At 41.5% G+C, this 69,020-nt stretch overlaps 2 long non-coding RNA genes across 3 annotated transcripts; both read right to left on the bottom strand.

The window, feature by feature from the left end:
• Positions 1 to 23,803: 23,803 nt before the first annotated feature.
• Positions 23,804 to 47,347, bottom strand: LOC133485810 (uncharacterized). 2 transcript variants are annotated; one of them, XR_009790810.1, is made up of 4 exons: positions 47,262 to 47,315; positions 47,125 to 47,179; positions 45,671 to 45,957; positions 23,804 to 26,521 (listed from the first exon to the last, which is right to left on the bottom strand). It is a non-coding gene; the product is annotated as an uncharacterized LOC133485810 (long non-coding RNA). The 2 variants fall into 2 exon arrangements; XR_009790809.1 differs by lacking the exon at positions 47,125 to 47,179 and having other exon boundaries at positions 47,262 to 47,347.
• Positions 47,348 to 62,407: 15,060 nt separating this feature from the next.
• Positions 62,408 to 66,916, bottom strand: LOC133485391 (uncharacterized). Its single transcript, XR_009790683.1, has 3 exons — positions 66,637 to 66,916; positions 66,055 to 66,112; positions 62,408 to 62,458 (listed from the first exon to the last, which is right to left on the bottom strand). It is a non-coding gene; the product is annotated as an uncharacterized LOC133485391 (long non-coding RNA).
• Between the last annotated feature and the right edge of the window lie 2,104 nt (positions 66,917 to 69,020).

Genomic DNA, 69,020 nt, shown 5'->3' with positions numbered 1-69,020 from the left:
CATTGGAGTCCAGCTGTGTTTGATGATACTGACTGGATATGATTAGGAAAGCCACACACCTGTCTGTATAAGACCTTACAGCTCACAGTGCGTGTCAGAGCAAATGAGAATCATGAGGTCAGAGGAACTGCCTGAGGAGCTCAGAGACAGAATTGTGGCAAGGCACAGATTTGGCCAAGGTTACAAAAAAAATTCTGCATCACTTAAGGTTCCTAAGAGCACAATAGCCTCCACAATCCTTAAATGGAAGACGTTTGGGACTATCAGAACCCTTCCTCGAGCTGGCTGTCCGGCCATACTGAGCAATTGGGGGAGAAGAGCCTTGGTGAGAGAGGTAAAGAAGAACCCAAAGATCACTGTGGCTGAGCTCCAGAGACTCAGTCGGGAGATGGGACAAAGTTCTAGAAAGTCAACCATCACTGCAGCCCTCCACCAGTCGGGGCTTTATGGCAGAGTGGCCCGACGGAAGTCTCTGCTCAGTGCAAGACACATGAAAGCCCGCATGGAGTTTGCTAAAAAACACCTGAAGAACTCCTAGATGGTGAGAAATAAGATTCTCTGGTCTGATGAGACCAAGATAGAAATTGTTGGCCTTAATTCTAAGTGGCATGTGTGGAGAAAACCAGGCACTGCTCATCACCTGTCCAATACAGTGGCAACAGTGAAGCATGGTGGTGGCCGCATCACGCTGTGGGTGTTTTTCAGCTGCAGGGACAGGGAGACTGGTTGCAATCGAAGAAAAGATGAATGCGGCCAAGTACAGGGATATCCTGGACAAAAACCTTCTCCAGAGTGCTCAGAACCTCAGACTGGGCCGAAGGTTCACCTTCAAAAAAGACAATGACACTAAGCATACAGCTAAAATACCGAAGGAGTGGCTTCAGAACAACTTAGTGACTGTTTTTGAATGGCCCAGACAGAGCCCTGACCTAAACCCAATTGAGCATCTCTGGAAAGACCTGAAAATGGCTGCCCACCAACGTTCACCATCCAACCTGACAGAACTGGAGAGGATCTGCAAGGAGGAATGGCAAATGATCCCCAAATCCAGGTGAGAAAAACTTGTTGCATCATTCCCAAAAAGATTCATGGCTCTATTAGCTCAAAAGGGTGCTTCTGCTAAATATTGAGCAAAGGGTCTGAATACTTATGGCTCTGTGATATTTCAGTTTTTCCTTTTTAATAGGTCTGCAAAAATTGCAACAATTCCGTTTTTTCCCGGTCTATATGGGGTGCTGTGTGTACATTAATGAGGAAAATAATTAACTTAAATGATTTTAGCAAATAGCTGCAATATAAAAAAGAGTGACAAATTTAAGGGTGTCTGAATACTTTCCGTACCCACTGTAAATGTTCTGGTTTGCCACAAAATGTTATATTTTGTCATAAAAATGATTGTTTGCCACAAAATGCTAAACTTTCTCACAAAAATGCTATCATTTGCCAAGAAAATGCTGTATTTTTCCAAAAGAATTATATTTTGCTAGAAAAATATGTATTTTGGCATAAAATGCAAACATTTTGCAATAAAAACATATAACATATAGTATAGTGACAATATAGTGCTATTTTTTTTATTTTTGCAACAAAACACTATCATTTTCGACTCAAAAGCTACGAAAATGCTATAAATTGTATATTTTGCTATAAATTAAACATTTTGCCTCCCAAATGCTGTCATTTTTCCACAAAAATATATTCCATCCGTCCATCCATCCACTTTCCGTACCACATATTCTCACTCAGGTCGCGGGTGTGCTGGCGCCCATCTCAGCTGACTCTGGGCGAGAGGCAGGCTACACCCAAAACTGGTCGCCAGCCAATTGCAGGGGGAAAATGCTATTTTTTTTTCTACAGAAGTGGTATATTTTGCCAGAAGAAAAATGACAAGTTCTATTTTGCAACAAATATGCAAAGGTTTGCCATGAAAATGCTATTGTTTTCCACAAAAATTCTATGCTTCGCCCACAAAATGCTTCTGTATGCCATGAAATTGTATATTTTACCAAAAAAAAAAAAATAAATAATAAGCTACAGTTTGGCACAAAAACGCTATCATTTGCCATGGAAATGCACTATTTTTTTCACAGAAATTATATACTTTGCTAGACATTTTTTTTTTCATTTTGTCACAAAAGGCAACATACTACTGGCATAACTACTGTAAAACCTTGTAATAAAAACAACTGTTTTCCACAAAACGTTATTGTTTGTCATGAAATGGTATAATTTACTTAAATGATAAATTTTGGCACAAAAAGGCTATAATATATATATATATATATATAAAACATTGCAATATTGTTCTAATAATTCTTTTAAGTTAATGTAATCATTTGAAAAAGTTTGACTAACTTTTTATAGAGAAAAAAACGACTAAATTTGAGCTAATGAACACTAACTTTACATGACTAAACTATTTGTATTTCCGGGGCGGATTCCAACATTTTGCGTGAAAACGGTGAACATATATATGCGCAGGAAGTGTTTTTCCAAAAGTGCAACAAAACTTATGTAGGACACTGACCTGTATTCCGTTTTGAAGAGCAAAGGAAAAGTCTACTTCTTTAACTGCGGCACTCTTGTGGGAACACAATAACAGACAGTATGTTTATTTGCGGTGAAACTACACAGCACAAAGGAAAAAGCGCAGCCACACCGTGGGGATTTTCCCCTCACTCTGGAGGAGTGTACAACCAATATTCCCAAACCCATGCCAGGACTTGTGATTCCACCATATATATTTATATATACATATATCTAGGTTTGAGTTTTTTGTTTTACTGCTTTATGAAGGATGATCAAATCAAGCACGGACGTGTCTTTCATCAGTCTGTTGCAGGGTAAAGAGAGACTTTCAAAATAATCCCTTAAGTAGACGAGGATGACTTTTTCTGGGTATTATTTTATTTTAAGATGCAGCAAGGTGGCACACACACAATGACAATTACGCCGAGATAGCGCCTTATTCTTTGTTATTTTTCCCCCCCTATTTCGGATCACATGTTATTATTCCGTCTCTCGACAGGTCATATTTTGTCAAATGAAATGCCGAATTGCTTCCCGGTTGGCACGTGAGCCCAAGTGATACATGTAAGTAGAATTAAATTACTCTATAGCATATTACAGCCTCGCCGGGATTTGTGGCCCCGTTCCTCCGTTTTTAATAAGTGCTTATTTCCCCGGGGGGCCTTGTTGGGCACCGGGGGGTCAACAGTGTCCAAGAGGGCAAAGCTTGTTCACCACATTCCCGAGCCCTTTAATTGCTGCAGGTTATGTGTGCTATTATCTTCCTCTTTCTCTTTCATTATGGAAGGTGCAGAGGTTCGGATGGACCCGTCCTCTCCATTTGGAGAGCGCTCGACGTGTTTAGCGTACTTCAATTAAGTGCGCCCAGATGAGATTTGTCGAATTAATTATTCCGGGTGCTGTTTGAGCCCCCCTCTTGCATATATAAATTTGCTCTTAAAAGCCGCCTGGCCCTATTTTGTGATTGTGTTACAACTGTAACTGCGATATACTTATTTTTTTGGTGGGAGATGGAGGGCCTGGTGCTCCCGGGAGTGTTTGCTCTGACTCAAACATAATAACCCACGGCGCTGTCTGTCTGACTCTCAGCCACTCTCATTCCCGCTCGCAGCTGATGCCGTAACCCCGGACCCTTCCCTGCAGGCTGTGCTGACGGCGGGCTCCGAGCGGCCGACACACGCGCACACACACACACACACACACTGAGGAACCTGTAATGCATTCATTTGCATTTGCACTGAATCATACGCAAGTCAGTCAAGTGAGAGCACTAACCACCATCCATGCAGATGTTGTGTCTATCTTACTTGACTCGCCTCCTCTAGTTGTAATTAGTTTTAAATGAAGGGCTGTGGGACGTGGTGGGGGTATAAAGGGGGGTTGGTGGTCTCTCTTTATGTGCTGATGAGCAGAAACAACAAAAAGTTGTAAACTTGCATCTGGAGACCCGTTGAATGGTGGAAATTGTTTGGCGTGCCCATCCAGAGTCGTATAGCTGGTTTATTTAGGACCAGAGAGTGTTTTAACGTGTTGTTTTCCCCTTAAAACTTTATTGAATTCTGTCAATTTTGTAAAAACAAAGCATGTAAATAACATTCAATTACTGCTTTTGCCATGACATGCGAATGTTGCCTTGAAATCAAAAAATCGTACCCTGAAATGCAATATTATGCCAAAAAGAGCCATATTGGGCACCACATTACCATATTTCGTACAAAATGCGATTAAATTCAAGCAGAAATGCGACAACTTTCGCCGAAAAGGCTATATATTTCCATAAAATGCTAATTGCGCTATTGTAAATGCACTAATTTGCGTAGAAATAAGTTAACCACAGTAAAATAAAACATTAAAACCAGAAAGTGTGTATACTCACCCCTGACGAAGAGAGATGGTCTTGTACAGGGAAGCCTCACAAAAAGGCTTCATGCAACCCAATTTTGGACATTCTTTGCTGTCATACAAGTGTAAAAAGTAGTTATCAGCTGTAAAAAAAAATTTTTTAATTCAAAATATATTGTGAACCCCTAATAGAGTGACAAACACATAAAGGAAATTGTGAAGTACTACTTTCCTACTTTTTAATATGTTCCATATCTGCTGGGGGTGCACCACTTAAAAAAGCAGAAGAAAAAGAAAAATAAGTTTGCTAGTTTTTTAACATGATTATAACATACAGTGGAACCTCAATAAGACGGACCCCGATATAACAGCTATCAGATAAAACGGACCGTCGGGACTGAACAATGTGTCCAAAAATAGTTTCCATTTCTCACTTAAAATGCCGTTGACAAAGTCTGTTAGTTCCAGAATTGGCCACTGTTGTTTACTGGCGCAATTCAGGTAGAGAATGGGACTTGCGTATTTCTTGGTCACAGATATACAATATTACTAGATCCAATTCCAAAAGCTGTGCCTACGGTGCCTACGTGGCGGCCATGTTGAATGTGGAGCATTGACGTGGCAGCCATGTCATGATGGATATACAGTATCTATTGTCTATTGTACATAGATTCGCAGCGCAGAGAGTCTGGAACATGCTACTTCTGGTACAGTAAAATTTTTTTTTGTCAAGCCGTTCGACTTTGGCACCAGATTTGGAACTGGGAAGCGCACGAATTCCTCACGGCTCATAAAAGCGACTCGCCTCTGATGAGTACTGTACGTCAACAATATCACCATGACCAAGACCACCGGCGTGGTCAGTTTGAATAAAATGTGAAACTTTCAAACATTTAAGCTTTTTAAAATGTTTATTTACAATAACTTTGTACTGTACTGGGTGTTTTAGGCTACAAAAAAAACAACCTACAAAACAATACTTTTGTACTGTACAGTAATATGGGTGCATATGGCCTCTAAAAAAATAAAAACATTTTAAAAAAGTACATTAATGTAATGGACAATCGGCTATTTCAGATGACCCTCCTCCGCCCCTATTAGTCCGTTCTATCGAGGTTCCGCTGTATTTTCAAATGAACTACGATGGGTTAACAAGCACTTGCTGGTTTTGGCCACTTGAAGCCTCTTGGACACTTATGGAGTAAAATGTGGGTCCACTATTTGGCAAGCAGGTCCCTGTGGCTGTTATGTTACGGAAATTAACCAGAGCTGGCTGCTAAATGTGATCAGATAATGGCGTATTTGTCTTGAGGCATGGTGAAGCAGCATGTGGCTAATTATCCATACATCCATTTTTGTTGGGCTTGTCTTCATTAGCAATGCAGGTGAGCTGGAGCCTATCCCAGCTGACTTTAGGGGGCGAAGCGGGGTACACCCTGGACTGGTCGCTGGCCAGTCGCAGGGCTCGCTCGTTATCTGAGGTTGTTCTTTCATTACAAGTAAACGAGTTCATGTTTGTAACTATGAAGTGTTTCAAAATTTAAACTGTGAGTGCCAGCAGCGGAGGTGCTTGTTAAAAGACTTTGTATACTGAATTCTGTGGATTTGTTCTGAACAATTTAAATTTCAACTTTGCAAGTTTATGAGTGTTTATGACACAAAAATATTAACCATATCACGGTTTTAGTCTGTTAGCCAACTAATTCATAGCCCTATAAACCCTAAATATTAGTATGGTGAACCAGAAAGATTATTATTTTTTTTTTCTGTGGAACCTATATCCTACCATTGGCTTAAAAACTCACCTATTCATTTTTTTGTGCTCTTTCTGACATGCCCTAAGATGCCACAAGATTTTGGCAAAGTCCTGTCTATTATAGGAAAGTAGTGATACATCTCGACAGGGAGACAAGCTTTGGATGTCAGGTAGGGGCTACGTTTAGTCTGGGTTGGTAGTGGAAGTCAAACAATCTGTAAGTCATTTATTTTTAAGGGTTGCTGTAAAATGAGGTTGAAATGTTAACTATAATTACACATTGTGTATTTAAAACAACCACATAACTTTGCCTTGAAGTCTCCTAGCTTCATGCTAACACATGAAATGCCATAGATGAGCTAACGAATGCATCTATGTGGCGGTTTTAAAATGCTTGAAGTAACGGATATTGGAACATAAACAAACGGTGCACCAACACATGTTGACAGACAATATAACAATACTCGGGCATATATTATGTATCCGCTGCGAAAAACAACTCATATTACAGCAACTTACAGTAGTTGTCAAACTCTTATTCATTTGTGTCTGTGTTATACTACCCCCCAGTGGCCGTTGCGCACACCGGAAGGAACCGCCCTGAGTGAATCATGACGCACTGTTAAATTATTTACATTCTATTTAATTATGTCATTACTACATGTAGTTATGAATTTAAATATTATGGAGTCCTAATTTAAAAACACAGTAAGAAATATTTATTGAGCTTTTTGCGGAGGCTGGAACGGATTAATGACATTTCCATTCATTTTAATGGAAGGGGAGGGATGATTTGATATACAAGTGTTTTGAGTTAAGAGCATAGCCACGGAACAAATTAAATTTGCATCTGAAGGCACCACTTAGATATAGGCAATTACAATTCTTTTTTGGGAGGGGGCGTAAATTACTTGCGGGGGTTTACTGTATCATTAAGTGGTATCAATGAGTCTTATTATATGGCAGACCACATCAAAACAAAGCCTTGTGGACCAGGAAAGTCTTCACGAGGGGATCGGTTCACTTTTACCTGAGCTTGAAAAGTCTTCCCTTCAGTGGAGAAGGAAGGGAAAGTGAATGAGTGATCAATATAAACGCAGGTGTTTGGAGGATTGATCAGTAATAGTCCCTCGGAATGGAGGTGGGTGGGTGGTTGGGGGGGAAAAAGAAGAGGAGAAATCACAGGAAAGAAAGTGAAAAGTTAAGTAGGACACTATCAGTCATTCCCTGGATACAAGTGTTGGAAAAACGGCGGTGCACAAATGAAAAAGAACAGAGGAGAGCTGGTTGGGGAATTCAAAAAAGAATAATTAAAAACTCAAATCGGGTTCTTAGCTGTGAGAAAGAGAGAGTGAGCGAGTGGGTTTTTTTCAAGCCACCAACAAGAATACACGGGGACGATAACTGCCTCAGCCGTAGGCTATTAAAATATTAACCACCGCTGTCCGAGCTGGGACTTTCCGAGCGGTACTGAGCGCTATCCTCCCCGGATGCTGGGCCTGAGAGAAAGGCTCTGCTCCCCCTCGCTGCCCTGTGGGACGCTCGGGCTTGCATGAGGAAGCGTTTTAATGTTTCTCAGATGCTCGAGAGAGAGAGAGAGAGAGAGAGAGAACTTTGACAAGGCAACTATCCTGGGTGTGATTTAAAGGTGTGCACACAGGGAGCCAGGTACTGCAGCTGAGGGCCTGTTAAGACACCAGCTATCTTTCTAAAGGAGAGTGAACTTTTTTTCCCCCTTTTCCTAAATTCCCAAGTGGCCGAGCTGAACTCGGTCCCTTAAGTTTGAATCGTTTTTATGATATGAAACGAGAGCTGGAATGCTGCTGCTGCTGCCTGACACGACCGCACTAAAACATACAGAGAGTACAATACATGTGGACCCGCCGCGGAACAAAGTGTGCGGTAAATGAAAATGATCTGGATTCAGAAGTTAGTTTTTCGGTGCAGAAACAGATGCTTCGTTGAGGTTTAAGACGCTCATCATAACACAATACTGTACCGAAAGTCCTAGATCTTCGGTTTTGGAAAGGCTTTAGTGACAAGAAAACAACATGAGGGGTTAAAGTATCAATAATGATAACAAATACAGTATATATCCAGTCAGTGTTGGGAAAATTACTTTGGAAATTTAGTTTGTTACAATTACAAGTTATCTTGTTGAAAATGTAATAGTAGTGTAACTATTTCAATGAAATTGGATTACTTTTCTTAATTTTGAATGAATGTATCAACAGGATCCTTGGATGTTTCCTCTAAAAAAGTGGATTAAAACCATAGATCATTATTTTGGAATTAACCTCATATTTGTTCTTTACATAAATGACAAACTGATAACAAAACATGACGAAATGTAAATACAAAATAAAAGTGTTTGTTATTTTAGAAATTTTGTGGAAACCCACCATACCATGATAACCTAATGACAAATCTGCACAATTAAGACAATATCACTTTGACAACCCAGATAAGTGAATGTTCCATCAAAAAGTCCAAAATTATGAAGATGAAACTGTTCAAACGTGTGTTCAAACATTTAACTATGAATCAACCTTTTCAAAATTGCAGACAAACTAATAGATTGCACCACAAGGTGGCGCTTCAAGGTCATATTTGGAAAAATATGTCATATTTGAGACTAGGGCAGAACGGCACATGACCAGAGAGAGCCAATCACAAGCATCAGCTTTAGGAGGAGGAAGTGATATGGGGGGGGGGGGAGAAATATGAGCTTTTGTGGCTATTTTAAAGATGTAACTTAAAATTGCAATCACGGAAATTTCCAAAAGCAACAGTAATTTAATTACACATTTTCAGTAATGTAATGGACTACATTTATAATGACATTTCGTAATGTCGTAACATGTAATTAGTTACTCTCAAGCACTGTATACTGTTGTACTTTGACTAATGAGGTGCCCAGTTTACGAAGTTTTCTCCGCAAAACGACAACTATTACTGCAGCTTAGTTGCGACGGTCGGCTTTGTGTTTCATCATCAAATCAATGTGTATTACATGTCTGTATGTATGCATGCATTATACATGAACACAATGTCCATTCATTTTAAGCATGAAATCATGATGCAAAATGTTTGGTGTAGAAAGGAAAACTCTGGGAGATGCATGCTTTTCATAGCACAACATGGAAAATATTAAGACTCAAGACTCACATATATATATATATATATATATATATGTGTGTTTTGACCGTTTTTCATTTTCTGCACATAAATGCTCTAAAAAAAAAAAGGCAATATTTGCACTTGGAATTTTGAAGTTACTGTATGTTCTCAGCGGTTTATTGACCAACAACCAAAAAGTTCATTTTACAAAAACATATCTATAAACGGCAACTTTTTTGAAACTAATACCTTTACAGTGGTCTAATTTTTTTCCCCAAGGCAGTATATATGTAAATCTCAGTTTCTCCTATTTCATTTATGCTGTCTTTTGCTGCTGCTGCTGCTGTTGTTTTTATATATAAAAAGGAACTCTCGCTGAATAAAAGACGCGAAAGGCAAAAACTTCAAGCATATGTAAATGCTATTAAATGTTATAACCTCCCCCTTACACTTGACATCTCTTTTAAAGCTAAATGGAATAGAACCCTAATTATTGTCACTGATAAGCCATGTCGAGTCAGAGTATTTTCTCTGTCAAAAAGGTTGATGTGTCATTAAAAAAACAAAGCTACAGCTATGTGGCCTTAGTCTCTTCTATAATAATGTATATGAGCAGTTAGTACTTAGTGAGTAGCACCTTCTAAGTTGAAAAGCGGGAGCTTTTTTATTGAGTCTCACAGATAAGAGCAATTATTTCTGCGAGTGTGCTCTCTGCTCGCTGCCAAATGTGAGCTGGCACACCATGAAAAAAGACGAGCGCCGCCTTTGATTCGCCAGACAAAATACAAGTGTGTATTTTTAGCCACCTTAAAAAGAACGCCAGCTTTGTTCAGGTGCGGAGCGTTAATGTAATGTACGTACATGTCGTCGCCCCGTAGCGGGGAAGCAGCGGATTACAGTGAACTCCCGTTTAGTGTTGTGGATATGTTACAGGTGAAAATTTGTGATTCAAAACTGAGCATTTTACCCCTCCCAAACCCTTAAAACACATTGAAAAATATTAAAACACGATTTTTTAAGTTTTCCTTAGTGCCTGTTCTCACTTTCTCACTGTCAATAAATGGGAGACAACTGTATAACATCACTTTGAGGAAAAGAAGACTCATGCACACAGTTCTCCAAATAAGTAGTAGCTGTAATGTGTGCTTGCCCTAAACTATTCATTTGTCACTCCCAGTTTAATTTTACTGTGAAACTGACACATAAAACAAAAAAAGAATTAAACGCTGTATCACCAAATCACCAAAATGTTCCACCAAACGATGTAATTTCATCTAATGAAAATCCACTTGCTTAATGCTAACAAATGAGGAATGCCGTAGATGGGCTACTATAAATTAGCATAGATGTTACGGTAAATATAAACCTTCAAAAGCCTGCTACTTTACACACACACGCAGCAACACACAAAAACTGAGCATTCAACGCTACTCATAGGTAGATATTTTCTGTTCTGTGGGAACAACTACGAACATTAATACAGCAAAATGTGGTACAGTGAACTCCCACATATGCACGGTGCAGCATTTTGGGGGAAAATCTATTTTGCGTTATCTGCTGAAAAATTCACCTATTTGTTCTTTTGTGATCAGGCCACCGTATGCAGGAATACCGAGAGTGGCAGGCCTCGCTGTGAATGTTGCATGAGATCACTCAAATGCTGGCGTGTATCATGGCGGCCCACTTTAAATTGTTAAAGTCGCCTCAAATTCGACGACGGGGCGTCTAAAGTCGCTGTCTATCCCGGTCAAAGTCTTTGCCGCCATGAACGTTCCGGTTCCCAGTTGTCTCCCGCATCACGTCCCTGCTTTTGTCTCCTCGCTCATGTCCCGTATCTCCCCGGAATCAGGAGCCCAGGCCTGGCTGGTTGGCAGATGGGACAGATGAGGAAGGAAGGGATTGGTTAATCCCTAATCTGCTGTCTCTTGGCCGCTCTGGACCGCAGAGGAGAGAGAGAGCGAGAGAGAGAGGGCGGGAGGAATAGAGGGAGGGATGAAGGAGAGGAAGAGGGCGATGGAGCCAGCTAGATGGAGCCAGCTGTCAGATGGAGAGTCTTTCATGGTCCTACGCACACAACAGCTGCACAGGGCCCGCCTGCACGGCTCTGCATTATTAAGCATCTTTTTAGTTGGTTCCAGATGCAGAGCTAGCTGTGTTTACCCAGGCTTTGTGCTCTCGCAACCAACCCCCCACCCCGACCAACACCTCCTTCCTTCCATTCCTCCCTTGCTGCTCCACACCTCCACTTCCGATACGTCCCCCGCTTCCTCGATGGTGTGGTCAAAGTGCCTTCGCTTAAGTATGTAATGTAGCGGCAAATGACCTTGACACCCGCAGGTCGCATTAACGCCTTAATCGTTTGCCTCATTGCGTTTCTTTCCGTTGACACGATTTGATCACTTTAACATGTGATGTCTTGAACAACTTTTCTTTCTTTTGCAGTGAAAGTGGAACCTCCAAGGTCGAACACAAAGTCTTCGCACCTCGTCTGCCTTACAGTCAAGAGCTCCTTGATTCTGGTTTCAGGGAGAAAAAGAAAAAAAGTTCTGTGTCTCACAGTAAAATCTCCAATGTTGAATTAGTCCAGATTACAAATACAGATTTTGTGCTTTAAATCTGACAGTGTTATTAAAATCCGATCGGACGCACGCAAACACACACACACACACACACGCGCGTTGAAAACTCGACATAGGAGCCAAGATTCGAACCCAGCACCTCTCACGTGCTAATCACTAGTCACCAATGATTTTCCACTTTAAAAGGCATATTTTTCTGAAAATGTTGGTCCAAACTATCAATTGTTATGACCTCATTTCAGTCTTTTGGCCCCCCAAAAAATAACATTTGGTGCAAGTCCTATATTTGGTTGTAATTCGGAATTTCACACCCTCAGGAGCGTTTTGAGCATAGCGCCTCCACTGTAATTGTTACCAAAGAATTTCTACTGGCATTAGATTGGAAACAAAAAAAGCGCATTTAGGCCTTTGTAGAGGGCCTGAGCAAAGGATTAAACCCAGAACATGGACGGACAGGCAGACGTGAATTCTACACAAGAGGGCCTGAGCCGAGATTTGTACCAAGGACACTTCAATTGCACTATTGCACCGCACTGCACCCTTTGGAGGCAAATTTTCCCAAAAATGTTCATCCAAAGCTCCAGTTTTTACAACCTCAGTGCAGTACTCCTGTATTGAATCACAACGTCCTAAAAAAAAAAAAAAAATTACTACCATGTAATTAATGTTACAAGCGTTTAATTACACTTTTTAAACGTTACTTTCGCTGCTGCATGCGAGGATCTGCAAACAGCCAACCTTGTCCAAACAAACACACGCAGACACGTACACCCGTGCGCGCACACACACACACACACGCACGCACACACACACACACACACACACGCCACCAATATTCACATATTCACGCGGCAACCTCATACCAAAGCAAGCTTTGAGGGGGCTAATCTGCGCCTGGGTGCCGTCTCTTGTCAAGTTCAAGAGGGTTAACAAATCTTTACCTCTGCGACAACCCTCCTCTTCCCCCCTTTTCATGTCCACATTTGTTCGCTGTATGTCCAAAAATCTACAGAGGCCCGTCCCGGCCCAGTTGGGATTGCTCGAGCTGAAGAGCTGGAGGCTTTTCAGTGGCTGGCATCTGTTGTTCCCCTTCCCAGAGCTGCTGGCAGTCAGTTAATGGCCATGGTTGGGACGCTGAGAGCGCGAGGAGGGGTGTGTGTGTTGTCTGCGTGTGTGTGTGTGTGTATAGGGCTGGGGGGTTGGGGGGGGGACAGTGGCTGATTTCCCCATAGCCACTGCACCGATTCCCGGCACGCCACCAGCAGCTGCAGACGAGCCACCGGCGGCGAGGAACATCGGGGCCTAATGCGCCGCTTCTTCTGAGAGTTGGGGGCGTGCAGATGTTCGTCGTCGTCACAACGCCACACTGTCAAAGCTTGTCCTCTGATTTGAGGCAATGTTGGGCAATTTTTATATATTTGCCACCTAAACGGCGACATGATTAAAATGACATTTGGAGCCTGGCTGCTCATCGCGAGCACAATTAGAGAAGACAAGCCGAGCTCCCCCCACGGGCACCATGACTCCACGTCGCGCTTTAACTTTAAAGTCGTACAACCCTCAACAAGTTTGCCAGAATTCCACAGCTCTGACTGATACACAGTGGTATCATTAGCTTATTTATTTATTTTTTTATTTTTTTTTGTTACTCAGTTTGCAACAACAAACAAGATGCAGCGTGTAACGTGATATTTTTTTTTTCTCCTCAGTATGAGCATTATGTAATTTAATAAAAGAGGGAATCTGTCTTTTGTGCATTGTAAGTTATCAAATTGTATATAATTGACAGTAAAAACAAATCTTTACTCGTCACCTGATGGGACAAGCCGAAACAAACAACAAAAACTTAAGTACATTTCCAAGCTTGTACTTTTTTTACTTTTACCTGAATTCCTTGTAAAGTGGAAGATAAATGTCTTCTAAATTTGACACACTACAGAGAAGTGTTGTTAACAACCCTGCCAAATTTGAATGATTAACACACATTGTCACACATTCATTCACAAACCTTCAGTAAACGGAAATGTATCCACTTGACTTCAAGTTTAATACAATCAAGACTTGATTCTGATTTCTGAATTTAAAAAAAAAATGATTAAAATAAATTTTAAAAAAAAATACATCAAGTGAGGCATCAAAATCGTGTTAATTCAAGCCGATGTCTCTGCTCTAAATGCTGTCGGCCTGGCTAGTGAATATGTTGAAACCATGCCCCGCTCAGCTGTCAACAGTCAATCAAATACCACAAAAACGACCTACGACGAATATGGATGCTACTTCATGTACACATAACTATATGTTTGAGCTGCAAAAATATGGCTGTAATATATCCCACCGGGTCATCGCAAGGCTTTAAGACGTCGCAACAATGAGGCGCTCTAAAGCGGCCACGCCATTCCGAAGCCCCTGTCCACAAGCTTGCTGGCTGTCAAGTCGGACTTTAAAAAAAATAATCCTCACACTGCATGACATGCGCACACTCACGGGCAACAACGAGGCGCTCTAAAGCCGCCATGCCAGCGGACGATCCGAAGGGAAGATGGACTTTCGGCGTTTAAAGCATAGCAAGCTAGCTATCTATCTGCATGTCGCAGTTACGACAGACAACTGCTGATGCGAGGGAAGGCACTCAAGTGGGCACCGCTTTAGCCACGTCCCAAAAAAAACAACAACAAAAAAAACAGGAAAACTGAAATGCTGAAAAAGTGTTTAATGCTCAGTACGACATAGTTCTCAGTCTTGGCAAACAATTAACTTTAAACGTATAATGTATTTAGAAACAAATCTAAGAAGTCACTTCAAGGGTCTTGAAGAACATTTCAGAGCCTGTACTTTTTTACTTTTACTTAAATGAGTTGAACCATTACTTCTACTTTTCAGTCTTAATTTTAGTATCTGTACTTCTATTGGTACAGAGTGTAAGTACTTTTTCCACCTCTCATCAATAGAACACCCGATGTGTACCGAGTTGAAGCAGTACTTCTAATTTTCACAGTCTTAATTTTAGTATCTGTACTTCTAGTGGTACAGAGTGTAAGTACTTTTGCCACCTCTGACCGATAGAACACCCGATGTGTACAGAGTTCCAGATCATACGTGTTATTTCAGGCTCTGCAGGGCTGGCATCTGCATAATAGCGGAGGGAGCTTTTTTTTTTTTTTTTTTTTTTTTTTTTTTTTTTTTTTTGCTACAGTTTAATCAGTGTGCCACGACTCTAGAGAGCAAGGCTGGATACGTTATCAACCGAGGAGGAAGTTCAAATGAAGCCGGATAAATAAATGAAGGCCTTGATGATTAGCTGTCACATATGCAATTAAAACGACTGAAAATTATTCATTCCCCTTCCCGGGCAGGTGCGGCCGGCGATTGTCGCGGGTAATTGTCAAAATGGAAACAATTTGTTTTGATGAAGCTTCCATATGCTTATGAAACATTCATAAAATAACTCAGTCGTCTCCTAATGGAGTCCCGTAGAGTATCAAGGGGCTCATCTTTTTTGCCTTTTTTTTTTTCCTGCAGGTATGAAGCCGCTTTCATTTACAAGTGGCCACCAACTCCTCCCCAAAATAAAAAGAACATAAAACGCCATCACATCTTTTTTTTTTTTTTTTTTTCCCTTCGTGTGTGCAAATTATTAATTGTGACTGTCATGGCCGTCTGACAATCCAAACAAACAGCCGCCTCAGAAAAAAACACACTTGACAGCTCCGGACCCCCACCAAAATTCCCAGGGTGACTTTGTCCTTGACACATCCTTAATGACGCTCATCTCCACGATTGTAAATACATTATCATATCAGATCACGTCTGTGTTGCAATCATCACCTCCATTTCCTTTTTAATTAAACAGCAGCGATGACACCACATCTGTCAGAAAGGGAAGTGAGACTTTTTTTTTTTTTTTAAATCGGTGTGAACTCGTGGCAAACAATAGAGAGCGAAAGAAAAAAAAAAAAGGAAAAAACGCCGTTTGAAAAATAACACGCTCCGTCTCCTCCTTGCCCCCTCGTCGTCTTCTCCTTCCGTCTCGTCGCTCTCACCCCCGTTCTTCGCCCGCCACTTGAAAGGCAGGGTAATGAGACAGCTCGAGAGCGAGGCGAGGTGTCCGCCGAGCATCAGTTGCGCGCGTGCAGAAGTGAAAATTCACTGCGAACGAGATGGCGGGGAAGGCTGGCGTCGGCTGGGCAACCGCGTAAATTCATTTTCATTCAGATTAGCGTGCGTTTTACGGCATATCCAAAAACATTCCCCCCCCTCCCCTCCCGATAAAGTGTCATTATTTGCCAGATTACGTTATTAACCTTCTGGGCTCGATGCTGGCCATTTATGTCCATCTTGCTTCCTTTTTTAGAAGCATTTTAGCTGTGTTAATGCAAATGTGATGAAACTTCCAAAGGGTGGGACTTTGTCTGATTTTGTAATTTCAAACTTCAGCTCTTTAAATATATCAATAATATACTGTTTACATCAAATAGTACCGTTTCGCTCGACCATGGCTACTTTTGGCCAATTGAAACCCATGAAAACAAATTTTTTTAAATTCCTTATTTGCTAGATTGAATCATACAATTTGGGTAAAATGGGTTTTATTTTACTCAGCTATTGAACATTTTAGCTTTTTCTGTTTTTCTACCAGGTTATGCATTCATTTATTAATTTCTGGACAATAGCAATTTCATGTAATATTCTTAGTTTACGAAAAAGGTGTTCAATGGCATACTGGAGTGTTTTGGTTTTTTTTGTATACCAAAAACCACATCAAATAATAGCTACCTCTCTAAATACAACCATAATGACCAAGATTCAAATGCAATAGTGGATTGGAGGTTATACTCCTAGAAAATATGTTTAATATTATTGCAAGCCACTGAAACATTATGCACAATTTGAACATTCACGCTGCTATTAAATATAGTAAAAACTGTACTTATATATTGATTCAATTAAAATGTACTGCACATAAAAGTGATTCTCGCTAAGAGTAAGTCCACGTACCACCATATGTTGTAAAGCGCTTTGTAAGTATGTGTTTTCAAAAGTGCTACCTACTGTAAATAAAAACTTACTAGTTTTTAGTAGTAAAATTGAACAAAGCTTGATGGTTAAGCTATTAATATGTCACAGCCGCTTTAAACAAGCCGCAGCCAATGGCTTAGGTGTCAACTACGTGACATATGACGCCACTTAATGGGCCCGCATACGACAGACGACAGGAATTAAACCTCCGACTGTCTTCGCCGGGCCATTATTCAGCAGGCCGGTAAATAAAATGCCGCAATTTAAATCTATGCAAAACATATTTCCCCTCCCATATGTGTTTATATCACCTATTTACATGTTATTGGGGCAGTTATTAAAATGAGCCTTGTGCTGCTGTTGGCGTTTACAACATACAGACATATTTGGGCCACGCTGGAAGGGGAAAAATGAAAAAAGTTTTAATATATTATATGCGAAGTCAAAGATGTAGCATCTTAATGATAGCAGTAAACGATGTAATGATAGCGGAAAAAAATGCTGACATTGTAAAGATAACATAACTCCACTGGATTATCAAACTAATAATTTGAACCAAAATTTTACAAACATTTAATGATAATATGATAATTCAATTGCAACTTTTGCAGTTTTTTTCTATACATATATAGCAATCCTAACATTATTTTACATTAAAATATTTTTTTCCCCAAATATTTTTCCAGAACATAACAGGAGTTTCCACTACAAACATGTACACATCATGAAGATATTTTAAAAAGTTTCTTTGTGTATGTTGAACTTTCCCCCCCCCACACCCCTCCTATCAAATCTCAAAAGTCAGCATTATGAAATAAAGAGCGCTCCCACTGGTGACACCATAAAGGCTGCGCTTCGGACTGCCAAGTCAGCGCTTTTGACAGGATAAGACCATGCTAACCTATTGAAAAAGGCTTCAGCCACACAGCCAAATTAACCACACACACACAGACACACGCACGCGCGCACACACACACACACACACACGCGCGCGCACACACAAATACAGTACGTTGCTGGTGGAGCCAGCGTGGCAGCTTAGAGTCTTAACAGAGAATGCGCCACTTATCATCATCGGCATCCAGCACCCACAACACTCCAGCATGAAGAGGCTCTCGTGCTAAGCCGGTTAAAATAACACGAGACAATGCATCAACAACGGCTTCTTCTTTCCGTTTGATGCCTGCTTAATTCCAACGCCACAATGGTCGACCCCCCCCCCCTCCCACAACCAACCAACCAACCCCAATCCCATTCTGGTGCTCGACCAGAGGACCGGCGTGAGGCGCCGTCCATCTCCCCTTCACATCAGAGGCAGCCGGAGGAGCCCCCTGATACTGTGTGGGCCCGGCTGATAAAGGCCTTATTTCAGGGTCTTCCAGTGAGGGGGCCGGATTCAACTCCCCAAGCTGCGGGACGGTTAAGGCGGGATGCTGGAATGGTGCGCGGGGAGATCAAACACGGTCAGGCTAAAAGCAGTCTTGGATAGAGTACCTGGAAGAGATACTTGAGTAAAAGTACAAGTATCTCAACAGAAAATGACTTAGGCAGAAGTCAACTTGTAGAAAATTACTTGAGAATATGACATTTGCTATACTTATGTATCAAAAGTCATTTTCTGATATTAGATATACTTAAGTATTGGAAGTAAAAGTATGTTAAAAAAAAAAAGTGAGTGGCTAGAATTGTGATTATATTTATTGTGGTATTTATTTAGTGCACTTCCGTGGTGTCTGGAGGTAGTAAGTATTTATTCTAAAAAAAAACTTTTAAAAGACTGCATCGTGGGCCGCCATTTTTCCTTTTTTTTTTGTCCTGTTCGGCTGTTAGGTCAAGCAGAATGGAAGATCTGTATCCTTTTTATGCCGGAACAGTTTTACTGTGTCACAGTGGAGTTTTTAAGCTTCCACTGTGGTGTCTTAGTTTTATAATTGAAATTTATTGAGAATCGGAGTCGAACACAACAAAGTTTATAGAGGGGAGAGAGAAACGAAGACAAAAGACAAAGCGCTAATTGTAAACCGGATGAAAAAAGTAAGTCTTTACATTATCGAGAACAATGAACCCATTAAATATGAATGCTGCATGAGGCTGTAGTGCTACACCCTATGAGGGAAGGACAGGACAAGCTAGAACAGGACAAGGACAGGAGAAGAAGCATGCAGGACAAGGGTCAGCCTTGTACAACTGAAGTGTGGTGGGATTGACTATGTAAATTATAAAAGTCTATAGGACGAGAGTATGAGCAATTTGCATATTTCTGAGTTATTTGTCACAATAAGTGAAATAGTCCAAGGGGTGTGTGCCTGCGGACACATGCAAGTGAATTGACATCGTTTTACATACACAAAGACTGAAAGAAGTAATTGCTGTGCCCGCACCGCGGAGGCTGAGGACCCCACCCAATCAATCGAGGGGCGGGATCGGGCCCAGGGGTCCATCCGAGAGTAACCCGGCGGACGGGACACATCCCACACCGAGGGACCCAGGGCGGTCCGCCGGCCCCACGAGGCGCCCCGACAACTGGCCACTCGGTGGGGGCCGCAGGGACCCGATGCCAGCCCCCCAGCGCATTAAATTAGCGATTGAACATGATTTCAGGATGGTGGTGTGTTCAAGTCGGTGGCAACAGTACATGATGGTAATACAAAACTGCAGTCAGGATAGCATATCCAGCCGAGGTCTGGCCCATAGAAGCCCCGCTTCTATGGGCTGAACGCCGCAGCATTGTTCGTGCCGAAAACCTTGAAGAGCTGTGGAGGACAACTTCAAAATAAAAACCTAACAGTTCTCAAGGCATTGAATCGCTCGCAACTGGAAAAACAATAGTCCAGTTGCGAGCGATTCAGTGCCCTGAGAACGAAATGTCCTGGATGAGTGAAAATACTGACAGGCAAAAGCCTAACAAGTCATTGATGTCCAGTGGTGGGGCTTTTATTTTGAAGTTGGCCAACGCGATGCACAAGTGATATCCAGTTAGTTGCCGCGGTGCTAATTTTAATTGAAAAAATATTTTAATATGAACAATTTTGTTGCGACTGGCTTGACTAGAAAATTGATTAAACCATCATGTAATCTGGTTCTGCTAGCTATCGCAGCATACAGGGGAAGCCCGAAATCCTGATTTCTGGGTTTGGTCATGTGACATTCGCGAGGGCCCCTGTGACGGTAATTACAATTGACAACAGAGGGCGATATTGCTCAACATGGCCGCCTCCTGGAATAGGTGAAAATTCATGAATTTATCTGTTTAATTCTTATTCCACAGACACAGTATTAATCAGAATATCATGTTTATACTACTGGGGGCACATACCACATATTCTTGCCGCCCCAAATTTTCCCTTTCCTTCCCCTTTAAAGGCCCGCACACCAAGCAACTTGGCCGAACACGTGTGAACTGGACAAAAGCAAACAAATTACAGTCCGCGACTCACACCTGCACACCTGGCGATTGACGCTCGCAGACATACCAACTCGCTGCAACAGAAAAGTTGCGACCCCTGGAGTTCTTATCAGGAAACCACGTTTTGAGGCTCCATATATACTGTACTGTATATATATATATATTTTTTTTTTGAATCGCAAAGAGAAGAGAACCTTTCTCAGCTTTTTTTTTTGTTTGAGGTGTCATAGCATTAAATATTAGTTTCAGCCACTGTCCTGCTTGAAATGTTTTTCGCAAAAAGCTTGTTTTTGCCGCTTTTTGGTCAGAAACCAGAATTTTTGGCAAAACCAACCCATGTCCTACTGCTGATTACTAAAGATTGGACAAAGGTAGAAAACACATTTTTTTCTGGGAAAAGAAGAGAGTATAGTCTTTGTTTTGGGAGGTGCTTACAGTATATTGTGACAGAACACAACCTTCTGTGGGTCTTGAAAGATCAGGCAAAATTCTCTAAAACGGCTGGCAATATGGGGAACTCTGCCTTGGAAACCGCTGGCAGTGAATGAGTTAAGTACAGTAACAAAGTATTTATACTCCGTTACATCAAGAGATTGGCTTAAAGTGTAGGAAGACAAGCGGGAGTGGTCGGACAGGTGGGAAGACTCTGATAAGACCTCAGTGTGCATCCAGTAAGACGCCTTTAAGCTCGGAATTGCAGTTTAAAAGTTCAATCTTTTTTTCCCCCACTTTTCCTTGGCGAGCTGACACATGAATGAGGTCCCATTACTGCAGCCGGGCCCCCGAAACGATAGCCATTGACCGGGCGCGCGGACCCTTGTCAGGCTCTTTACCTTGAGACTCGTCCGCCGCTTGACACGACCTTTGAACCCGGGGAGCACAGCTGTCAAATGTCTCTCCCCCATTCTGTCACTCCCACTTTTGGAAACACAGGAGTTCTGGAAAGAAACACACACACACACACACACACACACATGCACAGAGGGGATTTTGTTACATTGAAGCTTTAAGTTACTTTTTTTTTTTTAATCACTATTTCGTAAAAGTTGAAAAAAACTGTTTTACCGCTGAACTTTGAGTGTTGCACAATGATGGGGGGGGATCTGTCTGTTCAATTATGTTGCAGATCTGGATAAATTCAATAATCAATTTATAACAGTGTCTTATAAATGAGAATGATGGGTTAAAGTTGCAGATTCAAGATTTATTTCTGTTAAATGTTCAAAATTATTCTGGATTTATCACAAAATAATGCTTGACTCTTACTGATAAACTCTGGAAGTGGTGTCTCAAAATACGGTAGTTTTTCTCATAATATATTGACTTTATATTTCCTACAAAGATAAAGAAAGTTGTAATGTTACAAGAGAAAAAAAATCATGAAACAAATACTATTATGAGAGAAAAAAATGAAAAACTGAAGAAATTGGACTATCACAAGAAGCTGTACTTTTAACAGAAAAAAAAGATGAATATAATAAAACCTCATATTGTTAAGACTGAAATGATGAAAAAGGACAAGGGGCAAAAAAAAATTATGTTCAGCGGCACCTTGACTTACAAGTGCCCCAACTTACGCGTTTATCCGGTTGGTTGATTTTTTTGCTTTGCGTTGGGTGCCCAAACTTTTGTTACAAGCGCGTGTAAACTGAAATGCCCTCGCACGTGGGCAAGGCGTGCCGCAGTCGCAGATGCACTTTCAGAGGTTTATTGAATGGGACAAACTGTCAAACACACTAATACAAGCTTCTGATGTCACATATTAGGCCACACCCCTTAAAGCCACATCCAACACATTAAGACTACAGTAAGTACATTAATTATACTTCATAAAACCAGTATACAATAAAATATTGTGCTATTTTTATGTATTAAAAACACAAAACAAAAAACGGTGGTAGTTTTTTGGGGGCTGGAACGGATTAATGTAATTTCATTTCATTTTAACAAGGGAAATGTATTAAATCTGTGTAAATTGAGTTACAAGCTTGGTCACGCAACAAATTACAATAAAAGTCAAGGTACCGCTGATCGTTCTCCATGTAACACGACATAAGGTAATTTTTATTAATAGTTTTTCATTTTTTTTCAAAACAGGGTGACTGTTTTTGTAACAGTTATTTTTTCCCCCCCCTTGTGCTTGTCAATGTTTTTGTTTTTTCCCATCGTTATTCTTGTAAAACATCTTTGTTGTCATTACAGTACAACTTTATTAGCAGTGCGTTGTTTTATTCATATATTTTTAAGGTGCAACATGTTTTTAGATTTTGAACATTTTTGTCTTGTAATAGTAATTTTTTTCCCCTCCCAACTTTATTCTTGTAAGATAATTTGTTCTTGTGTATTTTCTTTTGACTCATTTAATCACTACTATTTATAACATTACAAGTTGTCATAGTTTTTACTGTTTTGGTGTATTCTATATTGTGATTCCAACTTAAAACAATATTACTGTATCTCACAGTATTGTAAGTGTTGCAAGTTTATTCTCTTAATAGTGAAACTTTTTTGACATGTTCCCAGAATATTCCAACTACATCACGAGATCCTGAGGTTCCATGACAGCACAGGCCAAACAATACCCATATTTGTTTTGGGCATTTCTCCTTTATTTTTGCATAATAATGCATGAATTATAATAACAAAATTCCAACATAGGGGAGAATTGACTATTTAAGAAGGTGTGTTGATCCAAATTGGGTTTTCACCAGGCCTTGGTGGAGGTCTGCGTTCTACTTTCACGCCTCATGTTGCAAATCTACATTCTGTTGGCACGTATGTGATCAAATTCTAAAATCATCAAGCATGCATATGGAAAGGCATGCTGTTTTTTGTGCATTCATGAATACTTGTATGCATTACACACAATGGGAGGAGAGGAATCATCTAAAATTAGTAACATTTGCAGCGAGAAAAGAGGGAAAAAAAACAATCAACATTAATATCATTGTTGAAATGAAATCTACATGTGCATGATTGTGCTGTGTGTTTGAGGCTCACTTTGCAAAGTGTTGTTCGCGGGGATTGACTGTGACAGGAGCACCACCAACTGGCCAGGAGGCGCCTCTCCACCGGCGAGGCCCGTCTGCCTTTCTGCCTTCCGTCTGCTCGCCTCTGATGTGCAACTGAGAGATTAGTCACATGCATCCACTTGCAACCTCTACATTTAAACAGTCTTGATTTATTCTTAGTGTGATCTGAAAAACAAGCAAGGTTCTTTCTCTCATTTTTTTTCCTTTTTCTTCTTCACCTCAAAACCCCCTCGGTGAGGTTGAATTCACGGTATCCATCATCATGCATCTTTAATGACGTCAGGCCAGGAGCATGGGGTAAAATCACAGTAGTGGCCCGAGGCTAAAACCAGCTAAAATGAGGTTCCTCTTACCCCCTTCCCACGCAGGCAAGAGCTCGAGCACAGGGCCGAGAGGGAGGGTACGGCGCACCCATCGATCGTTGGGGCGGCTGGCAAGCCACTCGAAAGCCTTGATGGATACATTTGGGCCATTAAAAAAAAAAAAAAAAAAAAAAAAAATCTGAATCGGTACAACAGCGGGGTCCGAGCCAGGAGCTGCCGAGACAGAAGGGTGACAAACAACGGACACCTTGATTTATGCGTCATTGTGCACGACTGGCTAGAGGACAATCTCCCCTCACCATCTTTTGGTTTAACTCTAAGAGGCCTTTGGAGACCTTCACACAGACATGCACCGAGAGAGAGAGAAAAAAAATAAGACACAATCTGCCTAATTCAAAACACTTGTTAGAGAGGGACACTGCATTAACAGCTATTCGAGCCACACTAAAATGCAGTGTTCCCTTGCTATTCACCTATTGCGCATTCAATGCAATGCAGATTTGTATTCATATTGCGCATAATTCACCATATCGTGGGATTTTGAGTGCATGCTGTAATTTCTTTGTGGTAAAATAAACACTTCCTCGTCAAAACTAAAAAAAAAAAAATAAATTTCATTAAAACACATACTACAAACAATAAAATGTACATAGTGTACGGTAGGTACTATTGTGGATTACTGAATGTTTAAGAGTGTAAAAGTTGTTTACGAGTCGTAGAAAATGTTTATAAGAGTATGGTAGAGGTTGACAGGAGTGTGTGAAGGTTCATACATCTTTAAAATATGGATAAATAATCACCTATTGCGAGGGAAATGCCATTACATTATTTTTTTGTTTGTTTTTATTAAAGAACAATAGCAGTGTATTAGACAAAAACTTAAAAAGAGAACGTGAAAGCGTAATTACTGCACGGACTGTCGTGTTCGTCTATTGTATGTGTGGCTTTAAGGGGCGTGGCCTAGTGAGTGCAGTTGGCCGGTTATTCTGCGTGTGAGCATCTGGGCGTGAGCTGTGGCTTACAGCAGCTCCTTATGAGTGTTCTATTGTATGTGTGTGTTTGGCTGTTTGCGCAATGACTATAACTGTAAACTGTAAACAGTTAACTGTAATTACCTGTTCCGTTCAATAAATAGCAGAAAGTGCAGTCAAGCAGTTGCGCACTTGTAACTCAAACTTTTAGAGCACGAAAGTAAGTAAAAATAATCAACCATGCAAGGGCTCATATCCTTTTTCATCGTTTTACTCATAAAATTACGTTTCTATATTTCTATAGATTCTCATATTTCTTCTTGTAAAAGTGTGACTTTATTCTCGTAACATTCTAATTTGTTCTTTTTTCCATCTTTTGTTTTTTAGCAATATTTTTTCTCTTAAGGAAGTTTTGGTTTTGTTAGTCTTACCAGTGTACTGTATAGTCACAGCCTAATGACTTATCTCCTAATATTCCAACTACGACTTTATTCTCGTAAGTTTTCTTTTTGTGTTTTTTTTTTCTTGTAACATCACACCTTTATTCCTTAATGTCATATCAAGGCATAGCACTACATAAAAGTAAAATTATTGCGAGAATAAAGTGGAAATATTAAGAGAATTTTACAGACTAGTCATAACTGTAGGAAAAAGAAATCTTACGAGGCAAGTCTTAATTTTACGAGATAAAAAGTTGTAATTATGTAAGAGTCAGGATGAGGGGAAAAAAATTGTTGCAAGAAATTGAAAAAGTCAGACTATTACAAGGAAAGGCATCATTTTACAGAATAAAGTCTTAAAATTCTGAGCAAAAATGTTTGTTTGTTTTTTTTTCTCTTTCCCCCCACAATTTTATAACTCCAGTCTTAGAATTCTACAAGCTCATTCTCATATTATCATCACTTTTTTTCCATAACGTTACATTTCTGTTCGTAGCATAACTGGAGTCTTTTCTCGTAATGACTCCTTTATTCTCGTACAATTACTGCTCCCTTGATATTGCAACTTTTTTGATATTACTTTTTACTCATAACATTTCAAAATGATTCTCTTAACATCAATACTTTATTATCGTAACATGACTTTGACTCTTCTTCATTCTCATAACATTGACTTTCGCCCCTTGATATTACTTGATTGTAGCTTAACTTTTTTTCTCATGACATTTTCCCTCATATTACAATTATCATATTAACAATACTACTTTATTCTCACAATGTTTTTTTTTCCCCCATTCTTGTAACATCGAAAGTTTATTTTTGTAACGTGACTGACTCTTTTCTCGTAATATGACCCTTTTATTGTTGTAACATTATGACTTTTTTCTCTTGACATCATGACTTTTTTTTCATAACAAAAATGTAGTCTTGTGACACTACGACATTTGAATCCCCTTGTAATTTTACTATCCTAGTTATATATTTACTTTTGAGTGTGGCCCTACTAAACCTTTGTATGGTGTCGTTTTGGCCTTCACAGCATTACTGTATTAGTCATAGCAGATGTTGAGAGTGAAATGGAGGGAGGGGGGGTGAGGAGTATCTTCACATGGAAGAAAAGGGACGTGGACTTAAGCTCTGTGCAATTACATACAGTGACCCTGGAACAAATAAGTCAAATATAGCTCAGGGCCAAATCGCATTTCATGTCGCAGGCGAGCCAAACAAAAGAGCGAGCAATAAAAAGAAAGAAAGAAAAAGATCTGCCTGCATATTTCACAGCATTTGGAAGTTGTTTCCTGTAAAAAAAAAAAAAGTGGATGATCGCGCGAGTGTGGCTTGGAAACATCTTTCACTTGCCGAGCCCCCAGCCTTGACCCGGCGGGTCAAAGCCAGTCAGGCTCTTCCTGTCTGTGGCTTTTCCCAGGATCCCCTGCCTGTCGGCGTGTCAGCACCTCTGCTGTCTCCTCACCAGCTCAGGATGTTGCTTTTGCCTTCCAAGAGTTTCCTGAAACCGGAGGAAAAGAAAGAAAGAAAAAAATGATTGGTTTCCATTCCGTGCGAGAGGAGGTCAGTTGGTGCTGAAGAAAAAGAAGAAAAAAAAAAAAACGCCATTAAAAAAAAATGTCCGTTTTGTATATTTGACTCAATTTTACAAAGCAGTTGGCCTCTGACTGGCGTCTATTTGTGGATGTGAGGATGCATTAGCCTGTGGGGAATGAGAAGTGCATCGAGAGAAGAGGGTAAACACTCCAGTCCCGCCTTTTTCTCTCTTTTTCCCACACTGCATTTTTATTTATTTTTTTTTTATAAATGGCAAAAATAGATTATTTTCCTAGAGCATTGCTAGGATGTTTTCAATTAAGACGCAGGGTCATTTGCCTAATTAGAGGGCGTGATGGACACCGCAGAAATGGGCCACACACCATTTAAAGTTGCCTTGTGCAGGTACTTCACTTGACAAGGTTGCACCCCTGGCTACAGACGTCCTGATTACTTTCTTCTCTCCGTGGCATATTTTCGCACGCCGAAAGCCAAGAAAAAGCCACAAACGGCACGGTTTACGCTCAATTAAAAAAGGCACATTTTTACAGGACATGACTACTTTCTTCCCATAACATACTTTTTTTGTACCATTGTTACTTTTTTTTTTTTTGAAACATGACTTTCCGCCCTACCCCAAACAACATTATTCTCATAACAACTTTCTTATCTCATAACAAGCCGATTTTTTACATTTTCCTGATACCATTACCCAGACTTTTGCCTCAAAATTAAATTCTCTCATGACAATCTGACTTTTTTTAATCACAATTTTATTCTAATACTAAATAAAAAAAAAATAATTACGCAATTTTATGACATTTTGCTTATAACATTTTGACTTTATCAAAACTTTACAATTTTATTCTCATAAATACTAAATCCAAATTATTTCATAACATGGCGTTTTTTTCCATAACTTAATCGTTTTTCTTGATGACATTTTCCTTGAAACACTAAAACCATTTTCACGTCATTGACTTTTTTCCCCGCACAGAATTTTACTATTTTTTTTTCATGAACACTAATCATATCATATTACTCATGATACTAATTCTCTTGTAACATTTTTTTATACCATTATGACATTTTCTTATAACATTACAACTTTTTTCCTAAAACATCACTTTTCTCATAATAATACAACTTATTTTCCTCATAACGTGAGTTTCTTTCTCATAACACGGCCGTTTTTCTTGTAACATTACATGCCTTATTTTCATGACCGTCGGAGCAGCGGGCAGCGCAAATGTGCGCTGGGTTAGACCAGTGTTGACAATTTTCGCAGCACAGCTGATGCGATAGTGGGCCACTGTGGGGGTGTTTACAGCCAACTTCATTCACTGCCAATCAAAACAGCTCCTCTCATTCCCTTTGAATGTGGCGCAATGACATTCTCTCTTTCGCGATCTGTGCGTGAGTGGAGCATGGTCACTGCTCTTGGCTGGTGTAGCAACAGACAATGTGAGCAGGTACATTTATCAAACACAGTATAAGCTGGTGATAACTGCTGGTGACTTACTGTAAATATGTCCGTGTACCTCAGTATATGTCTGCCTGTGGCCCGATCAAATTCACCAAAATCGTGTTAGACCAGCGGTCTACCTTGCGGCAAGATTTATTAAGAATTATTATTATTATGAGCCACCAAACTGTTACTCCATCGGGCGCATCTCTCAGGACACACCCTCGCTGCGCCGGAACACCCAGCTTGGCGCAGACCGGTCTGCCAAATTGGCAAATACGCGCAGCGTGCCTTGCAAATGCACAAAAATCAGAATCCGCGCCCCAACGCAGATGCACTGTCTACAAAAATAGAGCCCGATGACTGTTTCAGCTTAACATGAGACTTGTTTTCTCTCAATGGGCCTCATTCACTAACAAATGCGTACAAATGTTCTCACTCTGCACACAAGTTGAGCTTATACGCAAATTTACCGTCAGATTCCTGACACGTGCATACCGAGCAATATGCTTCGCACCGATGTGGGTGTGTTAATGTATCAGGATTCATTCGAAACCGAGCCCGCAGCATCTCATCTGCATAAAGCGCACCCCTATTTCCCATTAAAAGGGTATCCGTCTGGCCCACGTCAGCCAAAGCAGTTTTTTTTTTCTATTACAGCAGGTGACTGATCCAAAATTTCAATAACTTTCTTAATCTTTATCCATCACAAACAGTTTAAGAGCCGAGAATGTGCAAACACTGCATACGTTTCATAGTAAGAAATACACAGAGCACAGCAACGAGGCATTTGTTGTTGATAAGATTCAAGCGTTAGATGCGAGAGGAAATATACGAACCATATACGCCGACCAGAGTGCGTCATAATTCATGCCAGCGGCGGTGTGTGTGTGTGTGTGTGTGAATAGATCAATTTACATTACATCTGCACCTGCAGAATCACAGAAAAATATACTAATCAGACTGTCGTAGGGATTAGAAAGAATAATGAAGCCTTGGAAAAACGAGGAAATGTAGCCGGTCTGATCGCACATGACTTCTTTTTTCTTGCAACATGGTATTTTTTTCTAGCATTGTCCCGATCGGAAACCGGTCCGATGTTACCGAAAAAAAAAAACAAGGATGGGTCCGGATCGGAATGGATCTACAGTCTCAGCTTTTACCATTCCTACACAAGCAGCCCATTCCAAGTGGCGCTCCAGGACTTCTATTCAGCAACGTCCGGACGACATGCAGACCCCATGTGATCAGAACAACAGGTTGCTAAGGTACTAACATAGTAGCAAGGAGTAATAGTGAATGTTGCTTACTTAAAGTCATTTATTGACACTCCAGTTGAAGTTCACTGTAAAACTATCCATCCATCCATCCATCAATTTTCTGAGCCGCTTCTCCTCACTAGGGTCGCGGGCCTGCTGGAGCCTATCCCAGCTATCATTGGGCAGGAGGCGGAGTACACCCTGAACTGGTTGCCAGCCAATCACAGGGCACATACAAACAAACAACCATTCGCACTCACATTCACACCTACGGGCAATTTAGAGTTGTCAATTAACCTACCACGCATGTTTTTGGGATGTGGGAGGAAACCGGAGTGCCTGGAGAAAACCCACGCAGGCATGGGGAGAATATGCAAACTCCACACAGGTGGGGCCGGGGATTGAACACCGGTCCTCAGAACTGTGAGGCAGACGCTCTAATCAGTCGTCCACCGTGCCGCTTACTGTAAAACTAAACCTATTGAATGTTCAAATACATCACAGTCCAAGTCTTTTTTTGTTTTTGTTCACAAAAATCGCTAGCTCAGACCTAACACACAATGAATGAAGAACACCATTGACGAGCTAACGAACATTAGCATCAAACTCGCGGCACTTATATCTCTCACAATAAAGAATATTGGTACACAAACGCTGTATAAACTCATAAAAACAGGCTTTATAACAATATTCTCTGGCATATATTCTTCAAACTCAGTCAAAAACGTGTTATAATAATATTCAACTGTGACTTCTACTTCCTGTTCCTGCTATCTCATTGCGTGCACCACACTGCCCCTCAGAGGTCAATTAGTGCACAGCAGGTACTTTATGTAACACGTCGGTTACTCGGTTTAGTAATATCACTTGATCAAGCCTTTCCCAACATTCCATTCTACAAAATAAGAAAATTATGTATGAGTATTGCTGAAATCGGATCAGAAAGATATCTGCATCGGACACAACTCAAGGCTGTAATATATTTTGCGGATCGGAAGTGAAAAAGTTGGAAAGGGACATCCCTGAATTTTCCCATCAAATTTTCAGTTTTTTTCCACATCATCACAATTGTTTTTTCATACAATTATGACTTTTTCCCCTCATAATACGACTCATTCATTCTAACATGACCATTATTTGTAACATTTTTACGACATCTTTTTGTAACACTACAGCTATTTTCTCATAATATTATGACTGATTTCTTGTAACATTACAATTGTTAGCTCATAAAATAACTCTTATTTTTCTTCTGTTATGAGTTATTCTCTTCATATCCCCCGCATAATATTCCAACTTTATTCTCATCACATCTCGCCAATTTACACAAAAAAATGTTAGGACTTCTTTTTCTATTACTGTTATGTTGCTATCATAATGTGGCCACTTTTATCCTCACCATTGTGCAGGTAGTCTACAATGACAAGGTTGCACCTCTGGCTACAGATGTCCTGATTACGCTCCCGTCTCCAGCCTCCTCATATGGCATTTTGCCATGCCCAAAGCTAAGAAAGCCAAAAATCGGCGCGGTTTACGCCAATTAAAAAGCACAATTTCGCAATCGGCCTCAAGTTAGCGGCGCACACCTTTGTCTCAACTTTTCTGATACGAAGTCAGCCATGGACGCTTGGAAAAAAAGAAAAACATCCTCAACGGCCCCTGCAGTCAGGCAGTACACCCGTAAGTCCTATTCCCCCGCCGAGCAGCCCAAAGTGTACGTGTGTATAAATGGAAGGCCTGTCATTTCACATTCATTAAAAGTGAAGTTCCAAAATTAATAATGTAAAAATATGGGTTTTAATTAGTCTTCTATTCTGCCCAATGTACTTAAATTGGATCATCCGGTCCCCGATGCCCTTTCACTTAATAAAGAATTAGCCTGTGATGTTCTCAGCTTGACAGGTAGGATAAAGTGGAGGGGTGGGGGGTGTGGGCTGTTATATAAAGGATATATCCGTTTGTACGTAATTTGCAGCTTAGTCAATTTGACAGTGGGGAGGCGCCCGGCCATGGATCCCGTGCAGGTTTAATGCATTTCTATCATGTTATGGCGTGACCGCACCATTGCCTTGCCAAATAATTAGTGACATTAATCCAATTTGATTGGCCATCTCCGGCGAGCTTAGTTGCAAAGTGCTTTTTCGATGATGCACATGCGTGACAATACGTTGACTTTGAACACAAAAGTCAGCGTGATTAGCTTTGGGAAGCCACACACTTGTCATTTTAGGACGACTCATACATATTCCGAATTTACTTTCGTAACATGACAAGCTCTTTGTTGTCATTTTACAACTTGTTCTTGAAATATTTTGACTTTTCTTTGCATTTTACCTTTTTTGCTGTCATATAACAATGATATTCTTGCAACATCGCGTTTTGATATTCGCAAATATACAACCTATTTTCTTGTCTTCTCGGAATATTGCTATATAACTGTTTCCACCGGATATTTTCTTATTTATTTAGTTTCCTTCTGATTTTTCTCTCAAAATATTACAACTGTTCTCGTATCATTGAAGCAATTTTTCTGGAAAACATAATCACTTTTTTCTTGTAATATTACAACTTTAAACTCAGGTTTTCTTTTCTCATAGTATACCAACTTTATTTTCATCTACGTACGTAAACAACTGTTTCCTCTCACCATATTATGACTTTTTCTAACAAAATTCCGACTGTATCTGTTGCCTCATCATTATACAACTTAATACCTTTACAGGTAATGCTCTGACTTTTTTCTAATAATATTACAGCTTTATTTTTGTTTCATTACGCCTGTTTTCTCAAAACTATTTCTATAATTTGACTCTTTTTCCTCATAACATTGAAAACCTGTTTTTCCTTAACAATACTACTTCCCCTCATAATATTACAACTCTATACTCATAACTATTACCTTTTTTAATCCAAATATAAAGACTATTCTATTATGACCTTATTTTGTACAATTCCAACTTTTTCCTTCATAAAACTACAACTTCCTTCGCATAACAATCCTACTTACAATGACCTTTTCTCATAACTCATAAGGCTTGTGTTCTCGTAACGTTAAAACTTTTTTCTTGCAATATGACTCTCCTTACATTAAAATGTTTCACACTTAAAATGACGGCGATTTTCCTCAAACTATTACAAATGTGTAACACTGTGACTTTATACTCATAACGGACGATAGTCACGTAAAAATTACTTCATTCTCAAAATACTACAACTCCTTTTCATTTATTCTCATAACATTGCACCAATGTTTTCGTAACTTTTCCCTCGCAAATGTTATAACGTTATTCTCCTAATAATACAACTTCTTTCTCAAATATTACAACTTCTCGCTTATTTTTTTTAATTTTTTTTATTTTAAACAGTATTACAACTTTATTCTAAGAACAATATGACTCTTTTTTATGGGTTTTAACAGTACACAGGCAAGTCCGAATTGAGAGTTGCGCACCATCAGTTTAGTACCTCGCTGTGCCGCAACATCATGGGCAGCACTGAGGTCTACTGGCAGAGAGACGGAGTAATTAAGAGCACCAAGAAGAGGCAAAGAAGTCCCACAACTATAAGCTTTAGTAATAGTTGTTCTTCCGCAAGAGCAGAGAGAATATAAGCCTGTGAGTATTGTTGTACTCTCTGTTTGTATGTGTTGCAGCTAGTAAGTAGCAGTAGCTTGAAGGTTTTTAATTACCTTAACATCCTTGCTAGTTTCCGTTTTCCTGTCAACGCCATTTCGCATTATATGTTAGCTAACTTTACAAAATTATACAGTTCGGTTGAACATTTCGGTGTTTAAATATACAATGGTACATTCTTTTTTTGTTTTGTGTCAGTTTTACAGTAAACTGAACTGAAGTAAACTTGAAGCAAGCACGCTTTGACTCTTATTTGGAGAACTGTGCAACTGAGACTTCTGATTTGCTTAGAGTGATGTTTTTCGAGTTTCCCATTTCTTGTCAGTGAGAATTAGAACAGGCGATAAGGAATACTTTAAAAAGTGTGTTTTATGAAGTTTAAATGTGCTTAAAGCGTGTGGGAGGAGTAACAATATATCAAAATTATGGTCACAATTTTCCTTTTTAAAATTTTTGGTACTAATATGTCTTCTTAAGTTGGAGTTTGTCCACTACAACATCCATCCATCCATTTTCTACCGCTTATCCGAGGTCGGGTCGTGGGGCCAGTAGCTTTAGCAGGGACGCCCAGACTTCCTTCTCCCCAGCCACTTCCTCCAGCTCTTCCGAGGGGATCCCGAGGTGTTCCCAGGCCAGCCGAGAGACGTAGTCGCTCCAGCGTCTCCTGGGTCGTCCCCTGGGTCTCCTCCCGGTGGGACGTGCCCGGAACACCTCACCAGGGAGGCGTCTGGGAGGCATCCGAATCAGATGCCCCAGCCACCTCTTCTGGCTCCTCTCGATGTGGAGGAACAGCGGCTCTACTCGGAGCCCCTCCCGGATGACCAAGCTTCTCACCCTCTCTCTAAGGGAGAGCCCGGACACCCTGCGGAGGAAAATAATTTCGGCCGCTTGTATCCGGGATCTTGTTCTTTCGGTCACGACCCACAGCTTGTGACCATAGGTGAGGGTAGGAACGACCGCTAAATCGAAAGCTTCGTCTTTCGGCTTAGCTCCTTCTTTACCTCAACGGACCGATACAAAGTCCGCATCACTGCAGACGCTGCACCGGTCCGCCTGTCGAGCTCCCGTTCCATTCTTCCCTCACTCGTGAACAAGACCCCAAGATACTTGAACTCCTCCACTTGGGGCAGGATTTCATCCCCGACCCGGCACGCCACCCTTTTCCGATTGAGGACCATGGTCTCAGCTTTGGAGGTGCTGATTCTCATCCCAGCTACTTTACACTCGGCTGCAAACTGCTTCAGTGACAGTTGGAGATCATGGCTTGATGAAGCTAACAGAACCACATCATCTGCAAAAACCAGAGATTCAGGGTGTAGAGCTGGTCCACTGTTGCATGGCCAGGACGAAAACCACACTGCTCTTCCTGAATCTGAGATTCGACTTCCTGACGGACCCTCCTCTCCAGCACCCCTGAATAGACCTTACCAGGGAGGCTGAGGAGTGTGATCCCGCTGTAGTTGGAACACACCCTACGGTCCCCCTTCTGAAAAAGGGGGACCACCACCCCAGTCTGCCAATCCAGATGCACTGTCCCCGATGACCACGCGATATTGCAGAGGCGTGTCAACCAGGACAGCCCCCCGACATCCAGAGCCTTTAGGAACTCCGGGCGAATCTCATCCACCCCCGGGGCTTTACCACCAACGAGCTTTTTAACCACCTCAATCACCTCAACCCCAGAGATAAGAGAGCCCGCCTCAGAGAACCCAAACTCTGCTTCCTCATGGGAAGGCGTGTTGGTGGCGTTGAGGAGGTCTTCAAAGTATTCTCCCCACCGACTCACAACATCCCGAATCCCACTATACACAGTGTTGATGGTGCACTGCTTCGCCCTCCTGAGACGCCGGATGGTGGACCACAATTTCCTCGAAGCTGTTCGAAAGTCTTTTACCATGGCCTCACCGAACTCCTCCCATGACCGAGTTTTTGCTTCAGCGACCACCAAAGCTGCATTCCGCTTGGCCAGCCGGTACCCATCAGGTGCCTCAGGAGTCCCACAGGCCAAAAAGGCCCAATAGGACTCCTCCTTCCGCTTGACGGCATCCCTCACCGTTGGGGTCCATCAACAGGTTCAGGGATTTCCGCCACGACAGGCACAGACTACCTTACGGCCACAGCCCCGGTCGGCCGTCTCGGTAATAGAGGCGTGGAACATGGTCCACTCGGCCTCAATGTCCTCCGCCTCCCCCGAGACGTGGGTGCAGTTCTGACGGAGGTGGGAGTTGAAACTCCTTCTGACAGGGTATTCTGCCAGACGTTCCCAGCAGACCCTCGCAATACGTTTGGGCCTGCCAGGTCGGACCAGTATCTTCCCCCACCATCGGAGCCAACTCACCACCAGGTGGTGATCAGTTGACAGCTCAGCCCCTCTCTTCACCCAAGTGTCCAAAACAGGCGGCCCCAAGTCCGATGACACGACCACAAAGTCGATCATCAAACTCTGACCTAGGGTGTCCTGGTGCCAAGTGCACGTGTGGACACCCTTATGCTTGAACATGGTGTTCACATCCACATCCAAACTGTGTGTGGATGTGTGGGCTATATCTAGTCGGAACTTCTCGACCTCACACACCAGCTCGGGCTCCTTCCCTGCCAGAGGTGTGACATTCCACTTCCCTAGAGCCAGCTTCAGTAGCCGGGGATCGGATCGCCAAGGTCCCACCGCCCAGCTCACACTGCACCCGACCCCTATGGCCCCTCCCACAGGTGGTGAGCCCATGGGAAGGGGGAGCCACGTTACCCTTTCGGGCTGTGCAGGCCCGGCCACCAAGCGCTCGCCTTCGAGCCCCAACTCCAGGCCTGGCTCCAGAGGGCCCCGGTGACCCGCGTCTGGGCAAGGGAAAACGTCTTCCTGAATTGTTTGTCATCATCATCTGTTTTTGGAGCTGTGCTTTGTCTAGTCCCTCACCTAGGACCTGTTTGCCATGGGTGACCCTTCCAGGGGCATAAAGCCTCAGACTATTTAGCTCCTAGGATCATTGGGTCACACAAACCCCTCCACCACGATAATGTGACAGCTCAAGGAGGGGTCCACTACAACATGATTATATAATTCACACAGGCCAATTTTTCAATTATTTTTGAATGTTGCTTTAAAGTGCTTTTCAGACAATTATTTGTAAACTATACATGAGACTGGACTCTCACATGACAAGCTTTAGATAAAATAACATCTTTGACTAATGGACTCAAAGTGTTCTACATCTTTAAGGTTAAAGATGGTGAGGGGGTGAAAGGAGGCTTCAGCTGATAGCATATGGCATCCATGAGTGATCTGTACATCTCGTGGCCATATAACGCTGTTTGTGTGCGCCTGAGTGGGTGTTGTCGCGCTATTCGCAGGCAACGAGCCCAGACAGCCCTCGCCAGCCTCTTCCTGGTTTCTCCAAGCTCCCCTCGCGCGGGACAGGCACAGCTGTCAGATCAAAATCAATCGCATTTTAAAGGACGTGCGAGCTAAATATTTCATTTTTGCCTTGGGAACCAATTAAGTGCTACATATGAAGTCAGGAGGACTGGTTGAGCCGCAGTCGTACTGGTGCGTACCAGCTGCTCCATTGCTTACACCCGGACCACCCCCCCAACACACACACACACACACACACACACACACACCGTGCACCCCTCCCCATGCAAATGTGTCAGTGTGAACGCTCCACTTCAATTACCTAGTGATGTTTTAAAAATGCACCAAAGCCAGACTGGCAGTCCGGAAATTGGAGGGGATCCACCCCAGGTATGTTGTTTATTTAGTTGTTGTCTGTTGTGCTGGCTGTAACCCATTTGCACTCATTGCAGATGTGAAGGATGGCAGCGATATAGGGGGCCGGGCGGCGGGGTCTTCAAAGTGCCATGTGTCAGTGAACGCCTCACGCCACATGGTGAGGACGACTGGCGTCTCCTCGCCGAAACGTGACCGCCGCCTGCTTCCGCGTCTGCCCTCATACCGTGACCTCCGCCAAGGAGTTGATGTTATTAGCAGATTAGCCACTTGTTCAAGAGTGGAGATTAAAACTAATACTAACCCTTTGGGTGTAAAATTGAATAAATAAATATGTTCAGGGATTTTTTTAAATCTTGCTTTTGTTAACATTGCAAAAAATGTATAACACTAAAGATTTTTGTGCGCTATTTTTCTAAACAAGCGACTCTCCATCTTTTTGCATAAAGTGCCGCCTCAAAGAATGTCAAATGTCAAAAAAATTTACATGCTCTTTTTTTAAAAACTATTATTCTGATGGAAAATATAATGCCCCAACTCTGACTGACCCTAATCCTCACAGATTGTATTTTTCTGTCAAAATAGAAAAATTCTTACTATTAATTCCATCCAAAAAAACAAAACTAAATGGCAATGTGTCAGCAATAAGTGTGGAGTCTGTTGCAAAAATATAAAAACACTTTTGTTCCCATTTTTCATTAGCTAAGATTTTTCTATGACTTTTCTATGTACACAAAAGGCCTATTGCTCTCAAATATTGTTCACAAATCTACTGTAAATCTCTTAATATGATTATTGCACAGGTGTGCCTTAGGCTGCCCACAATAAAAGGCTACTCTACAATGTTCAGTTTTACTATATTGGGCGGCTATGGCACACTTGTCCAATAATCATGCTAATGAGCATCTTAATATTCCCTACCTTGGAGGTAGATGGATTCTCTCCAAAGGAGAAGTGCTCACCAAAACAGATTTAGACAGATTTGTGAACAATTTTTGAGAGAAAATGGTACTTTTGTGTACGTAGAAAAAGTCTTAGATCTTTGGTTTGAGATCATGAAAAATGGCATTTTGTGTATTTTTGTGCTCAGTGTATATTTATTTTTAATGTAGCTATTAATTTATTAGATCTATTTTGACTTAACTATTTTTGTTTGTTGCCAAAAAAAACAATACATTCAATTTTGACTGCAATAATGTAGCGCTTAACTATTGATTAGATACACAATACCCAATTTTTTGCCGTTTCTTTCCGTTTTATATAAAATAAAAATTAGTCAAAGCGCCAAACCCGACAAAATGTGTAATATATTCAGTTTTGACTTCAACAAAATAGGGCTTATTTATTCCTTAGATGTACTTTTCTTCAAAACTTTTTTTGTCAAAAAAAAAAGTCAATGCACAAGCACCCAAAGCCAGCAAAATGTGGAATATATGCAGTTCTGACTGCAATAAAGTAGCGCTTAACTTTTTCTTACCATTTCCTACTAAAATCACATGGGAACACCTCGCCTGCTGCGTCCTTCCCGCAGCATGAAGGTCACGACAAGCTGTGCGTGTGCATCGGATCAGAAGGATGCAAGTCGTACGAGGAAGGTTAAAGCGTGCACATGTGTGAGGCAGGCTGGAAGGGGGGGCGGAGCTTAAGTACAGCGTGCGGTATAAGGCGTCTTAAGTGGTGAGGGGTAAAAAGGAAAATGTGAAAGAGAGCGAAAAGCAGAAAAGAGACAAAGTGAGAGACGGCGCAAAAAGGCCGAGCAAGGGGCAAGGGTGAGGGGGAGAGAGAGAGAGAGTATGATTGATAATGGTGCTGACAGAAGCCCTCTGGCCATGCTCTCTGTGGCAGTTTTGGGAGACGGGGGCCGCCCCGCGTGAGAGCGAGCTGCCCCCTCGCCACCGTCCCGCCACACACACCACATCTGGTGGGATCGCCCACGCTGGGTCAGAGGTCACGGCACCACGGGGGGGGGGGGGGGGGGCTACTTTTGGACTCGAGTCCAAAACGCGAGGCCTAAACATAAAATATACTGCCACTAACCTAAGGTGCAAAAACTAGAGCACTATTTTTTTTACATTTGTATAGGTGACACAAAAAGCTAAGCTAAAAAAAAAAAAATAAAAAAAAAAAAAAAAAGGCTAAAGCTGAGATTTACGTGTGTGTGTGTCTAAGAGACACAAGACTGATGAATTAGAGATAAATAATGAAGTAGCTCAGGGAATGGGTTTGTGATAGCGCGAGGGCCCATCAACAGAGAACACTAATACTTTTGAATGCTATGCCGTTTGATGTTGATCAAGTTCAACTCGGCTGACAGGCCCGAGAAGACTGCGGGGAGCATTGGGACCCTCCGACACACACACACACACACACAAAACCTATGCAGACAGGTGAAAGGGAAGGCGCGGGACAATAGCACTCACACACTCACTCCCTCTCACAACCACCCACACTCTCATCCCGACAGTTATTTAAGTTCAAGTAAGAAGTAACCCTAATACGTGTATACTCCGAGGCTTTCCATTCAACTTTCCTGACTTCAAGGAACACACACTGACTACGTGGGCAGCCATTTTGGCTCTAAAGGCCACTGAAGACATGTGGTTGCTACTTTTTGAAAGCGTCAACCAAACCACATCGGCATGGATATTCTAATATTTACTTAATTTAGGGTCACGACAAAATATTAGGAACAGCTCTCAGTGTGACAACGTTCTCTGTAAATTATGACTACAACAGCAAATGTAACAAATTCATTTCTCTATGAATGTGTGAGTCAAAAGTGAGTTTATTATCTTTGCAAAAGCAGAATTCTACTTGATTATTTGTTTTTTATTGACTTCATAGTGATGATTTATTTTGGTGGTACTTTATTTAGATCATTCCATCCAAATCCTAAACTCAAGAGTATTTTGTAGTATTTCATATAAAAATATGAACGCAATGATTTTGGGGGGATACATATAACCCTCATAATTATTTTTTTTTAAATGACAAGGAAGAGAGTAACTTTTTGGCTCATATATGATGACAAACATACTGCATTTTTGTGGCAAGGGTCTGCATTTTTGGCCATGTTGTGGGATATGCTCAGGTGGGCATGGTCATTCTGTGATTTCTGGCTCAATCTAAATTGTTTTGTATGTGCCATTAAAAAAAAAAAAAAAAGTAAAAATTAAAACAAATAGTTTGACATATTTTAGAAAATTCCTTTCTTCGCCGTTTCAAATTAGCCTTCATAGGATATTAATCACATTTTTACTTGACAAGTAACTTTTGATATAATGAAAAAAGATTGCGTTTTTGTGGTGAGATTTGGCATTTTTAGCACACAGCATGTCGCTAAAAATGTTTGTGGAATGTATTCAGGCGGGATTCTGATTTTGTCAAAGGGTCAAAAAACATTTGGTTTGTGCTTATTTTATCTATATCATCCTTGTAAATAGATTGGCTGCATGAATATCTAGCTAGAGCCTAATACATACAAAAATGAAAAAGTATGTAGGAGAAATGTGACCTATTTTAGAAAATGCCTTTTATTGCAGAGTAACGGAATTATATTTTTTTTCACATGACATAAGTAACTTTTTGACTTGGATACGTTATCAACACAAAAAATAAGTAGTATAGCATTTTTGTAGCGTGGGTCTGTATTTTTAGCGCAGCATGTCGGCCATGGATTTAAATTTGGTTTGTGCCATTTTATCCACATCATCCCTCCAAATGCTTTGTAGCAGCAATATCCAGCTGGGGCCGAGAATTCAGTGGGATTTCATCAAAAGCCATTAGTAGAAATCTGACACATTTTAGAAAATGCCTTTGTTTTCTAAATTACTAATTATTTATATGACACTAATGGAACTGTTCATCTCTACATTCACTGAGGAACTTTTTTACTTTGATATGATGACAAAATTGCATTTTCATGCAGAGAGTCAGCATTAATTAATTCGTGGAGTATATTTAGGCAACATTTCCTCGTACGTGAATCACGCCTGTCCAATTTGCGTATGTGAAAGTTGATAGCATGTCGCCGCTCCTCCCTGGCTGGGGTCATTTTCAAAGTGTCACCATTTAACCGTGAGGTAAAGGGGGGGGGGGGGTGCAGTGCGGGGTGGGTGGGGTCTCCTTACCTCCAGCGTTGGCCCGTGTGGGCAGCGTCGGGGTGTGTGGAGAGCGTGGCCTCATTATGAAGGAGATAAAGACCGTTAAGGCTGTTTGGTCTTGGGCCGGCTCCAGCCCCTATGGTGAAACACACCTGCTCCCCTCTTTAAAAAGCCCTGCTCCAGTTTAGCTCTTGGCCACGGACGAGTAATGACCTATCCAGGGGGCCGTAACGCCCGCTTCGTTTAGCCTGTCGTTAAGACCCAGAGTCAGCAGCATCCTGCGGCACATCGCCATGCCAAAACTCAGCACAGGGTGTCCTTGCCAAAAGATCCTACATCCAGCCTACGCCGCTAGAATGCGGATAAGTAAACTGGCTAAAAAGCTAATGAAACACAGGGATTCAAGGTTCCCCTAGACCAGTATTTCTTAAAGGGTGGTCCCGGCTTCTCGTGGTGCACGAAAGAATCACTGTATTAAGTACAGTTCAGTTGTATTTGTATATGTATATGTATGCATTTGAATTGAAAAATTGTCAGCCTTCTATAGAGATTGCTTTTGTTTTGATTCTGAATGTGGTGATGTAATTCAGCTGCTGCCCAGTGCAGGGGCAGAGCTATTTTTGTGGGATGCAGGGCTGCGGGCCAAGTTACCCAAATTCTGGAAATATCATTTTGCACCTTGAGCAGAAAGCTGTGAAGTCGCAGTTTCAAAATAATCAAAATATATCAAAATATATCAAAAGTATATAGTTGCTTGATGGATTTGCGTTAGCGTGTTTAATAAATGAAAGTTGAAGAATTTCAAACTGGCTTACGTCCTTTTCTTCTATTAAGTTTGGACATATTTGTACCGGCATTACCAGATAACTAGCAACCCTTTATTGCCCAGTGACTGTTTTTGTCAATGTCTTTATGTCTCAAAAGTGTCTGTTGTCGTACTAGAGCGGCTCCAACTCCCGGAGTCAAATTCCTTGTGTGTTTTTTTTGGACATACTTGGCAAATAAAGAGGATTCTGATTTGTTCTTAAAATAACTACTCTTAATTGAGTACAGTTTTTTTTCTACTCTACCAACCTCTGGACACATTGTCGGTCAGCTTTGATAGTACGAGTGGATCAGGAAAAACGGGCCCTTGTGCGTCGGCCAATCGGCTCGCAGATGCGCCGTCTGCTCGCTAATTAGAGAACACAAAGTTGCAGCTTGACACCGCTTGGGCTGCCATTGTTGTCCCGTCTTTGTTGTCGCCAAGGACACCGGCACGTGGAAAAACGTACGGCGTGGAGGCCCGCGTCAAAAGATCTCCCAGTTCTGTTTTCATCAAAGCGTTTCTTTGGCACTATACCGCGGCGTGGGTATGGTAATGTGTTGTGCTGCCTGGAAAGCTGTCAAAAAGCTCCCACCTTGGATGAGAGAGCGCCGTAATTCAACCGGGCTCCTGTCTTGTGCGCGTTCAGGTCTCCTCATTATGCCGCTTTGGAGGGTAATGGCATCTCGCGCCGTTTTATCTGTCAGCTCACAGCAAACTATAGTTTTTTTAGCCGCCTATAGTCAATGCTAACATCAAAGGAGTGGGTTAAAAGAAGGGGGGATTATTGCATTAAAATAAAAATAAAAAAAGGGAAACACTCCCGCTAGGCGAAAATTGAACGTCTTGTGTGCATTGAGAATAGATTTGCTGCTTCGCCGTGGACGTGTTTGTTCTCGGGTAAACAGCGAGTCTTGTTTGGGTGTATCTGTCAGCCCCCCCTCACCCCTTCCCTGCGAGAGCGCGCTTGTTCGCAAAGCGGGGAAACACGGCAGCACAAATTCTCACCGTCTGATCAACAGCGATTCGAGTTGGTGCTGACAACGGCGCATGCGGCACGTGTCGCCAGGCGGAGGCCCGCGTGACGCGATCATCCGTATGCGCCATTTTTACTCTGGACTCCCCAGTACAGTGCAGTTTTTCAATTTACTGACTCGCTTGATCAATTTTTTGCTTTGTGCTGCAAGCCAATAATTAAATTTCAAGGGAGCTTCAAATTTGGAAGTGAAAAAAAAAAAGTTTAATGAATAGGACAGTCAATCACACAAATACAAAACGAAAACAGTTGCAAGTAGCATGGAGAAGACGCAAACACTGAACTAGCCGCATGGTAAACGGCCAACAGAGCTCTTGATGTCACTAACAAGGCCACGCCCCCTTAAAGGCACGTATCACATGAATACTACGCTGGATATCTTTACATTCTCTTTTATCATGTTTAATGGTTTTATAGTGTATTTCAAAATACAGTTCTATACGAGTTTAGTCACGGAACAAATAAAATGTGTAAGTCACGGTGCCATTGTACTGTCTGGCACCTCATCACTTTCATTTGGCCAAGTGTGGCTTTTACACCCCATTGGGTGCTGACAGATTTGTGAATATCCATCAATTTTCTTTGGCCCTTGTTCTCATTAGGGTCACGCATGAGCTGGAGCCTGTCCCAGCTGACTTAGGGCGAGAGGTGCAGTACACCCTGGACTGGTCGCCAGCCAACAGCAGTGCACACAGTGACAAATCATTCACACTCACATTCACACTTATGGACAAGTTAGCAAGCAAATTTTTGGAATGTGGGAGGAAGCTGGAGTACCCGTACACAACCCTTGCAAGCACGGGAAGAACATTCAAAATGCGGACCGAGTTCTTATGTTCCAAAAGAGATTCGAACCTGGATTTCCTGACTGTGAGCCAGACAATAGTACACATACAGTATTGAATGAATACGTCTCTAACAGTATCAATCAAAAGTGAGGAGGAGTATTTTTGTAAAGGATCTTTGAATTTTTGATACATCTGTAATTAGATTTACATGTGTGAATTTTAGGATTTTTTATTTATTTTTTATTTCATATACAGTGGAACCTCGATTTAACGGTCCCCGATTTAACGGATGTCGGATTCAATGGAAAGAAAATCCCGTTGGAACTCAAAGTCACACCTTTCTTGCACCAGTGAGGTAAGTTTGGATAAACTATAAAACGTTTCAAAGATTTTAAGGCTTTCTTTATATTTATTAACAATAATTTTATACTGTACTGGGTGTTTTTAGCCCACAAATAAAAGTACAAGACAATTTTGTCCTGTACTGGTGTTTTTAGGCCACAGACACACAAAAAAACGCTTCATTTTAATGGACAATCGCTTTTAACGGACAACCCTTCCCCATATTTGACCGTTAAATCGAGGTTCCACTGTAATGTCTTTTTTTACTCACGATTCATCTCGGTGCTATTTTATTCACATCATTCATCCAACTCATTCGCAGAAGGAATATTCTGCTGAGAGAATTTTGTAGTATTTCTTTTCAAACTGAAAGTTTTTAGTAGAAATCTGACATATTTTAGGGTTTACCAGAAAAAGAAAAAAAAAACACAAAAAGAATTACAGTGATTCTCAAAGTGTAGTATGAGTACTGCTAGTGGTACACGGGCTCCCTCTAGTGGTACGGGTGTTTTACTGAATTAAATAAAAATATCCATCCATCCATTTTCAACAGCGCTTATCCTGGTTAGGGTCGAGGGGCACTGCAGCCTTTCCCAGCCGACTTCAGGCGAAAGGCGGACTACACCCAGAACTGGTCGCCAGTCAGTCGCAGGACACATAAAAATAAAATGTATTAATTTAACACATGAAATACATTCCAACATAGAATAAAGCTTATAGTTACGCATACAGCCCGTTTAAATATATTTGTTGAATACAGAATTGGTTTTTGAAATACAGTTCTGTTGTATTTAACTTTTAAGCCAAAAGAAAAATACGTTTTATTTAACGTTTAAGTACAGGAAGTCCTCGATTTACGAACAAGTTCCGTTCCTACGCTGGCGACGTAACACGAATTTCCACGTAAGTCGGATTTCACCGTTAAAGTCGAAATTTACGGCGAAATACTTCTGTTACGGGTATTGTCCCACGTGATTGTGACAGCAAGCTCAGCGTATGTGGGGGCGTGTGCGTCGATGTGTGAGTGAGACGGGACTGCGCATGCGTCGTCCGGCGGGGACTGTGAAGGAGGAAGGAGTGCGCTCCGGTGCGAGTGTGTACAGTAGCAAATGTAGTGACGCCGACCAGGGAAGAGTAGCGATTAGCGGCGGACCCGTTGACGTTGAATGTGCAGAGGAGCTAATAAAGCCATTAAAGCAGCAAATCGGTGCTTTGTGCCTTTATTGTTGCCGCCACCCAGCCTCAGCTGTGCAACGAGAGAAGGGTGGTAACCCCGAGGAGGACAACCTCGGCCCTGGAGAAGGTGTCTCCCCTCCGTCTCCCGACCACGGTCAGGTGACCGTAGCAGGAAAGGTTAACGCTTCGTATAAAGAAACTAAAATACATTGGAATAAAAATAATAAGATTCTGTACTTACCATTACTGCTGAGAGTGTGAAAAAAGGAGGGCGAAAAAGGCAAAGATACTCCCGGCGCAAAAACACAGACAAGCACTGTGCACTAGCTAAGCAGAAACACTATGGTGCTGGGACAAAATGGCGGACGAGGTACAGGCGTCGTAAAGTCAAAACGTTGTAGGTCGAGTACGTTGTAACTTGAGGACTTCCTGTACAATACACTGGCATTTATTCTTTAACTGTTTATTTTTGTTATTTTATTGTAGTAAGTAAAATTCTATTCTTATATGTGCAATACATTTTTTGGTGAATTGTTTAGGTCATTTTTATGAATTTAGGCGCAGTGTTTATGTTCAAACTGTGTATAATGTTACAGTGGTTTACAATAATAAACATTTGGTTGTGAGGCCTTCCTGACTGTGAGGCAGATGTGCGAACACTAGGTCACCATGCTGCCCAGATTTATGAATATGTGGATGTTTATTGCAAGTGTTTGTAGGAGTGGATGCATGTGTGTGGTGGTGTTCTTTTTAGAAGACTGGCGTAGAGCAAATTAAAACTCACCGCAGGAAACGAGCGCCCTTGGCACTCCTCCTCCCAAGCAGCTGCACACACCCCAACCATCATCTGCCATTTTGACACATCCACGGGGCGTAGCAGGCAGCGACGGGGGGGGCAGGGTGGTGGTGGTGGGGAGGTGGTTCAGTTGGCAAAGGTGCCAACGCGACACCCGTGGCTGCGAGCGTCACCGGGCCGCAGCCTCCAGCCAAACAGGTGTGTGACATTGTGCCGCCGGTTCCTCTTCGGGGGCCCGGGGAGCAGGCGTCGGGGACCCTGGCGGGGACTGCGTGCTGCAGGAAACAAAGGGATGTTAGGTGTGCGCCTGACAAGCTCATTGATAACTTTTGGGACAGTAGCCCTGAAGTGGATGGCAAATTGCCTCTAATAACTCCTGGAGATCACGGGCCAAAGTCAGGTGCTGGGCGCTAAATGGCCTCATTAGTTATGATTCTTCTCCTTTTTTCAGTCGTGGGGGGACTTTTTGACACACACAAACACATACACAAACACATGTTCGAGGCAAAGCTGACATGTCAGCATAACTCAAGTTATAGATGAGGCCAAATGCTCAGATCTCCTCTTTTTAACTAGTGTAACAATTTAAAGCAAATTTTGCCACAATGAATTGTCTTAAATGCCTTTGTTTACACTCATGAAACAGCACAATAGGCTCACCAGGCAGAGATTAAATAACTGTTTTTTCCTGTTCTTTTTACCAGGTTTCACAAAAATGAGTCACCTCGAAAATGTTGCTTCTGTGTGAGGCCATGGAGACTGTGTGTGCAGTCATGTAACTGCCTGGCTACATTTGATTGGTCAAATGGTGTCAAACGTTCTAATAGTTCCATTGGATTAGTGAAATGTAAGAGCGCTCAACGCTGAACTCTCTCAAACAAACCAAACATATACCAAAGATCACGCATGCAATAATAGTTCAATAAGAAAAAAAAAGTAGCATACAGAATGTAGCTTCGTGCAACTACGTAAAAGCATTGTAAAAATAATACTTCAATAAAAGTAAAAAGAATGTTGCATTAAAACTACTCTGACAAGGACAATTGGTCCAAAAAATTACTTAAATGTAACTAAGTAAATGTAGTACGTTACAAATAGGTAACTTTGTAGGAATATTATTCACCTCCATTTGGTATAAATCCAAGGTTCCATACACAGCCTGAGTATACTCCAAAAATACTTTTCATTTCAAGTGCTAATTGGCAGGTAACTATGAGCCTGTCAATAAATGACAGCTTATTCAATGACTGTAACCCACATCATTTGAAAAAGGCACTTGATTATCAACATTATGAATCCTAATATAGATTTTTTTGTTTGTTTGTTTGTAATTAGGACAAGTGTTGTAAAAAAGCAACTACTGTCCGAGTCCTATTGCCATAGCTGGTTAGCAACTGCAAGCTATGGCTAGCATGCTAACACAAACGATTCAACTAACTCACCAGTTCTTACTTCGTTTCACTCACATAGGTGACAACAACGTCTATGGTAGAGTGCCTAAGAGTTGGCAGTCATATCTGTCAGTTTTAGGCAGAAAATGTACAAGAATATAATTTTTAAAGCAGCTAAAATCCCCTACCAACAGGAGCTCCGTGTACCTCCTCCTAACATGTCACATTCCAGCACGTCCAGGCTGAAGGACGCGGGCCACGCGAGCATTATCATGAATCCCACTCGAGTTGAGGCAGGACACGCCTCGCTGCAATGTGATTGGCTGCAGGACACGCGCTGCTGACATATGGTTGGCTGCTATACATCCAGGTAGAACACGCCCTACTGCTTCCAGGCAGGAAAAGAAGTATCTGATTTCAGTGTGGCGGAGTTATTATCAATCCCAAAAATGGGTTACACAATCAAAAAGTAGTGAACGCAATGTAGCTCAATGGAACATAGTCAAAGTAGTATTCCTTCTTAATATATATATATATATTTTAAAAGTCGTGAATAAAACGCACGTTGCATTGAATGTACTCTGACCAGTACAATTTTTCCAAAAGTTACTGAGGTAAATGTGGCTGAGCAAATGTAGAATGTTACTGTCCAACTGTAGTTGTCACCTAACTTGTAACAGACATTACCACCACCTACAGGACTGGAGTGGAACACTTTTTGTTTCATATTGGGCCTTGGTAGAGATTTTCACTCAATTTAGTGAAATTCTGTAGTTCATTAGTTAGTAAGTAAGTAAAAGTAAGTTTAATTTTTTTTTTATAAAAGTGGGAGTAATAATGTAATAATGTGTTTTGTTGTTTGTACCGTTCATTACTGCGTACAGGACGGCACTGGAAACATATAACCCAGCACGTTACGAAATGTATCTTAATGTACATTTAAAATACATTTTCTTGTTGTATTACTGCCACCTGTAGGACTAGGGAGGAAAAGTATAAACTGGTACATCATGAAATTTGTATTTAATATTCAGCTTTGGCAGAGGTCTTCGCTCCACTGAAGTGCCATTGTAGTTGGTGTTTTTTTCCGGAAGTGACTTTCGTGTGTGTGTGTGTGTGTGTGTGTGCGTGCGTGTGTATGTCCCTTGCAAGTGAAATGAGCTGAAAGCCGACCACGAGCTTCGCCTTTTACCCATCAAGTTTTGTCACTGCAACAAAACTAAACAAAGAGACAACAAATGAGAGAAACTCACCTATTTAGAATTCTCAGCATCACTCCCACCCACACGCACACCTACACACACACACACACACACACACACACACATGCCCCTCTTCACACTTCACTTGGAATCCCCCAGTGACAGATCCTGTAACAGAGGAGAGGGAGGCTGTGAGTTGCCCGGGGGGTTCCTCAAGGCACCCGTCTGGGACCTGCTTCATAATCAGTGGACAGAGAGCAAGCAGAGTACCGCGGCGCCTTTCCCAGAGTCACTCTCCTCCCCCCGGCCTGCCCAACTTTGCTAAGCACCCGGGGGCTACCTGTTAAGGTGCTCCCCCTGGTCTGGCCTCTCTTCCCGGGCACAAGAAAAAAAAACATGTTTGGGCTGCTTTATTAAAGTGTTGATTGGATGAAGATGAGGGGAGGGGGTTGGGGGTGTATTGTTTATATTCATCTGTGCATAAATTGATCTTGATACACACATACTTATGCATGTGTGAACTCATTATGTGTGTGCGCGCTAATGCATGCACATGTTTGAGCGCTCCGGCACATCATTTGCATGTACAAATGATAAGCAGCATCGCCCGGTGTTGCTAATAGCGGCCTTATTATTGTTAGTTGTCAAGGAGATGCGGAATTACTCACCCACATGGACATTAGCGGATGCCAAGTAACAGGCTGGACAAGGCGCCGTTCTCTGCAGACCACTTTGGCCCTTATCAACAATAATGCTTGTTAATAATGCGAAATGGCTCTAATTGCTCTGCGGCGGAATTAACTGCAGCATGATCTTCCTGATAATAACAATAAAAACAGATGCTCGGAGATAATGGGGGCTAAATTGGAAATATGGCAATTGATGTGTATTGTTTTGGAGTGCCGAGTGCAGCTATTTCATCTCTTGTTTTATTTTTTTTATTGTAGTTACTGTAGCGGTGTGTAATATTGTTTTCCCATATATTCCTTGGACTGCGCCTGTGGGCATATCTCCTCCTATTTGCTGTTCTGAAGTGAACCTCCCCTTGTAGACGCAGCAAGCGCACCCTTGTTCTGCGCATCCACTGAGCACCAGGACATTTTCAAATCTACTAAACTGGAGAATGTTGGTCGATTCAAGGGGGTTTATGTTTTGATTTTAGTCATTTTTTGGTGCAGATCTGAGGCATTAAAATAAAATGACATTTTCTTGTCGCCCGACTTGTAACGGACATTACTGCCACCCACTAGTGGTCGCGCGACTAACTATTATTTGTCGTCGACGCTGATGTGATGAAAGTGAGTCAAAGCGGATTAGTCGGTGATTCTCGATGATGTCATTGATATTTTTTCAGTCCTGTATAGCGGTCTCAATTACATTTAAATGTTGTTGTTGTCACCCCAACTCAACATGTATTACTGCCACCTACAGTACTGGGGTGGGATAGCATAACCCAACATGTAACAAAATGTGTGTTTGTTTCATGTTTGGCCTTGGAACTAACTAACTAACTCAGTAAGTTAGTTTGTTTGTTCAAGTAAAACAAAAGATTTAAGATGAATTGGAAATACAGTGTTCCCAAGCGATATCATCGTTTGTGCTTCCGGTATCGTGTTTCTTTAAGTGATCATTTTTTTAGGAGGTTTTGTACTATACTCACTGATTGTAATGCCCTGGCATGTGGGAAAGGAGAGCCACAGTCTAAAAGCACTTTTCAGCTGTTTATTGAATGCTCGAAGAACAGTAAACCACAAACACACTCAGAACACACTCACACGAGAGCTGCTGAGGGCCACAGCTCTCGCCCAGAGTCTCACACGAAGACTTGCAGGTGTCACGCGGCACCCAACCAGGCTCCGCCTCTTAATGGCACATGCTGTGTACACAGACGTTGAAATACAAGTATTTTCTATCAATTTTATGCTTCCAAATACATGTTTAAAACTGTATTTTAATAAGGTTAAGTGTGTTGTTATTTTGTATTCTTAGTATAAATATGAGGGTAATTTACCACCCTCAAAAGCGTGTCTTTTTATTTAACCCATAAGATAAAGTACGTATGTCGGGTTTGCACTACGTCCGTTCATATTTTGGTATGAAATCCTGTAAAATTCTCTTGAGGGGAGGATTTGGACGGCATGATGTGGATGAAATACCACCAAAATAATCTCGCTGTATGGCAATGAAGTCGTACTGTTTGGGAATGCAGCTACTGTAATTTTGTCCGTTGTTTTATTGTAGTTACCGTGGAGCGTTGCAAAATAGTTTTTCCATATATTCCCTGGACTGCACCTGCGGGCATATCTCCTCCTTTTTGCTGTTCTGAAGCGCAACTCCTCCTGTTGCAGGCTTGTTCTGCACGTCAGCTCGTGGACTTGCCCTGACAGAACATTTGAACAAATACGCTCGGCCATTTCCAAATCCACCCTGCGAACGTGTGCGGATGTGTGCTCAGCTGCGCGTGCTCCTTCAAGATAACCAAGGAGAGAAAGAGGCTGGGCACGGAGGCCGAGCCAGGACCGCCGCGCCGCCGTCTCTCCAGTTTGGTTTGGTCCTCGCGCGGAGCCAGCTGGCCTCATTAGGGCTTGATGGGAGGCGGGCTGGCGTGAGACGTGCACATGCATGCGCACGTCAACAAATGTAGTGTGAAGCGTGGCCCGATGCCCGCCAGAGAGATGCCCGTCGAGATCATTATTCGGGGTCTCTCCTTAAAGTGGCGTCCTCACCTCGCCGCCCCACCTGAGCTAACTCTTGGCACCGTGAAGCGAGAAGAGGTTTGCGGGGAGGCTCGCTGTGGCGTGAAGGGACGAGAGGATCTGATTCATCACGAGAGACGGCCGCTGACCTACAGTCTGAGGGCCGCCCGACCGGAACCGAGGCCTTGTTCCGACAGAGCGGATGCGGCGCGAGCTGTGACGGATGGCGGCGGTCCGTTCCAGAGCCGACACCCCTCACCCCCACTCGACAACCGCCCCCGCCTCCCCCGAGCAGGTGTGTGCGCGTCTCACATCTGCAGGCAAGCACAGTGAACCGAGACCAAATGGCAGACGCACGGGGCCCATCGGGTACCTGTGCACTGAGACACACTAATGATTATGGATGCGGGCCTATTAACGGTCACATCTGTAAGGGAGAACAACAACCAGCGCACTGGGAGTGAGTCAGCACTTTTCCCCTCACTCCCTTCTGGAGCCGAGACATGCCCGTGTCAATGTTGGGAAGGGAAAAAGAACTCCTTCCTAAGGCGCAAACATGGCGCCGGTTGTTCTCCTTGACAGACTCTTAGGGGCTGTTTTCGCTGCACCTCTTTCAACTGAAAACATGAGGGGAAAAAAAGTCGTTTTGGCTGCTTGTATACACAACAAAAGCATTTTGGAGCCTGAAAAGTTTTGAAAACAGGTCTGAAAGTGGAAACTTCCTGAAAAAAAAACAGCTTTATTTCAATAAGACATTGAAACACAGGACAAGTGTGTTAAAGAGGACATCAAATGGAAAACGGTGTTTTGCACATTCGCCTCACATTTCAGAGGTTGGGGGTTCAAATTCAGGCTCGGGCCTTTCTGTGTGGAGCTGGCATGTTCTCCCCCGTGCTTGCGTGGGTTTTCTCTGGGTATTCCGGTTCCCTTCCACATTCCAAAAACATGCATGCTAGGTTCATTGAAGACGAAATTGTCTGTATATGTGAATGGGAGTGTGAATGGTTGTCTGTGTGCCCTGCGATTGGCTGGCGAGTCCAGAGGCTCCTCTCACTCGAGGGTAAGACACCCACGACCTGCAAAATAAGTGTGTCTCGCTAAATGGGTTTCTTCTTTTCATTTTGGCTGGAAATGTGTACCCAAATTTGCAATTTTTCTTTTTTGGAGTTTGACATGAAGTGCTGCCTCCACGAGTGAAACTACAATCGATATCTTTGGTAGAAATCAATTTGACTGGATTTCAGAATGGAAAAATGAAAAGGATTAACTCAGCGTGTGGTTGACTCACTTCTGCACACCCCGCAGTAGATGGGGGCTGGATGAGCAGTGGATAGTTTGCATGAGACAGGACAGCTACCCCAAATCAGATTTTAAATTGGGTGTAAAGTGTTCTATAGATCGGTATTTCGAAAATGAATGCAACACTCCACCTGAGCTTTTGTCACAAGTGACAACCAGTACAGTACGGTAACGTTGGAGTTTGCTTACTTCCGACGTTTACTCCTCCCCCTGTCTTCTTCTCTGTCGCATAAAAAAACCAAAGCAAAAGCAAAACAGGCAGCGTTAATCCTACTGAGGTCTCATGCCAGCATCTCGTGACATCGCAAACAACATCAGGTTCTAATTTCGAAGTTTTGAGTGAATTTAGAGGTGTACAAACAGTTGGTGCACATGTTCCTTTACAAGGAGACATCGCCAACTAGTGGCATGGCATGATTATTACAGTTCCCATCATTTTTTTTTTCTTCTGGTTTCTGTGATTGGTGATCTGGTTCTGAAACTACTAATAAACTTAGTTTCTAAACGTACGCTAAAGTTTGCACCGCAGAGCCGACGTCCAAAAGGACTCGCCGTGCTTGCCAAATTACCTAATGAATTCGTCAACTTAAAAACAGCATGAAATATTCATTCTAAGAGTATAGGCGATAAATTAAATATCACTCATTGACTCGTTTAAAAATGCATCATACGATTTGCATAGTTTCATCCCTGAAAGGAAATAATAATGGCCAGTTGTCGTGTAGTGTCTTTCATGACGGCTGAAGCCGGCGTCTTTTTGTTCCCTCGTCTGCTACTTGCCGCTCATTAAAGTTTCAACACGGCCCGTTTTAATTGTCAACCCTTTGACAGGTTGATAAAAGCAACTTGACAATTAAGTTCATTGGCCTTCGCTATGCATATTAATTAGGTCTTATTTGGGTTCCCATTGTTATTAGAAGGAGCACTCGCCATGTAGCAAAAATGTCATCCATTAACTCCTCCGCCGCCCCCCCACAACACCCTCGCCAAACTTAATGTAATTAAGCTTGCTATTGTACGGCGCTCGGGAGGGGAGAACTTTTAGTGTTCATTGTATAAATGAGTAATGTCGGCGGCGTGACAATGCCGCCGACAAAATCAGCCACTCACAACTTTATTATCTGTAACATGTGCTGCCTGCTCCTGTTTGCCTAATGAACAAAGGAGGCCCGCTTTCATGTCATTGCATGTGGGCGCGTGTATGTGCTGCGAGCGGGACGTAAAGGAAGCGAAGGAGAGCTCGGTTTCTCCTCCAGATTACCCAGCGCTCCTCGCGGGCCCACACACTGGCATCAAAGCGGTAGCCTCGGTGTGCCCGAGGCTTAGTCGGCCCCTGTCCACCCTCCCGTGTCACTCCATACATCCTCTTGCTCACGTTGAATAATTGACACTTCTGTTTTACATGCTCGCCGTTTGCCAGGACACGCGAGTGTGACTCCAAACGGTCTTCATTAGAATGCATCCCCTCACGCTACCGCCGAAGCCGCGGAGGAAGTGTCCAGTGAGTCTTAGACTGGATTGACCCTGCAATTCCTACTTTTTGCTCTCTAGTGGTACAATTCGGATATGCGTCATGGCAGCGTGAATAGAAGGACCTAGACCTCTTCCAAATGTGGACAAAAATCGCATACGTATCAGATATCTGCCAATGCGAGTGCAGCATAAACACACAGATAGGATATAGCACGTCGATGCCAGCTCGACGTCCCCAGGATACACCAATTGGGGATGTCAACACACCTGCGTCTCAGACTTTTGCTGAAAAGGTCCACTACAGTGGACCCCGCTATTTGCGGGGGATAGGGATGTTGCGGGTCAGACCACGAATAGCGAAAATCGGTGGATGATTGACATCCATTATAAATGAATTGAAAAAAACAATTTTTGAATAAGTGGGGATAAGCCAATAAGTGTTTTTGGCATGGGTTCTCCCCCCCCCCCCCCAAAAAAAAAACAGAAAAAAGAGAAAAAGGAAACAAAAGTGTGGGGGGGGGGGGGGGGGGGGGGGGGGGGGCAGGAATAATTTGTTCTGTGATCATGTTTGTAACTCAAAACACTCTTGTATCTCAAATCATCTTTCCTCATGAAATGAATGGAAATGCCATTAATTTGTTCCAGTCTTCCAACAACAACAAAAACAGCAAAACATTTTGTAATGTGTTTTAACAAAAGAAAATAGCACTCGATAATATTATAGAGTGTACAAACTTATACAAACTTACAGCAATGACATAAATAAAATGTAATGTACATTTTTTGCCACATTTTTTGCTTCAGTTCAGTGGACATTTTGCTGCTCCCGCTGGTGTGGGCACCTTGGCCACTTGGGGGCGGTATAATACAGAGTCGCAGCTCCTCACTTAAGCTGCAGTAATATTAGTCGTTCTTCATAGAGGATAAAAAATATATGACTATCAGTATTTTCATATTACCTATCGACAGTACTCCACAGTTTGTGTTCAAGTACCTGTCGCTTAAAGGCAAAGAGTTACAATTCCGAGACAATTCATTAGCCCGTCATTTGCATTTTGCATTGTATGTTCGCATAAAGCTAAGCGGACTGTCCTAAGGCAAAGGCATGTGGTTGTTTTAAATACACAACATGTAATTCTCATTGTTTTATGTCTAGTTTGACAGCAAACTTTCGAAATTCTTCATCGGCCGAACAACGTTTCGTGTCACTTTATCTCAAGGCACCACTGTACACTGAAATAGTTCGAATGTAGGCATTAAATTGATTGCACTTGGATCTGCCGTGTAAATTCTGTCTTAAGGTCATTAAGTAGCATTTTCTTTTTTGGTGAGTGGGTTGGTTTTAATAGTTAAAGCGTTCCCCCCCCACCCACAACCCCTGAAACCTCCGGCCCCTCCCTCTTATGACAGCAGGTTTGTGGCTTTTATGGGGGCACCAACGGCTCCCCGTGTCACCATGAGCGTCGTCTTTCGAAGACTCGCACGCCGGGCGTCTGGTGAGCACTTACGTCGGGGAATCTGCTGAAGTCGTCGGATGGCGCCGGCGAGCGTCCACGCCGAGCCGCCGCCAATGGCCACCGAGGGTACGGCGCGAGCCGGCCGTGTTTGTGCCAGGGCCATCTCCGAAGTCAAATAAGCCATTAGCAGTCTGTCAATCTCGGTCTCCTGTTAGCACTCAAGCAATTTGCCCGAGTCTCCAGTCCAGTGGTGACTCTTTACAACTACGACAATGAAACAAAGACACAAAGTGCACGGCTCAGTCATGCAAATGAGGCGAGGGTACTCGGAGTCCATTCTGGAGGTACTCATTAGCAGTACCAGTACTTGAAACGGACAAAAGTAAGGGGGAACATGTCTTAAAGAATGAATGATTCCTCTTAGCAATTGTGTGACGTGTTGCAGTCAGCTTCATGGGGCAAGGAACCGAATTTAGTCACTTTAACCTGAAAGAATCAAACTTCAAAAAGTCAACGTGACAACTCATTTTAATGGACATACTAAGAATGTATACTTTATAAGTATAATTTTTTTTAGCACTTTATAAGACTGTTAAGGAAATTATTTTCAGTCTCATATTTTCCAAAAATGCTGCCTGCATGAGTGAAAATACAATCAGTGCTTTTATTGGCTTTACAGGGACCTTTGTGTGTTTTCTAGTACTACTGCTACTACTACCACTGGTGATGTGACAACAACTACTGCTACTACTACCTCAACTACCACAACTACTACCTCCACTGCTACTGCTGGTGCTACTACAACTTCTACTACTACTTCTGGTGCGACGACTAGAACTACAGCTGCTGCTACTACTACAACTATTACCACTAGCACTCCTACTATTGTGACTATTACTACTACTACTGCTATTATCATTATTATTACGACTATTGCCACTATTATTACTACTAGTGATATTACTATTAATACTACTAATACAATTACTAGTAATACTACTATTGCTACTACTAACCCTATTTCTACAATTAAAACTTCTAATACTTTTATTATTAGTAACACTATTCCTACTATTACTACTCTTATTACTACTACTACTACAACATCTACTAATACCCCTACTATTTCTACAAATACTACCACTACTCCTCCTCCTGTTAGTAGTAGTGCAATAATAACAACTACTGCTTATAATAATAATAATAACAATAATAATAATAATGATGATAATGATGATGAGTGTTCTTATTATTACTTTCCCTGAAAATGAGGTTGCGGGTCAGCATGGGGTGTCGCTCCATTCGTAATGACTTGAATTGAATGTTTACACAGCGTCGTTATCGTGTCAAAGCGCTTTTAGACGCAAATGCATGCGGGGGTCCTGAAAAGTGAAGGAGGGGATAAGGCCCTCCTGTTCATTTGATATTTACCTTGACCCCTGGAGTGTGTCGCTAGCACCCCGAGGGCTCGTGGCTGGCAAAACCTCTCTCCCTGACCCCCACCGCCGGCCCCCCCGACCCCCCTCTCCTGGGAAGGCTAATCTCGACGTGGGCGTTTACCGCGGACAGCAGACACAACACCATTAGCCACAGCTCCGCGGCTGCTCATTAGGGCCCCCGATCGATACAGGCGGCCGCAGAAATGGTCAGCGCGGTGGAACCGGCTAAGACTCTTCAGAACTATTTCTGTAAAGAGCGGCCGTGGCGAGATTTAGGACAGAACCCCCCCCCACCCCCACTTCTCGGTTGCAATAACACAATGGTTCGCAAACTTTTCACACCCTGTACCACATTCAAACACTCCGAGTAACACCATTATGACCAACATTAAAGTACAGTAGTGTAGTAGGCCCAAGTGTTTTAGAATGTTTTCATACATTAAACTAATATTTTATTTTTACATGGCAATTTATTTGGGGGGGGGGGGGTGCTGGAACAGATTAATTGCATTTGATTGAAATTAATCTAAAAAAATATTTTATATGTGAGTGATTTTAGTTATGAGCCTGGCCACGGAATGCATTAAACTTGTAAGTCAAGGTATTTGTATGCAGGACATGAATTTGCACCCCCTGCGACAACATGGGTAGACGGGATCAAAAACTATTACTAGGTTATTAAGTGTAGCATAACGCACAGTCTGAACATTAACGCTACGCTTACATATAGGAAAACTGTACTTACTATAAATAATGATTCAATAAAAATGTATTGCACATATAAGTTAAATAAAAATATCATCGAAACAAAACAGTTCTTGAAGATGAAATGCAAACGTACTAAAAAGTTGAATACAACCGAACTGTACTCAGGCAGTGATTCTCTCATGTAACACACTTTGACAATCGCTGCAATAACTGAACGAGTGAGGCCCTTGTACAGATACGACGGCACGCGAGTGGTTCGGAAACTTTGCGTGAAGTCATCGGCTCGCAATAAAAACCAGAATCAGCCAAGAGCCATTACGTTGCTCTCCTCGGTCTCCAGAGCTTCGGCGTTATGACACGATCAGAGCAGGAAGTGCGCTCATTACTGCTCAGATATTTCAGCGCTGATGTCTCCCTCATTGAGTGTCAAAAACAAATGACTTACACGCTGAGCCGGCTGCAAGCGGCGGGGGGAAAGGGGAATTAATAAAAAATAACACGGGGTCAAAATGAGAGCAGAGTGACCCCCACCAGCGCACACCGTGGGACGTGTTTGATATCACCACGAGTAGACTTGCACCATCCGGATGGTTTGCACTGGGAATTATTGGAATGTCCGGCAATTTAACAGGGAAAAAAACGCCAATGTGACGTTAGGTTGATTTCTTGCCATCCACTTTGCATCTCTTCATACTATTTTTGGGCGGGGATGAATGATGGGCGTCGATATTTCTCGTGTAATGAAAGAATGCTCAAAATTAGAAATGTCATATCCAAATTCTATCATTCAAAGAGTAAAGAAGCATTACTGTCCAAGAATTAAGTCGTACTATTATGAGATTTTTCTTTCATCTTTTGAGGATAAAAATCTAAAGATTAAATGAAGAAAATGCATAATTTAGGAGAATAAAGTTAAAAGAAAGAAGTTGTATTATTTTCAAAGGTGTAATTTTGAAGAATAAAGTAATATTACTGCAAGAAAATATTTCCAGAATGAATTTGTAAAATTACGAGCAATACGTTTTGATTTTACAAGGGTCAACGTGTAATGTTAACAGAATAAAACTATTATATTAAAAGAAAAAGAAATATTTACAAAAATTGCAGAATATTAGCAGAACTAAGTTTTATTATTATTGGTTTAATTATTACAGAGAATTTTTTTTAATATTACATGATTAAAGAAAAGGTTGTCTGTAACAGGATAATAAAATATAAAATAATGAATACAGTAGTATTACAAAAAAATAAAATGTAATTTACTAAGTCAAAATATTACAAGAAAAATTGTAATGTTACAGAAGACGTATGTAGTTATTGTAGCTCTTTTCATATTCCGATTTTTTTTATTGAAAAAAAATATTGCTCGGAATATTCCGACTTCATACTACATTTTTTTTCTCCATTATTGTAGAATGTTTTTACAATTTTCATTGCAGTGGGGCTGTAAGAGTGAGAGTGATAGAGTAACATTTCCCCATTATTAGTAACTGTGAAAAGTATGAAAAGATCCAGCATTTCCAAAGAAATGCTAAAGCTCTACAGCAAACCATTAAAATAGAAATGATATAATCAAATTACTGTACAATAAAATACAATATTAACTGGACAAGAAATACTAGTTTATTGTAAGTGCATAGCTGCTTATGTCAAAACAAAATCCCTGCTTGTAACTGTCTTTACATATCACACCCAAATTTCCCCATGGAAAATTCCCGGCATATTTCCAGAAACGTACCTGACAATTTTCCGGTCTCTTTGCTAAACTAATGTAATTGAATTATTCCTGCATGCTCTTCCCTGTGAGGGGTGGAAACATTAGGAGCAGGAAATTGCAGATGAAAACACACACGCAGGAGTTTCAAAAAAAAAAGAAAAAAGAAAAAAAACATAGCTTGTGCGTTTTGGGGTTTTTTTTTGGGCAGAGGAGAGAATAATATGGAGCCAAAATTGTGAAAATAAGAGGAAAAAAGAGGGTGGGGGGGACGATGTATTGATTTTTGGTGAAGCCGGGGAAAGAAAAGAGAGGGAATAAAGAAGTGCTCTTTGGCCGATGTGTCCAAATGAAGTCTCACGGGAGGCTCTTAATGGGGGTGTGGGGGTGGGGTTAAGGGGGGCGAGGTGGGGTGAGGGGGGAGGGGGTTGACGGGGGCAGGTGCCTACCCCTGACTAAGGCACGGAGCTGCCCTTAGGCTAGGGCTAATGGTATTGGCTGAGCTTGCTTTAAGCAGGCTCCTTTCCTAATGGCCGCGTATGAGCGTGCCACAGGACGGACAGCTATTGATTGGCTCAAATGCTCTCCACTTGACAACAAGTCCAAAAAGTCCCTCAAGCATATACAATCATCTCGCCGCAAACGATGTCACACGCAAAAAAAGAATTAAAAAAAAAAAAAAAGAAAAGGTGATTAAAAAAAACACAGGCTGGGGGCTGAACACACTCATTAAAAGTTGTTATTTAAATTACAGTGAGCCCCCGTTTACTGTGGGGTATATGTACCAGATCCACCCGTGATAAGTACAAACATCCACCATAAAGAGACCATACATTTTTCAAATTAGAGTTTTACCGCGCCCACACATTTAAATGTATTAACACACACTTATTAAAACACACTAAAGTATTACTTAGCGGCTGTTCCCACTCTCTCACTATCATTTAACATCACCTTCAGGAAACGAAAGGTTCAAGCTGTTTGTTTTTCCACCCCCAGTCCAAGTTTAGTGTAAAACTGATGCTTAAAAGAAACAGAGGTCAAGAATTAAACATTGTACAGTGTTGCCTTGAGAGATGAGTTTCATTTGTTCCATGACCACGCTCGTAACTCAAAACCCCCGCATCTCAAATCATCTTTCCCCATTGAAATGAATGGAAATACCATGAATCTGTTCCGCCCACCCCATGAAAAATGTTTTTACTAATGAAAGCTATCACTCTATAATAGTGTACTTTATAAAAGATAGAATAATAGCATAATCAAACAGAATGTGAAGAATTAAACCGTTTTTCGTAGAGGATACAACAAAAAAAATTATGTTTATTTTGACAGAAAATTCCAACAGCGAGTGGCAATAATCAGCTTGAAACCTTTATCGGTTTTTTTTTAAGCTGCTTGAAATAATTTGAGTTCACTGCCACCATTCAGTACTTGTATGTCAATTTTGTGCTCACTATCAAAGCACAAAATCGGCCCAATGACGACTCGGATCTTGAAAAACCCGCGAGTCATGTCACTCGTATCTCAAGGCACTTAACTTTACACGTTACACTTAAACACCAAAATGTTCAAGCAAAGCATATCATTTCATCTGACGAATGTCCGCCAGGTTAATGCTTACATATGCCATGGACAGGCCAATGGACATGAGCATACAGTAAATGTCACAGTAGTTATAAACCTTCAAACAACTGCTACTTTCACACACTCGCAGAGCAGCAACACACAATCCAGTAGACATCAGTGCGGAACATTGTAGTACCACATTGATGGTGGCCAAGTCAAACATTCAAACTTGCCTCTTTACTGTAACAAGCCATGAAAAAAGCAATCATTTTAAATTCTGCGATATAAGCGATATCACTGTATTTTCTGTCTTTGTTGACACTTGTGTGTTGATAGTGCGAAATTGTCAATTTGCATACATGAATACGAGTCACGGTGTCAGTCAAAAGTGCAAAAAGGTGTTTTCCTTTCCCACCCTGGTGAACACAGTCAAGCTGTGTGACACATGCCTCGTATTGTCTTTTCAAAAAGGTGCAGTGTTGGGAGAACAATGCCATATATTTGCTTTGTTGTCATGCCCCGCCTTCCCGTAACACAACACACACACACAAACGGGGGGAAAAAAATGCTGTGTACAAGATTTTCTCTTATTCACAAGGGGCGCTTTTCTAGACCGCTCCAGGCATCTGCTTTGATTGCGTAACTCCCCGGGGAGCAACAACACAAAACAAAAATACTGACTGAATTCAGACTTATAATATAGCGAACAAATAACATAGCAGCTCCACTCTTCAAAACACACACAAAAAAACACAACATTCTTCTACCAAGAAAAGGAATTGGGGAGTAAATTCAAAGTTGAAAGCTGGAGAGTGTGCAGGAACAAGGCTACACACTGAGAACAATCACATGGCGAGACAAGTCGCGAGAAGTCAGAGCATTACAACGTTGTAACGTTACTAGACAAAGGTTTATTACAAGAGAAGAAATGTTGAAAAAAAGTCTAAAAATTACTGCGGAAAAAAAAAAAGTCCTGAGGTTACGACAAAACATTCAATATTTTGAGAGTGAAATGTTATATTCAAAGGAAAAACCATGAACTTTATGGGAATAAAGTCGTAAATATGTATGACGAGAAAAAAATGAACTTTTTCAGACCATACAGTCCTAGAAAAATTAGTTGCAAATAAACAGTAAAATTACAAGACAAAAGTTGTAACATTAAGAGAAAAAAAGCATGAAACAACTAGAATATTGTCTGAATTATATGAGAATAAATTCTTAATATTACTGGAAAAGTCATGTTATTACAACAAAATCACAATATTAAAAATTTAATTTTAAACTGTTGTGAACTTACAAGAAAAAAATAGTCATATAAAAACCAAAGCGATAATGTCAAATTAATGAATTAAGAATTTTTAAAAAAGTACTATTACGAGAAAACAATCTGAATGTTACTACAAAAGTCGCAATATATGTTGAGGGAAAAAAAACTCTTATTAATCTTAGAAAAAATATAATTGTATGAGAATAAAGTCGTAAAAAAAAAGACATTACCAAAAAAGTAATAAATTAAAGTAAAAATTAATTACATAACTACAAAAACATCCTTTTACGAGAATAGTCAGAATGTAAACGTATGAATACATGAAAATCTTTACGCTAATATATTTGAAATTTCATCAGAAAGAAAACGTCATAATGTCAGAAGAAAAAACGCAAATCTAGAATTCTACTAGCAAGGCGTTGTCAATCATTTGCCGTGCACTCGCCGGCGCGCTCATACAGTAGCCGCTCACCTGCACAGCCCCGCAGCCTGACTCTCACCTGTTTCCTGGGACTTCAACAGCTTCTCGAAAACTATTTTGGAGAGTCGCGAGAGTGTCTGGGGGTAAAAAAAATAAATAAATAACTACAAATGCCCATCGTTCGTTTGCTAACAACTGGGCAAGAAAGAGTAGCAAAGAGAAGGAGAGCAACATTTCTGCTCGACAGGTACGTTTATCACCTCTTTTTGATTTTTAATTGATTGTGAATTCCAATAAATCAAACTTCAAACTAATACATTTTGTTTTATAGTAAGACTCTATTACGAATAAGTCTACTACTACTTCTTTATTCCCTCTACTGTTACTGATGAAGCAGCCATTGCTAAGGTTGGCTAGTTTACAGTGCTAATGCTAGCTTAGTATTGCTAGCGCAGCTATTTCAGACACGAGAGACAGGGGTTAGTGAAGTGAGGCTAAATAAAAAAATTGCTAGCAGTTTTAAAACTGCAAACTTCGGTAACGTTTGACATTGTCGGCGAGCCAGCAATTCGTGTTTTTTTTCTTCCCCCCCCCCCCCAGCCCGCGCCCAAAATGTTGAGGAAGCATTTGATTATGCAGCGGTAATACAACAAGTGGTCCCACACGTCATCTGCTGCTTTGTCAAGTGTAGCACGACCCTTTCCAGCAAAGTAAACAGCATTGAACCAATGAAAGTTAAATTCAATGACAGCTCCTTTCTCTTCCATAAAAAAAGGATATTTTTTTTTCCTGGTGTCCAAACTGGCAAAAAAGCTCGCGCTCACTGTGTTTTTCCTTTCTTTTCGATTAAATGCTCTTTCTCTGGCTGTTTGTGCGCTACAGTTGGAGTGCGCTACATCGCTACTTTCTTCTCTACAGGGGCCCCTGGGCTCCCCAAGCAATAGGAGTAAATTAGAGTGCACCTGTTCCAGCTCCAAGATAAGCCATCTCCAGAGGATTTCCTCTGAGTAAAATGAAGTGAGTGAAGAATAAACAGAATATCACAGCATTACTCCGCCAAGGTGAAGTCGGCTGCTGCTCAGGGGACACCGGCTTGCTAGTTTTTTTTTTGTTGTTGTTGCACACAACACCCAACAAACTATCCTGTGTAAACCTCTGCATGTGAGACTGCAGGATTTTATTTTATTTTTTTCCTGTACAGAACTAAAACCAAAAAGCAGAAAGATACATCTTCACCCGAATGCATCGCCACTCACAACCTTGACTTGAAAAGTTCTTGCTCGGCCTGCTGTGGGTTGCCTTGGACTTTAATATACTCCATCCAACTATGTTTCGAGACCCTTTGGGTACCCCCCTCCCACCCCACCCTCACACACACACACAAAGTATTAATAATGTATTTTATTATCATTTTCGGGAAGTTTGGTGAACTACTGGTTAGTACGTCAGCTTCACACTTCTGAGATTTTAGGTTTGCATCTTGGCTCCAGATTTCAAGTGTGAAGTCTAATAATAATTTTTTTTTGGGTTGTATCAATATATCAAGTTATTTTCCCCCTACTGGAAAGGATAGGGACTGAGCCTCATGCTAATTGACGCCCCCCACAAAAAAAGCTTTATAGCTGTCAAAAGCACTACGCTTCTATAAGAGGCCTTTGGCTCAAGTATACATCAAAGCGGTCTCCAAATAGCTGGAACTCATGAATGAGCCCAGACTCCCCGATATCTTGGCATGATTGTAATACGCTGAAGAATTACCTATTTCTTGCTTCCGCTTGTCAAAAACCTAGAGCTTTTCGTTGTAACACTGAAAAATACATAGTTATAAATCCTCTTTTCCAAAAAAGCAGGAAAAGTCGTCGGGCTATTTCCTGATCAACCAGAGACAAATATGGCAAACTTGAGCCGGGCGGCCCAAAGTGCAAGAGAATCCCAATTGTCAGGATATAAACACAACAAATCCCACAATTCACTGAAATCGTATTGTCATATAGCTGTCCATGTTGTCTATGAAAATTGTTAGCGCTAATGCACAGAGGAACCTCTAAAGTCAATAGTCTTCATACATGACTTCATGTGAGACATCAGCAAAACCTGTGAGATATCTGATCAACATTTTAAGTCTAAGCGTTTTTGGCTTTTTGAAATGTGTGTTATTCCAAATGAAGTACTTGCCTCCATGGCTTTTACGGTTTCTAATGGTTATCTTACTTTTTAAACTTGTATGAAGGTTACAATTCATCTTGTGTGATGGGCCGGAATATGAAAATGTAACTTAAAAAAAATGTCCTGTAGAGTTAGCAATAGTTTTGCAGTGGCACCAGTTTGACTCAGGAAACTCATTTTTTTTCTATTTGCATAATTCCTCATGGTTTGATCAGAATAGATTGTGTCTATTTATCGAGTAAAATCATTTTTAAGTGTTAAAGAATCATGTGTCCAGAATGTCAATTGAAAACACGTTATTCTTATCTAAATTGTGTACAATGAAAGTCCCTAATAGGGCTTTGACGCCATTGTGTGGCATCTACAGACACCTCTGAACCCTTTTACAGTGCGTTTTTCACTATTCGGGGGAGGGCTCAGTCCGTATCCACCGCAAATATGTGAAATGTGCTCATTTGCTAACATGTACCAAAAAGTATGGTACCTTAAAAGGGTCAAAAAGTAAACACAAACTCATTAATGATTCTGGAGCAGAAGTTACATCTGTTATTTTAGCAGGGTCTGTCAATAGTGAATAACAATGTTGAATACATTCATCTTTATTAGGGTCCAGCCTCAATCAGGTGCTTTATAACATTTTATAACACACTACACCGGACCATCAGACTAATGAGGGTGATTTTGAACATCGTTCCATGGCACGAAGATGCTACAAGACGGCAAAGAATAACATGTCTGAGAGGTGAAAATCAGTTGCATGTGTTTGCAAGAAACACATTACACTATTAATTTTCATAGGCCACCACTAGCTTTGTTGTTTTAATGGCCTTTTTCACAGCAGTCATGTTGACACAGTGAAACAGTAAATGGGACACATACTGTTAGAAGGATTAGGATGGTGGATCTGTATGCCTTTAGATGTCGGAACAGTTTTTCTGAGATGGATATTTAATGAAAATGTAGTCAGACAAAACATGGTTACAAAGAGAACAAAAAGAAAAGAATACAATAACAGCATAATGGCAGTATATGACAACAATAACATGACGTACAGTAGGAGTTGGATTTTATCTGAATGAGGACTGGGAAGGCAGTGCTACAACCTGTTAGGAAAGGATGCGAGAAATAGGACAGGACAGCCCAGGACAGGAACAATAGTAGTGAGACGCATTCTATTTTAATACGGTCATACAAATCCCTTAAACCGTCATTTTAGAGAATGGCAAAACATTTGTGAAAGTGTCTAATCAAGTTAAGTAGCAAATAGAACAGGACAGCGCAAGAGCAGTGAGCCAGATGTATTTTATGTATTTATGAAGAGTCCTAAGTGGACTCAGAAGGCAGTGCTAAACCCTGTGAGAAAGGGACGTGATGAGTAGCAAATAGGACAAGACGGCACAAGACAGAACAGGAGTAGTGAGAAAGGTGTTTTATTTGTATTTTATTTTTTTTGTGGACCGGGAAGGCAGAGATACACCATGTGAAGAAGGGGAAGAAGGAGTAGAAAATAGGACAGGAACGAGTCAGAATGGGACAGGACAGGAGAAGTGAGCCGGTGTTTCCTTACTGTTTGTTTACTGTTGCTCTGTTAGTCATCCTGCATGGACCAGATGGTAGCCTGCTAACTAACAAACACAAATACGTCGATGCCATAACCCAAATTTGTATGCATACATCAGAACGCTCAATAGTTTCTCATTAACCTCCACTACCGCATTATTTGAAGTCACAATGACAGTCATTATTTGTATGAGAAACACTTCTAGACATTGAACAGGTACACGTGCGTTGAAAAGTTTAGACAAGGTCAAATTAAGTTCACCTGTTAACGGTTATAGTGCATTTTCGGTCCATCCTGAAATTTCACCCAAAAGCCCTAAATGACTAACATTTGGTGAGTAGTGTATGTTGGAAACGTCGTAAACCGAGGACCCCCTGTAAATCAAATAGTTTTCATACAGTCAGCCTTGGCAGAGGTCTGTGCTCTACCAAAACATTCCTGTGAAATACGGTCATAAAAAAAGTCCATATCGGAGAATGGCCAAACATTTGTGTCTAATCAAGTCGAGGAATAAATGTTGGCGCGCACGCCGCATGACCATCTCCTTGTGCGCTTTTTGTTCTACTTTGAGGAAATAAAAGCGCTCACCTCAGTGTGAGGCCCAAAGACCGCTGACCGGAGTTGACTTGAATTCAAAACTCCCTCCGTCGGTTGTCACATGAAAGTGTCGGGTAATTAGAGGGGGAAAAAAACTAAACTGTAATTCTTTGTCCATTTGATCATCTTTCCGATTTGGTCTCCTGTCTGTTCAAATGTGCCGCTCCCCTACCATTAGCACCCCGCTCCCCGTTGCACCGCCAGTCTGTTTTTGCCTCTTTGTTCCCCCAACAACGCATTAACGTTATTGTGGCTAATTGCATGCCGCTCGCCGTTCGCAAGGCGCGGACGGGGCCTTTCCGCCGCTGCTAATTGCCATTAGCGCGGGGGCAAGGCAAGCTACCACGCCGCGGCCAGGCGGACGAGCCTCAAACGTGCGTTGCGGTGTCACGCAAAGAGTGGCGGAGAAGGGGTGAGCCAAAGGCGGGGCGCCGCCGCGGTGGTGGTGGCAAGGGCGGGCTACGTCGCAGGGAGGGAGGGCCTGCCGTTAGATGGAGGTCAGCGGGAGTGGAGGACCCTGAAGATTACAGTTGGCTAGCCACGACCCCTCTCCGACAAGATCTGAGCCCGCCCTCCCAGCAGAGGCGGACCCTCGCGTCGGGCCAAGCCGCCCATTAGCGAGGCTAATAATGTTCACAGGCTCGGTGCTAGCTGCGAATCAAAGCCAACGTGCTAGTTAATATGCTCCGAAATGACCGGAGAGGGTCTTTAAATGATTCTTAATAAGATAGTAGCGCTGTGAAGGAACCTTCATCTTAATATTTCTGCTTTTATTGTCTTTTTTACTGTCTTTGTTTATTAAAGAAGCGTAAAGAAAGACGGTTACTTATTTGACACTAAAGCTGCCACATTTGTGCGTCGTTTGTGTAGAGGTATGGTGGCCTCTACAGAGTCTAAAAGACTTTTTGTAAAGTTGAACTAATTAGTAATTTATCAAAAATGAAATGTTTTTTTTTTTTAATTTTTTTAATTATCTATGTTTATTGAATGTAATGCGAGTTGGTGCTCTTCGGGCTCAAAAAGAGTTTTCTGTTGCTCTTATCGTAAAATTGTCATTTCATTACTAAGCAATGAGAAGGATGGTGGCCTTGAATGGTCAAAAAGGCTTCTTTAAATTGTCTTTCGTTATTAAAGAAGTTTAACACAAGAGGGGAGCTCATATGACTCTGATTGCCACATTTTTGCATCATTTTGCAACTTAGTACCAAGAAGTGCTAATGAATTGATATTAATTATTCTTTTTTTTTTTTTAAATAGCAATTTCATATATTAAATGTAATGCGAGATGGTCAAAAAGATTTATCAGTTACGGAATGTGTATGTGTGCTTTCTTAATTACCTTTACTTATTAAAGGAGCGTAAAGTGAGGGATCTTAATATGAATCTTAATTAGACAGTGGCTCTGTGAAGGAACCATCTTAATATTGCCACTTTTATGATTTTTTTTTTACATTTTTTTTTTTGTACTATCTTTGTTCAAAACTCTACAACTGCTAGATTTGCAGAGCATGCCATGGAACCAACTTCCAACTTTGAGGTTCCATTGTAGTTTCAATTGCGCTGAAGTGGTAATTTTACAACACTAAAAAGTAAATGTTGTCAATCGCAGGATTGCATGCAGCATGGATGGATGGATGGATGGATGGATGTTCCGAGTATGGTGGCCTTTAAGGGTCAAAAAGGCTTTTGGTAAAATCGTTTCATCGGTCAAAACATTGTGTCATGTTGATAACCTTAGAAGGCATTTTCCGTTATACGATTACGAGCTTATCTCTTTTCTTATCTTTGTTTATTAAAGCATAACACGACGCTAAAACTGACAGATTTGCAAAAGCTCTGATAGTTTTCCTCAATCCCGAAAGGAGTTTTATGCCACAGCATTGACTTCTAACTTTGAGTTTCCATTGTAGGTTGTTTGTATTAAGCAAGGAGTAATGTGAAATGAATAATTGTTTATCAGTTTATTTTTGAAAGGGGACAATGCAATTTCATAAAACACATGAAGTACACATGGTTAAAAAAGCCAGAATTAGCCAGAAGGCTAGTTTTCATCTGTTTTCAATTAGTGGTTAGCATGAATTAGTGGTTTACTAGTCAAACAGGCTTTCGGTAAACTTCGTGTTTTATCCGTAACCGCATGTTTCAGGTGCGGTCTGTCAATTGTGTCATGTAGACGAGCTTAAAAGAGCCTTATGAGTGTCACTTTAATATTATCTCTGTTTTTTTTAGAGTCATAACACAACTCTAAAACTGCCAGATTTGTGCGTTTTCTGAGAGTTTCCCTCAATCCCAGTGAGGGATCCCGACTTCCGACTTCAAAAATGAGTCCCCGCTCCCCGAAGGCGACGCAATCGCAGACTTAACCGGCGACAAAG

The sequence above is a fragment of the Phyllopteryx taeniolatus genome, chromosome 11, assembly GCF_024500385.1.
Source record: "Phyllopteryx taeniolatus isolate TA_2022b chromosome 11, UOR_Ptae_1.2, whole genome shotgun sequence".
NCBI lineage: Eukaryota > Metazoa > Chordata > Actinopteri > Syngnathiformes > Syngnathidae > Phyllopteryx > Phyllopteryx taeniolatus.
Note: the sequence above shows the minus strand (reverse complement) of the source record. Positions and strands in the feature narration are given on the sequence as shown.